The 72089-nt window shown below is 42.2% G+C and overlaps 3 protein-coding genes and 1 pseudogene across 3 annotated transcripts; 2 read left to right on the forward strand and 2 right to left on the reverse strand.

Annotated features, from left to right (window-relative positions):
- Positions 1-3900: 3900 nt before the first annotated feature.
- On the forward strand, positions 3901-5346 carry LOC147439417 (uncharacterized). The gene is made up of 2 exons (XM_086484311.1): positions 3901-4829; positions 4893-5346. Exons 1-2 carry the CDS (start codon positions 3916-3918, stop codon positions 5278-5280), a joined length of 1302 nt encoding a protein of 433 aa, XP_086340437.1. The 5' UTR covers positions 3901-3915; the 3' UTR covers positions 5281-5346.
- An 8756-nt stretch (positions 5347-14102) lies between these two features.
- Positions 14103-14723, forward strand: LOC147439418 (uncharacterized). The gene has a single exon (XM_086484014.1). It carries the CDS (start codon positions 14103-14105, stop codon positions 14721-14723), a length of 621 nt encoding a protein of 206 aa, XP_086340140.1.
- A 3123-nt stretch (positions 14724-17846) lies between these two features.
- LOC147439419 (glutamate receptor 3.3-like) lies at positions 17847-22913 on the reverse strand. The gene is made up of 5 exons (XM_086485279.1): positions 22453-22913; positions 19164-19522; positions 19044-19075; positions 18368-18774; positions 17847-18247 (listed from the first exon to the last, which is right to left on the reverse strand). Exons 1-5 carry the CDS (start codon positions 22744-22746, stop codon positions 17909-17911), a joined length of 1431 nt encoding a protein of 476 aa, XP_086341405.1. The 5' UTR covers positions 22747-22913; the 3' UTR covers positions 17847-17908.
- Positions 22914-23425: 512 nt separating this feature from the next.
- Positions 23426-24677, reverse strand: LOC147439420 (uncharacterized; annotated as a pseudogene).
- Between the last annotated feature and the right edge of the window lie 47412 nt (positions 24678-72089).

The raw sequence follows: 72089 nt of genomic DNA on the forward strand, positions 1-72089 counted from the left end.
ACCTAGCTAAATAGATAATTGAGTAGATTACTTAATGGAGAGAGACAGATTTATATACACGAGATTATAGAGTAGAGAGAGAGAGAGAGTACACACGATATACGTGGTTCACCCAATGTGGGCTACGTCCACGGGAAAGCAGCCACGCAATGGCTTTAGTACTTCAAAACAAGTAGTAGTTTACAAAGGGATTATACCCTTAATGGAGCTCCCGCCTTGCTTCACTCTTACCACCTCACACTCACCTTGTTGCATCAACTTCACACTATGAAATGTGTGTAGAAATGGCCTCCTTTTATAGGCCAAAAGGGCTGCCCTCTCTTATGAGAGACAGCCATGTGTAGCCGCCCTTGTGCGAATAAGTCCAAATCGGACCCTCCAATCCGCCCATGTGTGGCCGTCCTTGAGAAGACAAGTCCGCTTTTGAATTCGGCCACCGGCCATTGAATTCGGCCACCGGCCACCGGCCATTGACTTCCGACCACCGGCCATCGGCCATTGACTACCGGCCACCGGCCAACCGATCGGTTGTTTTCCGACCACTTTCCGGCCGCTGTCCAGACATAATATTCCGATGAAAAAAAAAGTCTCGGGGGCCTCCGCCCCCGAGGCCTTTAAAGTTGCCCCTGATTCTTCTCCGTGAAAATTTTGGTTTCCGGTGAGTGATTTTCCTTCACGCACGATGGCTTCTCCTCATAATGGGGGCCTTACAAATGTGCGCTTTTACCACATAAAATTACAAGGGTAAATCAGGCTCCATACTTAACATCGACACCGTACGCGATGAGGTCTAGCACGTGACGGTTGCATGTAGATCCATGCACCCTTCTTGAACACTTGTGGGATCCATACCCCCTCTGAGTCTTTTGTGTTGTGCAACACAATCTCCTCTATCTCTGGTTTGGGCCGTCTATGCGTGGACATGCTTGGGAAGTTGGGCTTAGGAAGGGATTTGAAAGAGTTGAGTACTGTGGAGATCGAGAGAATGAGGAGCTGAGGGGAGGGTGAGGTGAGCTGCCTATGGTGGCTATGGTGGATTTGACAGTGGAGATAGAGAAAGAGAGGAGTGAGAGGTAGAGAGGATAGTGGAGCTGTGGGCTATGGAGTGTGGGACTGTAGAGGGTTGATGGAGGTGTGAGAGAAGGGGGAGCTATGGAGAGAGAGGAAGAGAGTGGTGGAAAGCTTTTGGCTATGGCTGCCTTGACTGTAGAGAGAGAATGGGAGGAGGGAGAGTGTGGGAGAGAAAAGTAATGAGGGAGAGAGAGAAAAGTGGATTTTGGGGGGAAAAATTGACTTTTTAAAGTTAGTTTATGTTTTGGGGCAGTTTTGGAGGCAAATGGGTCAACTTTGGAACTTTTAAAAAAAATTCAATTTTTTGGGTTTTTAAGCATGCGAATTTTTTTTGGGGGGGTCCCTCCCTCTTTTATGACACCTCTCTCCTCCTATTTACCCCCCCCCCCCACAGCCTACCTCCCACCTCTCTCTCTAAGAACCAAGCATTGAAGAGGGAGACAATTAGGCTGCACCCCTACCATTCCTCCCCCTGTAGGTGATATCCCAAGAGCCTTCTCATTGGTTCTCCGTTAAGCCTTCACTAATCAAAAAGGCCCAAGGAGAGTCCATATTTTTTCTAATGGCTGTCACAACTGTTAGGTAAATGGAAATAGAAGATTGATCCATGGTCCAAGGCAGATCGTGTTTGTAAATGGACCCTTTGAAAAGTGGGGCATTGATGCTATGGGTCCTCTGCCTAGAACAACAAATGGTAAACTCTACATTATAGTGGATGTAGATTACATGACTAGGTGGGTAGAGGCTCAAAGTGTGGCAAGGGTAAATGAAAAAACAGTAAGCAAGTTTGTCTACACTAATATTTGTTGCAGATTTGGTACACCTTTGGAGATTGTTTCTGATAATGGTCCAGGGTTCAGGAAGGGTTTACTGATGGAAGTTTGTGAAGAGCTTCATATTCTACATTGTCATAGTACACCCTACTACCCACAGTCAAATAGTTTGGTGGAGAGGAATTCCAAACTCCGAGCGAACCACTCCGAGCTCACACAAAACCGAGCAATTTTTTGGCAAAGCACCTTGAATATAACCACGTTTTATAATTGATGCAATTTAGGATTACGTAAGAAAGCATCATCTCCATCATCTATTTCTATGCCTCCAACTTCATCTATGCATCTTCTCCATCATCTATTTTTATAGCATCCAAACTTCATGTGTGCTTCCAAAACATCAATGGATGCAAAGATGTATGGTCTGCAAGGGCCATAAAATGTTCTTTCAAAAAGCAAACTTCATCTCAAACATTCTACATTCCAACATCAGAGGACCAAGGATAGTGATATGCCTACACTCCCTTGCCCAAATGTTTATCTTATACTCCCTTGCCCAGCGCCTAGAAGTCCTACAGTCTATTGCAAAAGCGGCAATGATGATGATGAGGCGACATGAGTGGTAGCCTCCTTGACAGCGGCCTTAGCACCGGCAGTGACCTTCATCTTGGTTGGGACGGCAACATGCTGGAGGAGAGATATTAATGGCAGCAGGGATGAGACGAGGAGGGTGAGGGCCACAACGTCACCAAATGCAAGCTTGTAGGCACTCACAAATGACATCCAGCCAGATCCAGTGATGCGATCACCAGTTTGACTCACCATGCTCCTACTTGCGCCATCTCACCATCGACTCGAGTTGCCCCTCCTCTGATGATCCCAATATTACATGGATAACTGCATGCTCAATTAATATGTACGCCACTGCATGCTTGAGGAGAGGAGTGTCTTTGAGGGCCACAACATCACCACATCATGCAAGCTTGTAGGTAGTTACAGATGACATCTAGCCAGAACAATGATGCGGTCACCACACCCTTACAGCTTGCGTCCACTCCACCATCTCACCATCCACACCTGGCCGCCTCCCATTACACACATACCTGCATGCTCAGATCACTCCTTCTACAAGACTTACTAGCTATCATTCTTATGAGCTTCCCCCTAATGGCACATCTATCATTCTTGTTCGCAAAGCCACCTTCCTCACTCATGAATTACTCCCATGGACCCCTTTCATAGCGCGCGTCAATTGATTAGGCCCCCTACAAGCTCGAACTGTCCTCGAGTTGCATGTAATTGGCTGCCCATGCTAGCTGGGTGAGCTTTCTCCTCTTTGCACTATCTAAACCTCCCTTGTCCTCCAGCAAATTTCTGTAGTTCCAGTTTCTTTATAATCTGGTGGCTCCTTTGGCCTCCCTTCACAATCTCCTCTTTAGTGCTACTTCCCTCCTGTTGTCGGTTGCCTTCCCCCATAGCTAGCTCTCAGTGCTCCAACCCTCAGATCTCTTCACATACCAGCGTGTCTTTGCTTTAGCTGGCTCATGATGCCAAAGCCTTATAGTTACGAGTTTTCATGCTTAAGAGCTACCTCACCCTCACCTCTTGCTGTAGAATTTAGAGAGAGAGAGAGAGAGAGAGAGAGATCAGCCAGACATTGCTTCCGATGACATGGTTAATGCATTGCTTGCAATTAACAGAGGCCAAAATGTTGAGGAGCGCACGCAGTGAGCATGCATTGGCACATTAAAGCAGTGCTCCGATCTTAGCTTGCGAGGCTGTAAGTCGGCAGGTTCATCCTATTTGTGTGTTGCGAGGTCGACATGGACCTCGTACACAAAGATGCGTTCATAATATTTGAAACGACATTTTATTAGATTCGTTAGTTGAATTTATATTGTGAATGTAATTTACGAAAGAAACCTATTTACGAAAGAAACCTACCTGTAACCATCCACGCCAACGTGGATGGCTATAGGCAGTTTCATTTTCTAGTAAGTATGTCAGGTCGATTATGAAAAATTCCAATTACTTACCCCTTGTTAAACTCGGGGCAAGCTGTGGTGAAGACATGGATAGAACTCTGTTCAGGCTACCGCTCACAGGACTCCTTTACAATGGGGTAGTTCGCCTGCTCGTGTTGATGCAGAGCCTTGCAGTGTCTGCCAGCGCACAAGAGATTGGGGGAGTTTTGGCGGACACATCGAATTTCCTGGATTCTGGGCTCGCTACGCTGGGTGCTATGAGCGCCTGGAACAACGCCGCCGTGAGAGGCAGATTGGACTTCAAATGCGCTCTGAGGGAGGCCACTTACTTGCACTGTTACACGCTGCAACTCTCGCCGGTGGAGTCCATCTGGGCGTTCATAGCAGATGCTGATGCGTTAGTCGTCACTTATGCCCTTTTCACTGTGGGGAAATGCAAGTTGATGGACAAGGCCCTCGCATGGTGGTTGGTAAACAGAACGGAAGCCACTGTGGAGATAGTTTGCTACAAATGGTACAATGACGCAACTTCGGAGTGCGATGGCAACCCTGCAGCCGAGCCACATGCATGCGGGTGCTTGCTCATACCCTCAACTTTCGTCGATCAGCATTCTCTGTGGGAGCGAGATGTACACAGGTGCAAGTCTCACGATGATGGCACGCAGCAGTACACTGTGGTGTACTGCCGAGACTGCGTGATGTCAAACTGCCACGGCCTCCTGTCGCCAGAGGGGAGAGACCGGGACCAGGACTACTGGGAAGCCATTTCCGACTGTTTGACAGCACTTGCTTGCGAGAACACAGGAGGCATCATTCTGGCTGATGCGGATTTAAACATGGCCACTATTGCTCTTCTCCGTCGATCTGCCATATCTAGTGATGAGCAGGCGAGGAACGCGCAGACAGCTCTATTTGACGTGCTGGACGACCCCGAGCGAATTGGCAGTGCCGAGTTTGAGAAGGTAGCCTCCGACAACAGTTCCGTGAGCTATGGGGTCCTGTGCCTTACGGAGATATTCATCCAGCTTGCGCTGGTGGTCACTCTGCACTTGGATGTTTTCAGTGCAGGGCTAGCAGCGAGGCGTATCATGCGGTCGTATGTTGGGGATGCTAGCGGCACAGGCTCCACGCTAGAGCTTCTCTTTCCCAAGATGTATGTGGGATCTGATTCGAGGCTCTTTGTGGCAGGTTTTCCCATAGGGCGCTACAGCTTGTCGCGGCTTACGATCATCTTGGCGATTCAAGGAATAGGGCAAGTTGCAGTTCTAGCTCTGTGGAGCTACTTCATTCTTAGTGGAGACCAGACACTCCTCTATTCTAGGGCTTACACGAAGCATCTGGCTGCGGTGTGGTACAGTGCCGCTGTCGGCGCTGTCTTGCTGACCCTAACAGGCTGCACCATTTGTTACTATCTCTGCGCCCTGTCCTCAGCTGCGAAGTGCGTCAATTGACGAGAATGTAAGGAAGATACGTTGTGTCGTCCATGTGGCAGAGGAAGCCGAGGAGGAAGAGGGGTCAGCGGCTTGACAAGTCGGGCGGATCAGGCGGGAAGGCCAAAGTCTTTATCTCGAACCTCTCTCTGGAGGCCAGGTGGCACATGCGTATGCAGGTCTCTCTTCCTTTCTAATGGAAACTGCCCACAGATGGTCCGACACCTCTGCCTCTCTCTGTCTCTCTCTCACAGCCTGTTTCAGAGTCAGTGGGTGGCTCTCGCAGGCTTTTAGTTCTTTCTCTGTCTCTCTCACCCACAGTGAGCCACTTGCAGGAGCGCAGGCTGCTCTCTCTCTCTCTCTCTCTCTCTCTCTCTCTCTCTCTCTCTCTGGCGGGCTGTGCATGCTGGTTTCCTTGAGTTCAGCGAGGAGCTTGAGGGAGGGTAGCTATACTGTTTGCTGACTGTGCCAAGGGGGCCGCGAGCTAGGTGTGCAAATGTGAGGAGGTGATGAGCATCAGAGGTGCAATGGAGAGGTGCGTAGGTAGAGAGAACAACATGCTCGCAGGTATAGAGAGCAACTCAGCATGACGCTGTAGTCTCTCTCTGTCTCTCTCCAGAGAGAGTTATTTTGTTGCTGTTGCGATGGCGATCTCTCACTCCGTGTAGAGGGATGAGCAACGAGCTACTCGGCGTAGGCGAGAGATGAGGGACATGTAGGTGGGGTACGTAGGGGGCAAGGCCCAGGGGGCAATAGTAGGGGGGTGTCTGGAGGGGGCGATAAGAGAATATTGGAGGGAATCTGTGAAAAGTATTTTTAAATAAAGTTGAACGAGTATGTCAGTATAAATATGTCTCCACGATTTGAAAAAAATCGTAAATGATATTGAATCTCTGAAGATGCAAGCACTTTCCAAGGCCGTGTGGCATCGGAGCAAGGGGTGTAGGTAGGAGTAGACAAGTAAGTCGAGACGCGATGATCAAATATATGGGAGGCTACCAATTAGGCGGGGCAGCACAGAGGTGGACAGCGGCAAGAAGCTGAACGCAAAAGCCACCACATGGTTTTTTTGTAGATACAAGGCTGCATCAACTCGTTGGTACTTCCGGTTCAAGTCCCGATATTGTAGTGAGCTTTTGTTCGAGTTGAAGGATTGATGAGAATCATCAAATGAAACTTAAAGGGATCTATAAAAGATTCTAGGTAATATAATAACGAGGCTACCAGTATAGAGTTATGAGATTCAGATGATGACAGATTTAATGAATTTTTTAGTGTATGGCAACTTTTGTGTACTTAATCCCTTTGAGCACTTTCGCATGCAACAAGAGTAACAATTTTGCTTACTTGATCAGTCGCGAACAGTCTTAGTTGGCTTTTGTAAAGTGCCCTACAAAAATTCATAGAGAGAGGACAAAATTTTGCAAACTCTATCCGCTCTGATGGCTAAAGAAACAGCAATGGAGGAAAATATAAATGCACACCAAAAATTATAAATTATACTAAATCTCATTGCCTTAGATGGCCCTCTTTGACCATAAAGAATTGCGCATATATATCCATGCTACCTTAAATGGCTGCAAGTCCTCTGCACCCAGAAACCAAAGCTAGTGCTCACAATCTCCTTTCTTTGTCACCTCTCTCTCTCTCTCTCTCTCTCTCTCTCTCTCTCTCTCTCTCTCTCTCTCTTAGATTGCTCGCTCGGTTATGTCCTTGCTCAAAAATATTCACTCGCCATATGGTAGGACTCTTTGGTGGAGAAGGCTAATGGTGTCATTGCAGGCATCATTAGGAAGATGGTGCAAGACAAGACAAAGTTGTGGGATGAATTTTTGGATGGTGCCTTGTGGGCGTATCGAACCACATATAGGGAAGCCTCAGAGTTCACACCATTTCACTTGGTTTATGGTCAAGAGGCTTTGCAGCCTATCGAGCTCAACGTCCCAGCAATACGTCTTCATAGCAAAGGGGCACAAGATGACCAAGAAGCATGGATGGATCGACTTCTTACATTAGTGGAACTTGAGTGGAAGAGAGAAGCAACTTACGAGTGCTACAAGAGGAAGTCTATACAAGCAAAGGATAAGCTTGACAAGAAACTAAAAGACAAAGGCATCAATGAAGGAGAGCTTGTGCTAAGGTATATATGACAATCGACTTGACAATTGTTTTGATGCCAAGTCTAAAACTAAATGGCAGGAGCCATACATAGTCAAAAAGGCTTTCAATTCAAGCTACTAGTAGCTCATGGACCTGAATGGTAAAGAGCACTCCAAGAAGGTAAATGGGTATCGGCTAAAGCCTTATTTGAGCCGTCTTCTACCAAAGGATCTACCAAAGATCTGTCAAAAGAGGCAACTATCTCATGTAAGTTTTGTTGCATGAATCATGAGTGTAACTCGAGCCAAAATGCCAAGGGGTCAAACAATGAAAATCTTGTCAAGGACTTAGAAGCACTTTCTTTGGAAAAGATGCTTTATGATGGTACATGAATATACTATCATCCTGGGGGAGGGATAATAATAGCCGTTTTTTGACTATTCAAAATTTCCATAGTGAGCTACCTCACCCTATCAAATCACTCAAACACCATGGTTAACCTCACGCTTTCACTGTACATAGGCGTGTGTGAGTTAGGGGACTTTCCCCATATCTCCTTAAAAACCCTCAATTAGCTAGTTACTGGGCTAGTTGATCCAAATAAATAAATAAAATAAAAAATAAAAGTTTATTATGGCCTCTTTGTGTGTAAATATTTCATTGTATATAGTGCGTAAATATAAGAAATTTTATAATTATTTTGGTATTTTGTTTAAATATTTATAGCTAGGTGTGTGTTTTATTACTCTATGTATGCCTTCTTTTATCCTCTTGCACCATAAGTATATTTTTGTTGCCAATGTGTACATTCTCTAATCTCATAAATAATATTTTTTTCTTTTATACAGATCACCTCCACATTTTTAACATCACCCTTGTGAAAACAAAAAAACTGGCTCCTACTCCCTTAGTCACTTTTATTATATAATTCTTATTTACTTGTATACTTTTCCTCTTTCACCCAAAATAATACAAAATAGGGACCATACCATATGATTCCAATATCTTTTTTCATATCCATAATTCTTCCATATTTTTTCATCATGTACTCATTATTCTAACACCATGTGCATTGAGCTAAAATCTATGAATAGTCCATACACTAGTCCCACCATGTATATATTTTTGTATTCACCAATAATCCTTCTCCATGCATGTGTAAAGATAATTTGGATGTTTTTTATCATGATATGACAAAGGAGGGGCTCACTCTTGGATGCATTGTGCAAATTCAACAAAGGAGAGAGCCACTAAAAGACTTTTGTAGGCATAAAAAACAGGCTTTTTGGTGAGATTTTTGGCACCTATCTCCATTTGGAATTTGGAGAAATGGCCAACAGACAAAATGTAGCCCACAAGCTAAATAATCACCTTAAGGTTTTGCATAATTTTTGGAGCTACCATCAGTGAGATATGAATTTTATAGTGGACCTTAGTCTTCCCACTTTTTCTCACAAGTCACCCCTAGTCTTCTCTCACTTCTCTTCACACTTCTATACACACACACACTCATTTCTCTCCATCCCTCACTCAAACTTGCAACTTTCATGGCTTCTTTCATCTTATTCACCATTCTCATCTCTCCCTTACTCCATAGCTCAAAATTTATCATCTCTACACACACAGCTCAATTTCTCTCTCTAGAATCAAACTCATATTACCATAACCTCTTTATCCTTTCACAAAAAGAGAAAAAATCAGCAAAGAATCAAGATCAAGCTCTACAAAAGGAGGAGTTTGATCATAGAAAATTCAACTTTTCTATGGTCACAAGAACTACACCGACAGAGTTCTACAACCGCTTCATTCACTGGAGGAGATAGGTGGAAAATTCTTTTTTCATCTTGTGGTTTTCATCAAATTGTGTATATTCTAATCTTTCTCTTACTTTTTATCATTGTATAAATCATATAATGCACCTTGAGTGCATATGCCATGTAATTTTACCCCATCCTACTAACTACAAACTATAAACACTAATGATTAACCCTTCTTATAAATTGCACCCTCTACTATCTACTAAAGTAGGCAACCTCACACAAAAATTACTCACCTCCATCTACGAATCTTCTATATTTCACCTCAATAAATCTCTCCTCTTGAATCCACATCCATGTGACTCAAGAGACAAGAGGGCCCCACTCTCATAAGAATATATAATAAATTTCATAAACATGGTTTTCTATGTAAATGTTGATAAGGAGATAATCCTAATAAGGGCTCTCCTCACCTATAAATAGATCTCTTTTCCCTTTGTAAAGGGAATGATCTCTACACTATTACTCACTACTTTGAACGTACCATTCACCATCTTAGTTGTAGGGAGAGAGAGAGAGTGAGCTCTCTATACACCATTACTTGTGGTGTATAGGAAAGCTTCTTTCAGCTAGTCGTAGCATTGCACCGGGAGTGAGTGATTCATAACTTCCAATCAAAGTTGTACCTACTCTTGCGTATCAATTGAATTAGTAAGTTGGGTGCAACCACGGTTCAAAACTCTCTTGAGTCTCTCCAATTCACGCTTGGAAACCTCTTCTCGTTTGGTTTTTGGTGGCGTATTTTCATTTTAAGACTCTTTTGTAGTATTTTTTTGTATGTGACCCAAGAAATTTTGTGTTTGTTTTGTTGTTTGGGAAAACATTATAAGAGGGTTGTATGGTGAGAGAGTTCCCATAACCCTAAGATAATGTGTAGATTACAACATCATCAAACTTAATTGTGTCTCTTGACTCTCCTCCAAGCTGTTTATACACCAGTGTCAATCATTTAAATTGAAGCTTAATTGTTGCACAAAATTCTCTCTCTCTTTCTCTCTCTCTCTCTCTCTCTCTCTCTCTCTCTCTCTCTCTCTCTCTCTCTCTGTTTGGTGTGTGTAATAGCATTAATATTAGTGATAGTGTACCCTTACTTCTCGCTTGTATTGCTCAAGGATTCTCCTCTTTTGCATCCTAGTTCACTCTATAGTTAGGTGGTGCCCCTTCACTTGTTTGTCTGTGGGTTTGTTGTTGTTGTTTCTTGCTTGTGGTTTCCCCACCCCCAATTGAGTAGCACAGGAGCCTTGAGGGGTGTTTAGAGGTCGCCTCTCTTGTTGCCCGCCATCCCGAACCGTCCTAGCACCTCCTTTTTTTAGAGCATCTAGAACATGTGGTTCCATAAGAGCTTGGGCTGACTGGATGAGCTCCTTGCACATTTGCAACCTCTCTTTTTCATACCCTGGATGAGGATACTTCAACCATCTAGTCTCTTGGGTTTTGTTTGGTTTTAGCCTAGCTTCATAGGCCTTCAAATTGCATCTAAAGGTTCAAAGACTTTGTCGACCAAGACTGAACCTCTCGAGTTCGTCTTTGACTCTTTAGCTCCCTTTGCATTTTTCTTGGTTTATTGCTCTTGTCTAAGCTATTCTTTGGTTTCGTTCAATTGAGTTTCCAAAGTAGGATTCTCTTGAAGCCTCTTTGCTTTCATTTTATCCCTTTTGGCCATCCATGATTTTCTTCTTGTTCTCACCGATAAGTTTTCAATTTCTGTTTGAGGTGGCAATGTGGGTTCCTCCTCAACGACTGCATTTTTTGTAGCTTCTTGAGCTTGAGCTCAAGTCATTACCTTTAAAGGAATGGCAGGTTCCACCTTGGATCTGCTTGAAGAAGGCATCACGCCTACAACATTCATTGTTGCTTTCCCCTTGTAGTCTAGATTCTTAGCACAGTTTTGGTGTAGATGGTCTCTTCCACAACGTTACGGAATCCAAATAATTCTATTTGTGGACTTTTGTTTGGACAACTTTGTGCCCAATGATCACCTCCACATTCATAACATGGAACTTCTTGTTTCATAGTTGGTGATCCAATTGATGGTTGTTCTTGCCTTGCGAGGATGTTATTTGAACCATACTCTTGATTGGCTATGAACATGAGCGTATTCGCAACCATGAAGTACTAATTTTTCACGGGTTGTGGCACATGCGTTGGCTGAGTGTAGTTGACTACTACTCTACCATCATTCAAAAGAGGTGGTTGTTACCCTAGCATTTGTTGTGGTTTTGGTTGAGTGTTACACCATGGAGTGAGAAGATCCCCTCCACAAGTATTGCAACTCCTCAATTGAGGTTGTCATACATTCAAGTTTTGTTTGTAGCCTTGGTTTATTCTTCTAATCACCCCCTCAACCACTTGATCAATGATTAGTTCCCAAGGAGTTTGAACATCTCTCTTTGTTGTTGATTCACTCTTTGGAGATGAGGAACTACTAGTCATGTTGTCTGTATCTTCAATCACCTCTCCGTAGGCCTTACAATTGTCAACTAGATATAGAGATTCTCTAGTGACTTGGTCAAACGTTGTGCATCCTTTCAAATGTAGGTCTTTTTTAAGAGTTTCATTCCTCAAGCCCTCTATAAAGAGAATTGATAATCTATCATCTTGCAGTAGCTCTCTCACAAGAAATATGTCTATGTACTGTTTGAAGCGAAGCAGAGGTTCCTTCCCTTTTTTGTCCTTTCTCTGTTTGAAAGCATAGATCTGTGACATTGTGTTGTGCTTGATTCCCCTTTTTGAGAACTCTTCTATGAATTCTTGTAAGAGTTGTGCTATTTTTGGAAAACCATCTCTGTTTAGAGGTTGGAATGATGTCAAAGCCCTCCCTTCTAATGTCAATCCAAATCCCTCATACTAAGTGTGAAAATCCGCAATCTGTTCATTCTCAAAACTTGTTTGAAGAGTGAGACATGAGCATATGGATCCCCTGACCCATTGTACTTTGTGTTGACACATTGGGCCACTTGGTATGGTCTTAAACGTTGAGGTTTAGTCACTAATCTAACCAATTTGTGGTCTTTTGGAAAGACATCTCTCGTCCTCTCCTCTAGTCTTGGAGAAAATCCCAGTTTAACCCTCGCAGATATGTGTTGTGGCATCGTTATTTCATGAAAGTAAGTAGAGATCGGAGTACCCTTGTATGTGTATCATTCTAAGTCAATTGGATTGACAAGTTTGTACTCTCTTCTATACTTATCTACCATCAAAACTTGGACTCTGTGAGCATCTATATATGTGAATGCATAGAGGTTCTTATGGGTGGTCAACTCTCTAGCACTGGGTTCTACACACTTGTAGAAGATATATTGGTCCCCGTTTATGAATCTGTATAAGACATCATGAGCGTAATTTATAAGAACTTGCATGGATTCATTGGTTCTAATGAATCTCGCATTTGGTTTGTTGATCAGAGAATGCCTCTCCTCTAGGTATTCTCCCAATCCCACTTTTATCGGCATTGCAGCGTTTTTCATGTCCCTGATTGGAGTAGAGAACCCTGATGGTGGATGATTTGTCATGGTTAAGGCTCACTCAAAACTCTTAAAATAGTCCTTGTTGACAAGACCACTTTGTCTTAGTGCACCTTATCCCTTTTTGCCCCTAATCAGGTCTCTCAAAAGTCAGGAATTTGTGACTCTTTTGGTTATTGAAAACTAGTTCTGGGTACCCTAAAAGTTTGGATTTAAAAAACCTGGAAAAAATCAGCTTTAATTTCTGGTGTGTCCTATTGCTTGCAAACTTTCTTCCTGGCTATACCTGACTCAATTTGGAGTTGTCTATCAAAAGTTAGAGCACTTTTAGTGAATTGCACTTGAAACAACACTCAAAACAGTTTCAAGACCAGAGGTTTGCAGAAGGTATTTTTTGCTCAAACTTGAGATTTGGGATGTTCTCAAGTATGTCTACAAGATCACCAAGTCAAATACCCCCATTATGCTTAGGTACATGGATCTCGATCCATGTTCCTCTGTCAAATTTTTTTCTCAAAATTTTGACTGTGTGTAGACAAGGTCATATCCAGGCTCTCTACCAATTTTCATCAAATTTTGAGGTTGAGGTACATGGTTCGCGATCCATGTTCAACCACATCTGGACTTGATCTCTTAGGAGTTTGTTGCTGACTATGTCCACAATCTAAATCTCAAATCGTTTTGGATTTGGACTTGGTTTGATAGGTCAAATAGCCAACACTAGGTCTGCACTACGGTTTTCAGTTTGTCATATGTTTTTCTCCCTTTTGACCCCAATTCATTAGGAAAAAATTGGACCCCCTTGGGGCCATGTAAGGATCCCTAATTTTAAGGGATTAAAGCTAATTTTGTAGGGGATGGAGGGAACAAAGACAATAAATAGGGCTACTTTTGTAGCTCTCTCTCTAACTTCTCTCTAGATAGGGGAGGGGGGGAAAGTAGGGAATGAGGGTGGTAAAGTAGGAGGAATAGGGGGATAAAGTAGGAGAGAGAGGAGTAAAGGTAGAGAGAAGAACCATTCTCTCTCTACCTATCACCAAACAAAGAGAGTAAGTAGTTATGACAAAAGCCACTTTTCAGTTCGTGCATCAATTTACCCCCAAAAAGTGAATTTTTTATAAAATCTTCAAATGGATCTTTTAAGCTTTCAAAAGGTCCCTATATATATAAAACAGTATTTTTTTAGAAGAATCTAGCTTTTATAAGCTCCAAATCTAAAATTCCTTGGGTCCCTCTCTACATTAACTCCAAGAATAAATAGACAATGCCACATCATCAAAACGTCCATCTAATAAAGCCTAAAAATTGAAATTTTTAAAATTAAAAAATTTCCCTCTTTTGAGCTCAAAAATTGAACCTATATATGAAAAAATATATTTTTAAGTCTTTTTATCCCAAAAATTGTCTATTTATCCCAAAAAGTATATCTTATCAAATTTTTTTCCCATCATAACTTTTCACCATGTCTCTTCGCGACATAACCAATGAATCACCTGCACCGTCATCTACTAGGTCAACTAATGTCAGTTTGCGTCTACCGATCGAATTTGCTCCCACAAAAAAAAATGACGAGAAAGCATCTCAACCGGCATCCGTACGACGGTTTCGAGGAGAAACCAATGTTGACTTGTGGCTTGATGGAGGGTTATATCCAAAAGATCCGCTCGTGGGATGTCATCCGACATTCCGTACACTCCCAAGCTTAATCAAATATGTGGGAGAAGGAGAACGTGGTCTTCTTGGGTATTGTAAGAGATTGGACTCCAATCACGCAGGTGCGTCGGCATATTTCCGACAACAATGTCAAGTGTTACACAATCATTCCACAAATCTCCAACAACAACTACATTCCACAGAGAAACAACTCAAAGATCTTAAAGAGGAGATGAAAGCTACAGAAACAGAGGTAACTAAGCTACAGATTGCAATGATGCACCTAAAAGCCACTCCATTTGGCATGCGTGAGCGTAAGAGGGAGTTCTCTTCCATTGAAAACTTAGCATCTAATGGAGGGGCACATAAGAAGCGGATCACGACAACCAATTATTTTTTTAAATTCACAGTGTTTATAACTCTCAAATAATTTTCATCAATTTGTAACTCGGTTCACCTTTTGAAATAGGACATATATACAAGATGTGTGTGGAAGTTTTAGACAAGAGGACCGTTGCAACCTTCTCCTAGGATGCATCTCAAAGGAAGATATACTTTACATCATAGGTTGTGAAAAGGCCAAACACATGAAAGATGCCATCACAAAGGAGATCCTAAAAAAGATCTCTAACCTTGTGTCTGAGGATGATGTCCAGAGAGCTTGTGATGAGGTTGGGATCAGCACAAATGCATACCATGCACTTCATGGATTGATGAAAGATGCATTACGAGAGCAAGGCATCACCGAGAATTTATTTCCTATTCCACATAGGGTCCAACTTGCAAAAAAATCAAACAATGATCTCGTTCGGGAATCCCTTGGCGAATACGAACACATTGAAGGATCCATGGTGTACTCTTCCACGAGTGCTAAGTCACGTGGTAATATAAAGGGAGGCAATACTATTCCTAATGGGACAAAGTCTTTTAGTTATCATCAATTCAACAATATTTTTGTTGACTTGAAACGACTACAACGAGCTATGGTTAAATTTTATGCTTTGTCTCCACAAGGTAATACAAATTGTAATGTCGTTTTCTATTTGTATTGAATATCATTTAGTATAACAATTCAATTCTTGTGTTGTTTCAATACTTGGAGAGAAGCTAATATTTATTCTTAAGCTAGATGAATGTCAAATTGTCAAAGGACGGAGATTGGAACGTATGAGTGTGACACTCATGAATGAGGCAATGTTTTTTGCAAAAGTCGATGCTATCAGTGATCATTCTCAGAAACCATCATTTAGTGTACGATCGGAAAAAGAAATATGGTAGTTAGGAGCTTTTGAAGTTCCGAAGGAGACTCATGAGGTGTTGGCATGGGTCTTCTCTATGATCCCGTGGATCACAGAGGTTATTAAGGCACAACTAGAGGGAGAAAAGCTAGAAGTAGATGGAGTAGGTACATTTGATGTTGAGTGGCACTTAGGAGGTGATCTAAAAACAATCAAATGTATACTTGGGTGTAAGCAAGGTGCTTCATCACTTCTTTCTTGTCCATATTGTGTACGAGGATACAAGGAGAGCACTCGTGGCTCCACGTCTTCAAAGAAAAATGTCAACGGAAGTCAGGCAACAGGGTCAATGGATGATGATGCAAGGGATTGGGTGTGCTCGGTGTTGAAGTGTCCTATCATGGAGGTCCCCAATCGGTCGACAAAAGATAAAACATGGCATCCCATTATCAATTTTCCACTTACAAATGTACACTTGCACTTTGCATGCCTTTATACGTATATTTGATCGCTTGTTAAAGCTTCACATAGAGTACGCTTTCACAATGAAACCACTTTCCAGATCCGTGGAATCGAAGCCATTGGAATAGTTTGAAACAATTCTAAATTCGATTGGATGTCATGGCGGCAATGTTTCTATCATCGGTGAGGTGGATAATATGCATGAAGTGCCACAAAAAGTATCTATGAATGGTGTGAAAGCACGTAGTTTTGTCAAGAAACCAGAGATGCGAAAGGAGAGGGATGAAGAGGATGCTCCATGGGAGCTATGGAAAGCGCTTTGCAAGTGTACGACCGATCAAGATTCAAATCCCGTGCTTGTAAATCTGCGTAGGCAAGTGTGGCACCACTTGGGAGTTAGTGCTTCAAATCATGTGGAAACCCCAAACCACGAGCGAGCTACAAAATTTGTTCAAAGATCACATTTCGAATTTCACTAAAGCATTTGTGCAAGCGTGGGGAGAGAGCAATATCACACACTACATGGTAAGTTACTTTGTTCAGTTCAAATTGTGATGCTATACATAAATATTTATTTGATCTAAACATTTTTTCTTGATGCAACATATTTTGTATGCGCATGGAGTATTCTTTATGTCAAAATATGGTTCATTACACATGTGGAGCACTCAAGGAATGGAAAAATCACATTATCGAGCCAAAGGTGTTTACTTTAAAAATACACGTCACGGTGGTGGAACTACGAGATCCAACTACATGAAGGAGATGTTTGATTGGTTCTTTCATTGTTCTTTGGGGAAATGTCATGCCATAGAGCGATCGCGAAAGTCAAGTCTTGCCAAAGAGGTTAGGAGACAATCTCGACTTACTGCTAAAGAGAAATGTAGAAACTCCACCGGACCCCTTAATCATGCTAGGTCGCGAGAAAATCGCCATAGAGTGGACAAACGTTGGTTACCCAACATGTAAAACAAATGATGCTATGCAATGTAATGTTTATGTTTGTAGATGTCTTTGTTGAGTTGCATGTAATACTTCTCCATTTATCTATTTTTTGTTTTTTATATTTTGATGATATTAAGAGTTTTTTTAAGTAGCCTGGTCAAGTGTGAAGCTTTGAGTCGTAAAGATTTTAAAGTGGGATCTAACCTTAGATCAAGGCTTAAAATTGACGTTTTTTTTTGTCAAGAGTTATTTTGCCTATCAAAACATGTGCTTTAAAAAAAACTCATGTCATTTGACATGCTAGAATCTCAAAAATGCCTATCATTTTTTGTGTTTATATCTTTAAGTTAACAATATATATGAAAAATTATATAAATTGATTGCATTACAAAGCATATGAAAGGGTACTTCAAAAATTGCATCTCAAAAAGAAAATTTTATCAAGCTTGGCATGATTCCATACATTATGTTTGTGTTTATCTTATTAAAACACCAATTTGATACTCTTCAATCCTTCATCACGGTCAACATTTATGGTGTAATCTGTAACTCACTTTCTCTATGGATCAATATGATTACCATCCTTGTTTCACTTTCATGTTCTTTATTAGTTTCCATAATTTGGCAGGCCTTGTGATTTTATCACTTGTTCCATTGGTTCCTAAAAAAGTTTTTGGTAATCACTGGGCTGAGCTTTTACACGCATGAATTTTGAGGGCATTTAGAGCTGCGACAAATTGAATCCACCTTGAATCGAACACAAGAAGACGTAGCAGCTTGAGTCCAACTTTGATGTGTATCCCACTATTCTTGCACTCAGAGAGAGACCGAGATCAAGAGAGCTTAAAGACATGGGAATACCCATTGCCATGAACACTCCTTGCGCTGCCGCATTTTTCATCATGACAGCCCACAGAACACAGACTTACCAAGGCATACACCCAGCTCCAATATGCAGAGGGGCTTCAGGCTAGATCATAACATTGTTGCTGGGTTGATCCTGGATAGCTCCCCGTACCCGACCACCTGAAAGCACTCTCGTCATCGACCCAATCCGTGCTTGTACAACCTCACTCTTCACCTGCCAAGTAAATACCCTCCATACAATACTTATGCCATACACAGCAGCCAGAATGATGAAGAGGCCCCCAAAGCTGCTCAACTTCATGTGAGATGATGCCTGGGCATTCACATTGCATTGGCTCAGTCCCACCCACTTATCTCTCAATCTCTGCAGTGTGCCATCTTGTGCTAGTGACAATATTGCCATAGACATCTCGTTCGTCAAAGTCGAGTTCTTTGGAAATGCCTGCATTTACATGTCAATGCATGTCAATTCCTACTATATAAAGCTCTCTGCTTCATGGCATGGGTCAAGCTTCTGATGACCATAACAGGGGAATAATTCATGAACATAATCAACACATACAAAGCCGAATCCACCAAAGAAGGCGATTTGATCTCCAGCTATGGTGAAGTCACATTCCGTGCTAAGAAAGCTTTCGACATACGGCTGCTCATCCACAATTGCAGCCACCCCACCCATTTTTGGGCCAAGCCTCAGAGCCTCCGAATATTTCTCTGCACTGTCTAAAGACTTCAGCCTGCTCTCTTTGACACCCAACATTGTTAGGTAGTTGTGTATAAAAGACCCTCCTTGATATCCAATGGGAGCAGTGCTTTTCAACAGAAATTCAAACCCTTGAATTGAGGGATATGGCTGCTGAGCTGAAAGTGTCGAGGCCAGGCTTGCGGTGTAGCTTGATGTGAAGATTAACACTACGAGAAGCCACACTACTGTCACAAAACGTCCCGCATGTGTCATAACTGACTCTTCTGCACAAACAACTTGCAAGTATAAGGACGATATTCTTCGTATGATGTGCACTGGCATACCTAGGATTGAATCTACAAAAAATTAGACTAAAAGCAAACACAAAATGTACACTATTGCACAACATAGAAAAGATTTGAAACACTATATAACCCCATGCAAACAAGCTTGTTAACGACATTTGCAGGCAGTCCCTCACATTTTACATATTCAAATGGCATACTTGTCTAAGCATGCATGCTGATCGGAAAGCCAGCAGACAACAACTTACGTTGTGAAAAGAACAACGTTAGCGAAGTGAACCTGTATCACGCAACACCACAAGCATGAGACGACCCAAAACTCACAAGATGACAGACATGAAGGGTTTAGTAGTTGCAGAGATACCAACCAGTAGAAGTTCACAAGCTTGCCAGCCCATCTTTTGAATCCGTCTGGAGAGTCGGTTGCGCTTGCCAACGGAGGAAGATCATTGTTCGCATCAGTGGCTGGTTTTGGAAAGCTTTGGTGAAAATCAGGGTTCTTGTGCTCAAGGGTGAACATAACAAGACCAGTACCAACAAATGCAAACAAGATAGCAACCCAGAGCTCCATTGAGAAAGGCTGCAGAAAATCCCACATAGTTCCCACCCTGCCATATCTGTAAGGAGTGATCATCAAAAGCGCCGACGGCATGTAAGGTTGCGTGAAGTCCACCAGTTTCAATCTGCCAATGTTGATGGTAATATCTGCCACAATCGCATCGGCTTTCTGCAAAATAAGAAAATTTTAGCATTCTTTATCTAAGCTCCAAATAGTCGATCTCATTTTTCCCAGGCGAGTGACCAGTGCAGACGTATGTATTCGGTCCAGCTACATGATGGATAAAGGCATCACTTACTGTACATCAATGTGCCGACGTCATATGTCTGCAAGTAGTCCACAAATGCTCCCGCTCGCATGGCACCCCTCAGTTCCAACAAGTGCAAGATAAAAGCTTGCAATGGCCCTACCAAATAGGAGGAATCATGGCCATTTGTAATGGCATACTTGTCGGATTGGTGCTTGTCTCCATTCACTGATTCAGAGTGCCTTTCTATAGAGGCTTTCTGCTTTTCACAATGTCCAATGCCTCATTTCTCAAGTTAATGGTACATCATCAATATCAGAGGGTGGCACACAAAATCCTAGGTCCAGCAGGAACAGGAGCTCGCTCTCTCTCTTCTCTCTCCCTCTCTCGCTCTCTCTCTCTCTCTCTCTCTCTCTCTCTCTCTGTGTGTGAAGATCTGTTGCTGAATATTCCTGACTCCTGAGGATGCCCAAATGAAGGATCCGTCCCCAATGGCAGCACAAGTCTGGGGGGTTGTCGAAGCAACCCCCATCGAAACTGCAGGGGCTGCGCCCGCAATTCCAGGAGCTGATGAGAGCGGATGCCCCTAACGCGGCCATGTCCACACTCGCTTCTGAGTTTAAAGATGCCCCTAACGCCCATGTCCACACTCGTCCGCCCGGACGTTAGCGACCTTAGAGCGCCTTCACATTTCCGATGAAGCTGGTGCAAAACGGTGTTGGGGAAAGGTGTGCCTCAGCTTCGGTTGAAAATCAAGATTAGCCGGTAATACTAGAAAATAGTTGAAAAATATTGCAAATTTGGAATTTTCTACTTGTATTTTCGGTTTGAATGTGTACAAGGAGGAAACTTGGCCGGTTATGAAAAATTCGGAACACTGGTGGAAAATGGTTTATATGCAGAATCTCACTTGGAATAATGCCCCTCATACAAACTGAGCGGTTTGTAGACACTCCCTTTTAGGAATGCACAAAAATCGATGGTTAGTTTTGAACCGCATCCTGTCTTGATTGGTCATTTTCATCACTCAGCCAATGAACTACATTATCGTCTGTGATTACGGAGACGAACTAGCGTGTAAAGGCTTCCCCGCCCATCCCAACAAGGGTTGGGCATGCATCTTTGAATGTGTAAAGGGCTTAGGTAGCATATGTGAACTCAATGTGAACTAAAACCATCTAATGCTCATGGACGCTTTCAGAAGAGAAAAACTCCATCATCACATTAAAACCACGCACACTATCGTGATGGAAGAGTGCCAAAGTCACAATGGGGATGTGAGGGCTGAGCCCACAATTTTTTACCTCTTTAAGGAAACGGACATTGAGAAGTGTTAATGAGCTCCTATCGTTGACTCCTCTTGGGATGGTACTGACGTAGGATAACCATATGTAACCTAGAGATCATGAGGTGGGCACCCATTTTTGAACAAGAACAAGAGTCCCCACACCCTGTGAAATGAGTCAGAAAAAGTCAAGCAAAAAAGTTGTAATGCAAACTACCTAATGAATCAGTGGCCTTAAGCTGCTCTTTGACCATGATAGTCGAAGTGGGGGGGATTGCCCATCCTCAAGGGTTTGTTGCCCACATTGGAGCATAAAATGTAGTCTCTTCCAAGATAGAGGCCAAAGTGGCTTCTTTGAGTGGTCCAACGACATAGGCGTCCCATCTGACAACAGCGTCTCTCTCTCTCTCTCTCTCTCTCTCTCTCTCTCTCTCTCTCTCTGTGTGTGTGTGTGTGTCTGAGTGGTCCAACAACATAGACATCCAAACTCATCTAGCAAGGGCCTAAATCTCTCTCTCTCTCTCTCTCTCTCTCTCTCTCTCTCTCTCTCTCTCTCTCTCCATTATACATATGCGTCTGAGTGGTCCAACAACATAGACATCCAAACTCATCTAGCAAGGGCCTAAATCTCTCTCTCTCTCTCTCTCTCCCTCTCTCTCTCCCCCCATTATACATATGTGTCTGAGTGGTCCAACAACATAGACATCCAAACTCATCTAGCAAGGGCCTAAATCTCTCTCTCTCTCTCTCTCTCTCTCTCTCTCTCTCCATTCTACATATAAGTGTGTGCTTTGTGTGTGTGTGTGTGTGTGTGTGTGTGTGTGATGTACAAAAAGTTGAACCGTGTCCCTCTCCTTCAAAGAATAGGTGCTACTAAAGCTAAAGTAGAGGAGATGCTTGAAGGTGGGAGCCTCCAAGTTTGTTTGCCTTGGTTTGTCACCCATCCTTTGCACACTGGCAACCTTCCCTTGCCTTCTAAATGGATGGGTATTTGGTCTTTGGAAGGGTTTGAAGACAACTTTCCCTTCACTTAAGAGGATTTTTTTCTTAAAGGACAAGATAGAAAAATGGAGGTCCAAAATCAGTTCCTCTTGAACTTGGGAAGACTCAATAATCTCTACCCCCGTCTAGTTGAGACATTCACGCAGTGGGCAAGCCAGTGCAAAGGGACAATATATATTGGATGCAAGCGAAAACTCTGCTCTAAGACGAACTCACTCCGTAGAAACGAGAAAAAAGCAATAACCAGGGGGAGTTGAATTTTTTCATTAAAAAAATTTCAGAGAGATTTGGGCCAACAGCACAGTGCTGCCTGCGAAACCAGCCCAAGATCGACACGCAGTTACCAACAAATAGTACGTGTGAGAGAGCGCACCACTCGATCTCCCTGCAAAGGTTTGACTGCGAACGGACGTGAACGGACCTGCGGTCTTGTCGTCGTCGGGGGAAGAGAGAGAGAGAGAGAGGGAGAGACGAAATTGACGCTGAGACGATGCGTGTGTGAAAGCCTGCATGCGTGCGCGCTCAGAGAGAGAGAGAGAGAGAGAGAGAGAGAGAGTTGGTTACCCCTTGCTCCAGCAGGACGAGCATGTCGTCGTAGGAGGGATCGTAGATGCCATCGCCGAAAGGGATGAGGGAGAAGGAGAGGCCAGGCAAAGACAGCGACATGCGCAGAGCAGCGTTGCGGAAGACGTCGACGGAGAAGCCATTGAAGGTGGCGTTGCGGGGCGTACCGGACCAGGACACAAACTCGGTGAAGCTGGACTTCAAGGGGACCAGGGCCCTCAGCTCAGGGGCTGCACTGGAGCTCTTACTAGCAGCAGCCAATACCGTCACAATGATTAAGCAGCCTATCAACATTCTAATTACTACAGAAGCATTACCCTTCCTAATCCATAATATTAATAAAAGCCCTGCAACTCATCATCATCATGCGCCAATCATGAGCACGCCTCTGCTTCTGCATAGCCACATCCCTACCAATGGGATACCACCGCCCACTCAATCCCCCATGCATTTCTTCAGTAATGTCCAAAGTTGAGTTTTTAATGGAGTTCGTTGTCCTTTTGGCCAGCTTGGCCAAACCTCTCCCAGCTCACAGCAAATTCTAAATGGCCCACCTACCCACCTGTTTATAGTGTCGTGAGACGTGCTTTTAATCATTGAATTTTCTATATGCAACACAGTTTTTGGAATGCTAGATGCCGTTCACACATCCACTATTCCATAAAAATTTAATAAATATCTTCACCATAGATATTTCTATTTATGCTTTTCTAAATAGGATTTTTAAAAAAAAACCATAAGCGCAAGGACTTGAATTTGAAGAGCAAAAATATTAGAAGGCAGCAGTTGACTGCATGATGACCAACAGACCATAGGTTCTGAGGGGAGATATACAAATGGGGCAAAATGAACACAATACAGAGCACCAAACAGGGGGGACCTGAACACAAGCTGAACCGCATAGCAAGCAATACATCCATTCCATTTATCAATTTTGGCATGGATCCTGTCCAAGTAGTAGTACTCTTCGTTGCTATCCTCCAATCCAATCGTTCCTAGCCAGCACCTTATCATCCAGGTCACTGTCTCCAGCTCCCCAAGATTGAACTCGATCATAGAAACACTTGGAATCCTTGACAATGTCCTTTTTCGTCCGGTATAGCGTGATGTGGTCTTTGGTGATCTTCATGTCCTGCAAATTGATAGAGGAAAGAAGGGTTTTCAGATTGGGTGTCTAGTAAGCAACTTCGAACATTTTATAGTTTCTTTGACGCGAGATAAGCCATAAGAATTCAGCTCTAGACTTATTCCAAAATACAAAAGAACTCCTACATAATCCCCTAAGAGAAATTGTTTCCACAAGGGAGAGAAGCCTAGGGTGCGGGTCAGAGGGGTGAGGATTTTCTTATTGTTAGGACAAGCCAGAAAGAGATGGCCTGATCTTCAATGACTCTGTTGCATCTATAGCAGATTTCGGAGCTAATGTTGGCTTTGAAGGCCTGTTTTTCCTGTCCATAATGCTTTATGGAAAATCAATCAGAGGCGGTCCATAACGCTTTATGGAAAACCAACTAGAGGAGCACTAAATTTTTAGGCTCAATAGAGGAGGCCGCCCAAATGTTGCGGAACTTGAATTTCCATTGCTTACGGGAGTAGTTAACTAACCATCTCTTGTTGAGAGTGGTGGGGATAGCAGAAGCCACACTTTTGTTTTTCCAAACATGGTTGTGGAGCTTGAACCTTCCTACCCAAGTGAAGGCCCGGATGTCTAAGGAAGGGGGGTCCTGAAGCGTCCAAACAAGCTCAGAAGGGAAGGACCTGATCCTAGATCTAATGAGTTGTAGGTCCCAAGGTTTAACCCAAAACCTGAGAGAAATTTCCATATCGTCTAGCCAAGCTTGGGAATCTAGATCCCAAAGTTGGGACCATGTCGTGAGACCCTTTTTGTGAAGAACCAGAGCCTTCCTAAAAGAGGTAACGGGTACAGGGGGAATGTCCATGCAAGGCCACCAGATGGAGTCATTAGGAAGGACTGAATACTTGTGCTTGGTGAGGGTGTTCATTTGAATACTATCCTTGTGCTTGTTCCATGCTTGCGTAATTGATCTCAGTAAGTCAAAGCCTACTGGGAAAATTGGTTTCTTTTCAAAAAAGATTACAAAAAGCGAGACATGAAACCAACCTTTAAGCTTCGAGAGCCGAAACCTGCCTAGTTTTTTGAACATGAGTCTTACACATTTCTCGTCAGGTTGCTAGAGGGCTGTAACCACCAGTTTAACTCCCATCTTATCCGCAATGAGATTGAGATTCTGGATTCCCAGCCCTTTCCTAACCCTCCTTTCTCTTTAGGGAGGGTACATATGTCCCATGAAACTTTGGCAAAGGGATCACCGGCCCAAAGAAAATTTCTACAGTCCTCAGCAAATGACAGTTTGCTGGTCGCCAAAAAAGAAGAGCATGTAAGCAATCAGGAAGAGGTTGATAACTAGTACTTTGCCTGCCAAGGAGTGTTTGAAGCCAATCCACTGGTTGAGTTTGGCTTGAAATTTGTTGCACACCCAATCCCATCGAGCTTTGAGAGTAACATCCAAGCCCATTGGAATCCCCAACAACTTGAAGATCTCCCCTTCCTCAATAATTTTGCAACCTACCCATGAAATCCAATCAAGAAGAGAGAAATGGCAGAAGATTCCCGTTTTGTTTTGATTAACACGAGATCCTAAAGCCAAGCAGAAGATTTGCATCAATGCCCAAAACTCAACGAGAGTGGATTCCTTAGTGTATATGAGCTATTCAATTTTCCATAACTTTACACTGTTTTTTCAAAATTTAACTAGATTATTTCCTTTCCACTTGATTCAAACTTGTAATTCTTGTGTCTATTATCCCTACAGAATATAAACAAGTGAAAAAATATTCTCTTGCAGAGTTGCAACTTTAACAAACCCCATTACTTATTCCTAACATTAGTGCCTTATCCCTTCTCCACACACTTTTGTGGAGAATAAGCCAAAGAAGATAAGAACTTTTGGAATTAAAGCTTTGGTCCACATCATAGTAAATTTCTACCTCCATCATTTGTCGTCCTTATCAATTCCCCACCGTTCGTTGAAATTATTGTGCAGAGAAACTGATGTGGGTAGTTGTAGCTGAGGAATTTTGGTTAGAGGGGGCCTACGTCTAGTCATTGAAGTCACCCCTATGCGGCCGATTTTCCAAATGTGCCCCTCTAGAAAAAGTAGGGTGCATCAATGAGTAAGAGCTGAGTCACTTATTGAGAGGCCAAAATTAGTAACGAGTTCCCTTTTAGAGAAGAACTTGCTCCTCTTTTGTCCCACACATCTTGCCACATCCGAAACCCTTTTTTGTAGAGTTTATGAGTTTTTCTAATATCTTTGACCTACAGCTTGCGGATATTTAGAACTGAACAACACACAATCAAATTCAATATGGTCTCAATTTGACTTACATCTGAATCTCTGATATCTAGAAGGATAACTGATTTATATCTATTCCAATCATGCCAGACGCCTTTCACTAAATTAGAGCTTTCGCATTTAAGATATAGGTTTTTCCAAAAGAGATCTTGAGCAATAAAGTTCCCCCCCCCCCCCCCTCGGCTTGAGACCTGCATGTCTGTACTGCATGTTAGGTCATGATTTTCGGGGCGGCCCTCTTTTTGATGCACTCTGTCTTTTCCCCTTCTCTACCTGCCTCTCTCCTGTTGAGTAAACTCTAGACTCCCCCAAGGCATGTCTTTGGAGTCTGCATGAAACTCTAGTCAATGAGATGCATGTGCTTTCTTCCATGAGTACTTCTACAACAATGGAAGGGTCAAGACCTACCATACAGGCGATCGTCAATCGTAATCAGGCACATATAAGACCCATTGCCGCCCATGGAGGCCTTTAGACAGGCCCAATGCTCACTCAGTTTCTACCTGCCCATACAAGGAGATCTCCAAAAGAACCTATCCGCCCTCTTATGAGGGGAAATGCTCTACACCCTCATCTCTTATAGAATATCAATCAGGTGCCCCACTTTTCCTATGCTGATGGCATCAAAGGTCACGCAGAAAGGTTTGATAATCCGCTCTTTCGTCCATATGAGCAAGGTAAGGGATTTATGTCTTCTTTTGTGCTTAACAATGACTAGAAGGGGAATATTCTTGCTGGCATGCAATTCGCCTTTGTCCCTAGAACTATGGGAGCTAATAAAAGCGGTATGTCCTCTTCCCCCTTAAATTCCCCTTCTCTTGTTGTCTCTGATGCAGAACATCATCATTCTGTTCTAGTTTATCAAGTAGAAACTAACATTGAACGTGTAAGTGAAAATGAGGAGTGTGTCACCATTAGTAAGAAGCCAACTGGTGGACAGGGTGCTGATAGGTCTTTGCCATGGTCCTAGACCTTCCCTCAAAGTGCTCAAAAGCTGAGTAGCAGTCAATTGGGAAAATAGAAATGTCTTTCCCCTGCATATACAATGTCTACCCAATAACTATTATATGTTTTTCTTTGAAGATGCTAATAGCGCTTTGCAAGGTATAACTAAAGGACAATGGCTTATCCGTAATACTCCAATTTCATTTTCTAAATGGTATAAGGGTTTCAACCCTAGAGGGGATAAGCCCACTAAAGCACCTGTGTGGGTTGATTTCCGTAATCTGTCGGTTGAATACTACCCCTGGCTAAGAAAAATTGGGTCTTATGTGGGCAAGGTCCTTTGATAGAAAGCCAGAGGGGGAATCAACCCCAAGTGGGATCCTCAACTTCTCATAGAAGTTGATCTATGCAAAGCTCCTAAGTTGTTGGTACCTATCAAAGATTGTGAAGGCAGCCTATTGCATGAATAGAGAGTTCTGTATAGAAATCTCTCTAACTCTTGCTTCTATTGTTTTCAATAGGGTCTTCTTATAAAGGACTATCCTGTCCTTGCTCAAACCAAAGTGAAAAATCAATCTACTAAGGAGCACAAACCCACTCCTCAAAAGTCCTTTCAACCTGTTAACAGGAGAAGCAATAATAGGATCCAAAGGAAGAGAGGGGGTAATTCTACTAACACTAACTACTTTGATGTACTGTTGGAAGATGTTTTTGATCCCTATTGTGCCCAAGAGCACTCTGATGTTGATGGGGAAGGAAAGCCTGCACAGGAGGAAAATGGTGAGATCAGTTCACCCAAAAGCCCCCATACCTCTTAGGTTCCTCATGTCAGCCCTAAAGACAATCCAAGAGGACTCTATAACTCTGATAGTGAAGCTGATGAATTTATACAGAGTACTCAACTAATTGATAAGGAAGCTTCTATGGAAATGCTGCAGTTTGCTAAAGAGCTGGAAGAAGCCAAAGATATAATTTCAAAGTCTTCCTTGGCAAACTCCCCAACTCCTTCAGTGGACATTGTGATCATGACTCAAGCTGAGGAAGACTCTCTTCCTAATTTGCAGATAATCAAAAGAAAGAGAAAGGTTGAGAAGTTCAATGATCCCAATAGGGATTCTGTCTCTATGGTCAAACCTAACAAAAGCAGTAAGAAATGATTTGTCCCAATCTTTCTGTTTTTTCATCAATTGTAAAGGGTTGTCTGACCCTGCAAGAGCTATGGTTATCAGAAAGTGGATGCAGGATCTGTCACTACATCCTGACTACATTTGTCTACAAGAGGTCAAACTCAAAGGTAAAGAGCTAGAGTTCAACCTGAATAGAATAGGCTTTGGTTTTCAATTGTATGCTACTAATCATTTCGCAGGCAGAGGAGGTGTTGTCTTAGGCCTATCTTGCAAATGGGCTAATTTGGTCTCAAATGTGTAATACTCCAATAAAGGTTTTTGGGTGGCTATCACCTTGGCAGATCCTATCAATTATAAAATAGTCAGTGTCTATGCTCCTAATTCTATGACAGAAAGATCCCAGTGCTAGCAAGAATTGTGCACTTTATCAAAGAATGTGATACTGGCAGGGGACTTTAACATGGTAGAGCAAATTGCTGACACATCAAGGTCTCTATGTCAGGTAGTCTCTGGTAATGAAAAAATACACTGAACTGATTTGGTTGATTCTCTGAATTTACTACATGTATCTGAGGATGTTGGTTTCACTTGGAACAACAAACAGATTGGTGAATGTTACAGGTCAGCAATGCTAGACAGAGTTTATATCTCTGCAAATGTTCTACAAGATCATTGGTTAGTTTAGTGCAAGTATGATGCTTCCATTCTATTATCTGATCACAAGCATGTATTATTTGAGTTGATGAGATCTAAAAACAATTTCAAATCTGGCTGGCCCCACCTAGACCACTCTCTATTTGACATAGACTGCATTAAACATAAAGTGCAAGTCATCATGAAGGAGTCCTTTGCTCTCTACCCCTCTCCTACCAAGGCTTGGGAGGCTGCTGTTAAGGGTATACAGAGAGTCCTGACCAAGTACAAAAGAATAGCTAAGGACATTAGGGCACATAGAAGGATGATGATCTCTTCAACTTGAAGAATCTCTCTCGTGTGCTGACCCTCCCTCTCCTAGGCTTTTTGATCTTAGAGTGTCACTTAAGCAGGAAGAGCTCCTTGATGCTAGCAGTGCCCTTGCTTTCACTAGAGAATTCTGGGCAAGCAAAATATACAGGCCCACTAAGAGCATGTATAATCTGTTGAAAAACAAATTCTAAGTATTTCATACCTTTGTTGAGAGGTAGTGATGGGAATCCTACTAAGTCTCATAAAGAAAATGTTTCTACAATCCATGAGTTCTTTGCTAATATTTTCTTTGGTCTTCCTAAGAGAGATAGAGAGATTCAGGAGGCTAGGGCTTTTATAACCCAGTCCAGAAAGAAGACTATTGCTCCCCATCAAGCACATTTCTTGGACTAGCCTATCTCTCTTGAGGAATTCAAAGAAACTATTGGCAACCTCAATACTGGAAAACCCCCAGGAATTGATGACCTTCCTAATGAATTCTACATCCAATTTTCAAAGAGTTTGTTGCACCTTATTTGATCTTAGTGTGGAAAGAAGCTGTTAGATTGGGGGCTCTTCCTGCTTTTGTTAACACTGGAGTTGTTAAACTCATCCATAAAAAAGGAGATAGGGAGGATCTTAGCAATTGGAGACCTATTACCTGTCTGACTTCTATATAAAAAGTGTTTGCCATGTCCTTAGCTACGAGGCTCAGCCTTCTCATGACCAGCTTCATTCTTCAGGAGAAAAAGGGTTTTATCAAAGGAAGATTCATACTAGATGCTATCATCACCCTCTGGGAGGGCATGGAACATGCTATGGAAAATGAACAGGACTTCTTTTTTTTCAAAGTTGATTTTGACAAGGCATATGACACAATGGAGTAGGAATTTATTCTGCAGTCACTTTGTGATTTGGGTTTAGGCAAAAGGTTTATTAAATTTGTTCATGTGCCTTTTGGAAATGCTTATGCCAGAATATCAGTAAATGGGGAATTAACAAAAGTCATAAGATTGATGAGATCTATAAGGAAAGGATATCCTCTTGCACCACTGCTATTTGCCATAACTTCAGATGCTTTGGCCTGGATTGTTAAGAGCAAAATGCAAGAAGGGAAATTGAAGGGTATTCAAATTGCTGGTTCCTCAATTGATCTCTGTTTGCAGATGTTTGCTGATGACACTAATGCCCTTATAATAAAAATTCTGAATCAACAGAAGTATTCATGGAATGTCTTTTAACACTTTTTGTCTTGCCAGTGGTTCCCAAATCAATCACCAGAAAAATGGATTCAAAGCTTCTAATGGGGCTATACCCCCTTCTGTCAATGCAGCTCGTTGTAATTTGATACCAGATGATCAGGTTTTTAGATTGTTGGGAATACCCATGGGATTCAAAGTGCCTCCAGACTTTTGTATTGAATAAATTTTTGCTTCCTTCTCTGATTTATTTCATGTCTTGCTGGAAACCTACCTGTGCCCAGCTTAATCAAATAATTTCTTTGGCTAGAAGATTTCTTTGGGCAGGTATAGAGGACATTAAAAAAATACCTAAGGTAGCTTGGAGCACCTGCTGCCCTCACAAAACTAGAGGTGACTTAGGCATTCTCTGGATATGAGCAATATGGCTATAAAGATGGCAACTAAATGGATAGTCAGATCCATAGACAATCAAGACTTTTGGGCTTGTTTGATAAAAAGAAACATAAAAAATTTTCATGTACAGGAGTACAAAGCTTGGAGGGAGCCCTCTCTCTGGGATGTGATATCCTCTGACTGGAATTTCAAACCAGTAGGCTCTCAGCTTGCCAACAGATTGTGGGAGGCTTGGTTTAAAGTCAAAAAGTTTCTCCATTTTCCCCAACAGTTTCTGATTGATTGTATTGTTCTTTCACAGGAATCTATATGGCTGGGATGGTCTGCAAGTACATCTGGGAAGAAACTAACAATTAAAGCTCATAAGTGTTTCAAATCAGGCATAAGAACATGGGGAGATCTGCAGGACAATGGGTAGTAGCTTTCCCCCAACCAGATATCTAACCACTTTAATATCTCTCTGGATGTCTTGCAGAATTACTGAATAGATTAGAAGATCTGAAAGCTCATCTCCAGAACAATACAATATTCAGATATAACAAGTCTTTAACTTTACAACAATGTGCTTGGAAGGCTTATAAACTGGCATCTTACATCCCAGATTTTGAGGAGAAGCTTAGACAGAAGCTGAACTCCAAAAAATGGAGGCTTAAGTGGAGCTCAAAACAGTGAATATATAGATTGAAATGTTTGTGGAGCTATTCGAATAAAACACAGTTTTTTTGCTTGGCTGGTCTTGCATCAGGACAATGTGCTTGGAAGGCTTATAAACTGGCATCTTACATCCCAGATTTTGAGGAGAAGCTTAGACAGAAGCTGAACTCCAAAAAATGGAGGCTTAAGTGGAGCTCAAAACAGTGAATATATAGATTGAAATGTTTGTGGAGCTTTGCTATTCGAATAAAACACAGTTTTTTTGCTTGGCTGGTCTTGCATCAGGGCATCTGCACTGGTCAAAGAGCACTTAAAGCTGGACTTGGAGATGGGAATTGCCAGAGATGCAATTCTCCTGAAGATCTTCATCATATATTTGTTAGCTGTCCTGATAACTCCTCCAAACTTCTAGCTCTACGATTGAGCTGCAAAGAGGTTCATCCACTTCAATTCTCAGCTCATGAGATATTAGTAGGAGACTATATCAGAATGGACATCCCACTTTGGAATATATGGAGTTTATCTGTGGTCCTGTTGGACTCAGATAATTAAAACTATCTTCAAGAAGAAGAAGGAGGACAATGCCACTGAGTTTGTATATCAGCTAAAGAAAATTTCTACCTCTTGTCTTGGGAAAATGAAGGAAGTGGGTAATGGCCCTTTGTATTTCATCCAAAGAGATCACAGATGGCAAACATGGAAGAAGATTATGTTGAGGACCTATTCTAAAGAAAAACTGGTTATGGACTATGCTTGTCTTGATTTGTTGTAATTTGAATAAGGGAAGCCTCTCTCCCCACCTACGAGGCAATGTTGTAGCTTTTCTCTCTTTTCTTAATATATTTCCTGTTCTATATAAAAAAAGAGTGTTTTTTCACGTCTCTATGTATTAGCTATGCCCACCACAATGAAAGCAAAATTAAACCTCATCATCCATTTAGCCATAGGCTTATGTATTGCCGATACGTTCATGATCCCTAAGTCTCCTTAATCTTTAGGTGAGATTTAAAATTCCCTAGAAGGATCGCCCTTCCATAGAAAATTCTAGCATACTTTATGGGCTGGTTAAAAAGCTGATTCTAAAAGGTCTCCAACATGAGACATAAATAAACTAGGATGTCACAAGATAGTGATTAATGACCAAAATTTTGGTTGGAAGATTAGTCAGAAACCCTTCTCATCTTCTAAGGTTGGCTTCAAACCTATTCATTACCCACGTCCACCTTTGCTTTAAACTTTCACCAAAGCCCATTAGAATGCCTGGTAGTTGTAAAGGCACTCCTTCTGCTATTTCCTGACATCCTTGGTCTCTAAGCTCCGCTAGGATGGATTTGACAAATGAGGAGAACCCCCCCCCCCCCCCCCCCCCCTTCCGTTCTTTGAGTGATTGATTATTGAATTAGAAGCAGTGCACAAGAGATCTAGACAAAAATGGATCGATCATCATCATGAGTTAATCTAGTGGTGTCATCGACAAACATCTGTAGGCACATCTCATCCCCTTTAGGAAGAAGCCTCTCTCAAATTTTTCCTTGTTGAATCCTATCCTAAATTAGACTATAGCAAAAATAATTGGATCCATAGGGCAACCTAACACAAACTTTGGAATTCGTATTGCTTAGTAAGGTTAGCGTTTCCAAAATAAATAAGGGCCTAGTTCCATAACCTATATTATGAAATACCATTCTACTCTATCATATGCTTTGAAAAAAAGGAAATCCATATTGGTTTCTTTGGCTGAGCCTTTCGCATACTCTATGCCCACAAGAAGATTTATAAATTTTCTCATGTAGGAAAAGGGAGCCTTTTAAGTGTTTTTCATACAATACAAAACATCATGAGCTTCTGTGAGGGAGGCACGGCATACCTAGCTAGGTACGATTGGGGGCAGGGGACCGCCAGCCCGATGTATGCCGTGCCTCCCTCACAGAAGCTCATGATGTTGAGGTAAGTCATAATTGTGGGAATTATTGTGAGAATCTGTCCAAAACTTCTTGTGGCCTTCCCATAGCGCAATAACGGCATCCAAAATGTATCTTCCTTTTATAAAATCTTTTGCTCTTTATTGATCCAAGTTTGAAGCTCACATTGTAACTTTATTGAAAACTTTGGCTAAGGTCTTATAGGCACAAGATAGAAAAGTGATAAATCACCAGTTACCTATGGCTACCTTATCTCCTTTTTGTGTAAAAGTTTGATGATTTTTGTATTAATGATTCCATGGAGGGTCTTAAAGTAAAGGGACTCTTCCCACATCAATATAATTTTGGGTGCTTGATGAAATAATTCGATCGCAATGCCATCATTCTGAGTACTTTTCCCTTTCTCCACATATTTAATTGCATCCTTGACCTCAGAGAGAGCAGAATCCAACTGTTGGGCAAGGGAGCTAGAAGCGTTTGTTTTCACACCTTGAGATTTCTTCTTGAGGGAATTACTTGGCCTTTGAGACTGACGGAGGGGTTCCAAAATTTTTGCTAAAATGCTTATGCAAAAAATTGAGGTTCTCTTTTAAATAGAAGAACACTCTCCCTATATTTTGGAGAGAATAGAGATACGGTTTTATATTTTTTTACATCGTAGAAGTTTGAACATTTTTGAAGTTGGCTATCTACCCTTGGCAACCACCAACTGTTGAAGTCAATTTTTTTCGGTTGAGTTCTTACATTTCTACATTGGCTAGTGCATGTCTGAGTTGTCCAATTTCTTCTTGTGCTTGCTCTTTGGGATGTGCCTCTAGCTCTGCTAGTTTTTGCGATCTTTTTTTATTTGTTTGACCTGTTTACTATATCTCAAGAATTTTTATGTGAGTGATTTGTAGCATGAATCCTGTGGTAGTAATGTGTATGAACTCACTTAATACCGCCAGAGCATTTTTTCTCTCACTAGGAGGTTTTTTCCCCGTGCATTGTATATACACCCATCACTCTAGGGCTAACTTGTCTTTCCATTGTGTACTAAGAAATACTACTCTTTGTTGTGTGCCTTGAGCTTCTTAATTTTCTACAAGCTGTGTGTGTTTCCCTGCAACCCTATTTTCAACAATTGGTATCAAAGCAAGCTGCATCCTTTCAGGCATAGTCACCAGTATTGCCAGCACACGCCTGCTCATTTTCTCCGATTTGAGTGAGCTTTGGTGAGTTGAAAAATACTTTGGGCGAGCTCAAAGAGCTCGGTTTGCTCAAATTTTCCATTTGGGCTAATTTCGACCTCCATTTCCACTACACGCAGTGCTGTGCAGGCAATGTCGTCCTTTTGTGCAGTATTTTTGTCAATTCAATTTTTTGCAAAATAGGTCCTTTACAATATTCTTTGGGTTGTGCTATATAGTACGTGTTAGTTTTTGCTTCATCACCTCTTTTCGGGAAGTTTTCACATTAAGTACACACACTCCCAATGGCTGATAACAACACAAATGTGTTCAAAATGTTTGCTACTAAGAATAAATTGGATGGGACAATTACCCAATGTGGGCTTACATGATGCAGCATGTTCTTGTGTCAAAGTGTGTTTGGAAAGTTTTGTAGGGCATTGACATACGCCCAGATTCTATGGATACATGCATTGTCAAGGATGTTGCAGATTTTGGTGGCAGGATTGTTGCAGCTAGAGCTGTTTTGCCTACGGTTGATAGGCTCATTGGGATGTTAGAGATGCACAGTCTCATGCATTGATTGTATAATCTGTGAAGTGCACTATTACTCACATTCGTTCAGCTAAATCAACTAAACTCTTAATGCAAGTCGCAATGAGGCTAAAATTGCATTGCTGCGTATAGAGCTGGAATCAAAGATTATGCATGAGGAAGATGACATGGACACTTTCCTTGTTGGTATCAAGGATATCAATGAGCAATTCATTTCTGCAGGTCATTTCTGACTGTTCCATTTTGCAAATTGTTTTTGATGCTTTGCCATATTCTTACTAGACTTTTTTCTAGTACTTGGAGACTTATGACCCAAGGAAATCCTGACGTTGTCAAGTTTGATGCAAACATTTTTTTTTGCAAGTCACTTTCAAGAAAGAACAGGGCTAAACAGCGTGCAGTTGAATAGGCTTTATATTGTTGCTCAAAGAAAAGGTGGTAATAGTAATGTAGCCACTTCTCATGGTTTTTCAGTGAGTGGAAAATCACTTGTTCCTAATGCTTCTATTGGCACCATCTCTTCTAGGAATTCTAGTGAAAAGGGCAAAAACATGATGTGTTGCCATTATTCTAGGCCATTGATCACTTGATAAGCAGTGAAGGTGGAAGAGGCCAAGAAGAAAGAGGCTAGTCCACTACAAGTGCAACTATTGTACAATCTTTTGTGAAAGGAGATTGATGTTGATGTAGATGTAGATGTAGAGTAGGCATTTAGTGCAAAGTGCACTTATGATCCTTTTGTCCATGATGCATGTATGTCAATTGGTGCAGATTTACATGTGTGGTACTTTGATAGTGGTGCTACAAAGCACATTACCTCACATCATGACTTTTTTGGTACTTTGATAGTGGTGCTACAAAGCACATTACCTCGCATCATGACTTGTTTACCTCTCTCGAGTCTATCTCTCATGGGATTATAGTACTTGTGCCAACAATGCCTCTTATATGATCCAAGGAGTTGGAAAGATTGTGCTAACTACTGTGAATGGTAGTTCTTTCACACTTGTCGATGCAATTTATGTACTGGATTAAGAAGAACCTTTTATCTGTATTTGCACTTGCTGGACTTGGTCTTATTGTGAAATTTGTGGATGACAGATATACAATTCATGATCTCAAATTTGGCGATGAAATTGTTGCATCTGGCATTTTGTGCCATGGATTGTATAAGCTCACTTTGTAAGACAAGTGTGGGAAGAATTTTGCAAATGCAATTGTGGATTCAAAGGCTATTTCAAATGCAAAACTTTGGCATGCACGTTTTGGGCATCTACATTTTTCCAGTTTGCTATGTTTGTAGAAATCTAATATGGTTGCTTCTTTGTCGCCACTTGAAGCACCTATGAAGCATATTTGTGAAGGTTGTATTTTGGGTAATATGTAGCATTTGAAATTTCCAAAGGATGGTTCAGTAAGGGCTACATGCGGATTGCAACTTGTACATAGTGATGTTTGCGGGACTATGCAAACTTCGTCCTTAGGCAATTACCTATACTTCGTGACTTTCATTGATAATTACTCCAGGCATGCCTGGGTATGTCTGCTTAAAGCTAAGTCCAAAGTGTTTATGGCTTCAATCAAGTTTTGGCTATGACTGAAAATGTCTCTCAATGTACTATGGGCACCCTTTCTTCAAATCGAGCGGGGGGGGGAGTATATGTCTCATGAGTTTAATGAATTTTTTGCTATTTGTGGGATAAAACACCAATGTACAGTGTCGTATACATCTTTAAAAAGTGGTGTTTTTGAAAGGAAAAACAGGTCACTTACGGAGATGACATGATGTATGGTCAAGCTTTGCCACATTCGTTTTGGCTTGAGGCCATCAGATGTGCTACCTATGTACTTAACATGTCTCCTCTAAAAGCTTTGCAGATTATGACTCCTTATGAAGTGTGGCATGATAGGAAGCAATCTATTGATCACTTGCATGTTTTTTGTTGTTTACATTATGCTTTGGTGCCACAAACACACACAAAAAATTGGATGATAATGCCACTAAATGCATTTTTGTTGGCTACAATACTGAAATCAAAGGTTATAGGTTGTACCATCTGCAAAAACAAAATGTATCTTGGTTTCATGAGATGTTGTGTTTGTGGAAGATTCTGTTTATCCCATGTTGTCATGTACTAGAGACAATGATGGAAGCTCACAAGACATTTATGTCGGTTTGTTGCCTCTTTTCAGTGGTGGAAACTTGAATGTAAATTCAAATGATGCAAATGCACAACATATGGGGGTTCCAAAAAATGCTATGAATCAGCCTGTTACTAATGTAGATGTACATGATGCACTTGATGTGGAAAGGTCTGAGAATGATCAGACTAGAGGTATGCCAAAATGGTTGGTTCATACTTTGTGTGACAATAAATTGGATGTGCCTTGCCTATTCATACTTGTTCATGTTCTCGCCATGCATCTTACACACACCCAAATACTTTGAGAAATGAATAATTCACCGATTTACCTACCCATGCCTCCTCTGGAACTCCCCCATCCGATGTTGTTGAGGGTGGCTGGTTGATCAAATACACAGACATACTTACTGCTTCCGCCCAAATCTCAAGCGATAAGCATACATGGAGCCGCATGCTTTGTGCGTCCTCCATGATTGTCATGTTCATCCTTTTTGAAATCCCATTTTGTTGAGGTGTCCTTGGGTTTTCCTTTGCCTCCAAATGCCATTGCTAGTACAAAAGCTTTCAAAAGCTTGGCTGCAATATTTGCCTCCATTGTCGGATGTGAGGCATTTAACCTTGGTACCTGCTTCATTCTCCACAAAGGCTTTCCACCTTTGAAATATGGAAAACACATTGGATTTATTATTCATTACATAAACCCATGTTTTCCTAGTCGCATCGTCTATGAATGTTACATAGTACAATGAGCCACCAAGTGATAGTGTACTTGCAGGACCCCAGAATGAACCAACTCAAGTTTTTTATGTTTTCTTTCATTTCTTGATTTTTGAAACTTTACCCTCTTTTGTTTACCATAAACACAACCTTCACAGAATTTTAAGTCTTCCTTCAAACCTGGTAGAATCTTCTTTGTTTGAAGGATTTGCATTCCTTTGACACTCATATGCCCAAGCCAGTAGTGCCATACGGCACTATCAATTTCTGTAGCTGCTGCACAAGCTGAAGATTGCAAGCTGATAGTACATAAGTGAAGTGTACCAACCTTTTCTCCTTTGGCAACCACCAAAGATCTCTTTGAGATCTTCCACCATTTGTTTTTGAATGCAGTGTTGTGACCTTCATCATCCAATTATCCTGTAGATATGAAATTCTTGCGAAGAGAAGGAACATGCCTAACATCTTTAAGCTTCCATTCATTTTCGTTAGTAGTTTTGACACAAATTGTACCTTTGCCGACAATTTCATAAGCTTCATCATCTCCTCCCAACTATATTGTAAAGACTAGGGGAGACTAGTGCTTGGAATCCACCTCCCAACCTCCCACTATATAGGCCAAGATCCTAGCCCTTCTCCTCTTGCTTTTGATAAGTCAATGAAGAGCTCAGTTTCTACGTACATGATTTTTGTCAAAGAGTCTCCAAAAGATCCTAACGTTTCATCAAAAGTAAATGGTAGGAATCAAGAAGAGTTAGACTTCTCTAATTTTCTAAAAGGATTCCAAGATGTGTTCATCGATGATATCCCTATGGATACCTCCAAAATGAGGGAAGGATGACCATCGCAGTGAGCTCCTTCCTTGAAGCTCACCACCTAACAAGCCTCCTTATCGAGTCTCACAAGCTCAACAAGAGGAGATCATGAGGCAAGTACAAGAGCTGGTAGACAAAGGGATGGTGAGGCCTAGTTCCTCTCCCTTTTGTTCTCCAGTCCTTTTAGTGCAAAAGAAAGATGGTACATACCGCATGTGTGTGGACTATCGATCATTAAACCATATCACTATCAAAAAAAGATTTCCCATGCCTCGTAGAAGATCTGTTTGATAAGCCACAAGGCTCTACCTACTTCAGTAGGATTGACCTTAAGAGTGGCTATCATCAAATAAGGACAGTGGATGAAGATACCTTAAAATACCTTAAAGACCGTGTTTCGCACAACGTTTGGTCTTTATGAATATCTAGTCATGCCTTTTGGTTTGACTAATGCACCAGATACATTCAATCATCTGATGGAGAAATTTTTTAGACCTTATCCCAAATTCACTGGAGTGTTCTTTGATGATATCATCATCTACTCCAAGTCTTTGGAGGAACATAAGCAACATCTCCAAGTGATTTTTCAAGCATTGAGGGAGAACAAGCTTTTTCTCAACCAAAAGAAAAGCGAATTCTTCCTTCAAGAGATTAAATACCTAGGTCATATTATCTCTCACGATGGTATCCGTATGGATCCATCAAAGTTAGAGGTAATAAAATCATGGCCTAACCCAAGAAATCTACATGAGCTAAGAAGCTTTATTGGTATGTTCGCATACTATAGACGCTTCATAGCAAAATTCTCTCAAGTAGCAGGACCACTACACGACTTAACTAACAAGAACGTTAAGTATGTATGGATTGCTAAGGAGAAAAATGCTTTTGATAAGCTCAAAGAGAAGCTTACTTCCCAACCAGTCCTCGTGCTTTCGGATCTCTCCAAGCTATTTGAGGTCCAATGTGATGCTTGTGGTGATTGCCTTGGAGCAGTTTTGCTTCAAGAAGGGCATGCTGTCATAAAATCTAATATCTAACCAACCCAAAAGATTTTCTCATATTAAATTGATCACTTAATGTGGGAGAATAAATGGGAACAAGTGTTAAGATATAGATATGTGCTTATAGATCTATCTCAACACGGGGCCAATAGTAAAGGGGTCCAAATGGGAGATGGTCTATCAAGAGCAAGGCTAACCAATGGAGCATAAGACCTTACGGTTAGCTTCATTGAAGACCTCCAATAATGTCTGTAAAAGTCCTTTGACCTTAGGTAAGCTAGGGCTGAGCTTGAGGTGGGAACCCGGCCCAAGCCCAAGGTGCTTGTCGTGCTTGAGGTGCTTGTCATGCTTGAGGTGCTTGATTAAGATGCTTGAGGTGCTTGACTGGCTCCATGCTTGAGGTGCTTGACTTGGTGCATGATTAAGGTGCTTGAAGTGCCTTGAGAAGCTTGCCTGAGATGCTTGTGGGAACACCCCCTACTTCAAGTGCTTAGTCATGCTTGATGACTAAGGGGCTTGCTCATCCAAAGTCAAAAAGATCCCTACAAGGAGGGGGGTGAGCCTACAAAGGGGGGGGATGAGAGAGAACACACACACACACACAAGGGAAGCCCCATCTTGAAGAGGCAGCAAGGACACTTGTCAAGTTCCTCCTCATGTTGCCCTCATGGTGTGCCTGAAACCTATTGGTTGGCCACCCAAGGGGTCCAATGATAATTTAGGATATTTAATTAATTGATTTTGAATTTATCAAGTCCTCTCTCTCAAAGGGGAAAGGGGGACACTTGTCCCAAGGCTACCCATGTTGCTTGTAATGGCTCCTGCTTGTGATTGGCTAGGCCTGGAGGGGTCCAATGAGCTTCAAGCATGAGCTACAAGGGGGGGTCGACCCAAGCAAGCTAGGGGGGTGCTTAGGGGGTATACTCACCCACACACACTCACAAACACTCTCATTGTGTACTATGCAAAGTGCAAGAGCTCCCTCTCTTTCTTCAAACAAGTAGAGGTTGAGAGCCTACACCAACACTCTTGGCTATGGAGTGCAAATCCATCCAAGAGCCATGCTGCAATGCTTGAGCTTGCCATCTATTTCTTCTTCATTACTATGCTATTATGTATGCTAGCACAAGAGTTATGATAAGTGAGGAACTAGCTCTTTCTCGTATGAAATGTTTCTTCTTCCTCTTCCCTACCCTCATTCCCTGCTAGCTCTCTCCGCCTTCGAAGGTGTTTGAGGTCTTGGGACTGAGGCTTGGTATAGTTAAAGCTTTCTTCAAGTTTAGGTTATGCTATGATGGTGATGCATGAAGCTTTCCATCTTCATTGCTTCACCTAGGTCACAAGGAACACAAAGAATGTATTGTAACAAGTCTCTCTTTATGGGAGAAATCATAATACAAATGCCTATTGGAGGGGGGACCGGCTCCACATAAATCCGGTCCTCAACTGTTGTCATGTTCTCTAAATTCTCTCTCTTGCAAAAGTATTGTCCATGCCAAGTTAACTAATTGCTATAATTATGTTGCTATCTTCAATTATGTCTACCCGCTATGCTCACAAAATCATTTCTTGAAAGTACTCTCATTAAATTCCGCTACTCTCAAATTGAATAGGCAAATTCCATTATATTGGTATCAGAGCATTTGGTTTCTCTTTTCTTGCTTAAGAAGAGAGGTCCTTAAGTAGCCTATAAATGGTTGATGTTGTTAATTATAATAGAGTAAGTGGAACTGGGATCTAATATCGGTTTTGTTAAGCCCACTATGTGGGGGATGGTGCACACCTCGGGAGCTTTGGACTTAATAATGGAGTCATTTTAGACTTGCCTACGGCTTTACCATTATTGAGCCATAAGAAGTCCGAAAGGAGCTAGCCCTTGGCAACTCTGCTATGTTAGACCTACTCCTCTACTCTCTATAATTAACCACTTTGAGCCGTGGGTGTAGATACTTAAGAGCCGATTTTCAAAGGCTAAGAGGAGTGGCAACTAAGGTTTTGAACTGCCAAAGCATACACTAAGTATAAACATAAATTTTGTTAACATGGCTGACAATAATAAAGAGAGTAGAATGAACATTGATAGCTTTGATTTTGCACATGAAGGTGCTAATGATGATGCTCCCATGTTTGTGAATTATCTCGTCGCTAGGTTGCAGCAAGCTATGGGCAACCCTGCTTTGCAAGCCGAAGTTACTCAACAACTTCGTGCTTATGGAATTTCCCTTCCTCTCCCAGAGGAGAGAGAGCTTAGGAGGCCTCTTGAAGAGACCCCCAAAAGAAGACTCTCTCCCATTCAAGAGGAGGAATCCAAAGAGAAAGAAAGCAATGAAAGTCTAAGTTCTTCTGAAGAGGTGGCTCCACGAAGACGGCGGTCTAGACGATCGCCTACTCCTCCCAAGAGGAAAGGAGCAACCTATAGTCCTTCTCCTCATCACTCTGAAAGGCAAGAGAGGAAACAAAGGAAGAAAAGGGCTAGGAAGAGGTCACCCTCTTCTCCTTCTTCTTCACCTTCCTCCTCTTCCGATGAAAGTTATGGCTATTCTCCTAGAGAATACAAGAGGGGAGGACATCGCAAATCATTTCCTCCATGGCGAAGGTCACAAAAGCTAAAGAAGTTCAAGGAGGGAGGAAAGAGTATCTCTTTTCTCACCTACGATGGCACCTTTGGTGCTACCGACAAAGTGTTGGCCTTCATCCAGCAATTTGATGCGGCCTTTGGGGACGAGGGCTTCACAGAGTCCTCCAAGCTACGCCATGTAGCTATGCACTTCCAAAAATCAGCTCGTCAATGGTGGGCTAGCCTTCGTGGCAATGGAGAAGCCCCAAAGACATGGAAAACTCTACGAGTTTCCATCATGAAGCAATTTCTTCCAAGTGATACTAAAGATAAAGTTCTTACCGAATGGCGCGGATTGAAGCTTCTCTCTCATGAGTCTATCAACAAGTATGTAGACAAGTTTTGGGATTTACATCTCAAAGCTTCTGTCTTTCAAAAGATAGACTTTGCCGAGCAAAGACAGCAATTCTGTGCGGGATTACCTGAAGAGATGGCCGAATACATCAACTCTCAACGGCCCGGTACTATTACCGAAGTAATCCACCACACCATGGTTGCTTCACGCATCAATTTCCATCAAGGGGCTAGACGTAATGTCAAGCCCATGGAAAACAAAGATAAAAATGATACAAAGGGGAAATCCAATTCTCAAAATAATTCCCAAGGCACTTCCAACAACAACAATAACAACAACAACAATCGGTCCAAGGAGAAGGGAGTTTACAAAGGTAAAAAAAAACTCTCTCCTGCAGAGCTTGAAGCTTTTCGCAAGGACCATAAGTGTTTCAAGTGTGGGGAGCAAGGACATGGCTATCGTTCTTGCCCCAAGAAGAATACTCGCAATGAGACTCCTAGGGCTTCCACCATCGAAGCTCCAAAAGAGGATGCTCATTGCAAAGGATCATCACTTTCCTATGCGTGGGGAAAGGTAAGAGAGCATGATGCCTTCATCTTGTTTGACCCAGGCTCTACTCTCAACTTCATATCAATAGAGTTGGCCACCAAGCTGGGCATTCAAGCTTTTGAGATGGGAGATATAGTAACAGCTGATGCAGCTTTCAAGGGACAACAAGCCTCCGTTACTCCCTTGATTGGGAAGTTGAGGCTTCATGTCCAAAGCTATGTCGACAGAGAAGACTTCCTCATCTCTCCTCTCCAATATCAGGATGTTATCCTAGGGGCACCATGGTTTGATCGCATGGCTGCCAACATGAAGTTCCCTGAAAGGAGAATTTACTTCACCTACAGGGGAAAGAACATGTATATAGATGCTAGTGAGCGTGGTCGCACTATTCCACTTGTAAATCCTCTTTCTTTTGATAAATCAATGAAGAGCTCAGTTTCTGCATACATGATTTATGTCAAAGAGTCTCTAAAAGCTAATAATGTTTCATCAAATGAAAATGATAGGAATCAAGAAGAGTTAGACTTGTGTACTTTTCTAAAAGGATTCCAAGATGTGTTCATCGATGATATCCCTATGGACCTACCTCCAAAACGAGGGGATGATGACCATCGTATTGAGCTCCTTCCAGGAAGCTCACCACCTAACAAACCTCCTTCTCGAGTCTCACAAGCTCAACAAGAGGAGATTATGAGGCAAGTACAGGAATTGGTAGACAAAGGGATGGTGAGGCCTAGTTTCTCTCCCTTTTGTTCTCCAGTCCTTTTAGTGCAAAAGAAAGATGGTACATACCGTATGTGTGTGGACTATCGAGCACTAAACCATATCACTATCAAAAACAGATTTCCCGTGCCTCGGGTAGAAGATCTGTTTGATAAGCTACAAGGCTCTATCTACTTCAGTAGGATTGACCTTAAGAGTGTCTATCATCAAATAAGGATAGTGGATGAAGATATCCTAAAGACCGCGTTTTGCACAACATTTGGTCTTTATGAATATCTAGTCATGCCTTTTGGCTTGACTAATGCACCAGCTACTTTCAATCGTCTCATGGAGAAAATTTTTAGACCATATCGTAAATTCACTGGAGTGTTCTTTGATGATATCATCATCTACTCCAAATCTTTGGAGGAACATAAGCAACATCTCCAAGTGATTTTTCAAGCCTTGAGGGAAAACAAACTTTTTCTCAACCAAAAGAAAAGTGAATTCTTCCTTCAAGAGATTCAATATCTAGGTCATATTATCTCTCACGATGGTATTCGTATGGATCCATCAAAGTTAGAGGTAATAAAATCATGGCCTAACCCAAGGAATCTACATGACCTAAGAAACTTTATTGGTATGTGTGCATACTATAGACGCTTCATAGCAAAATTCTCTCAAGTAGCAGGACCACTACACGACTTAACAAAGAAGAACGTTAAGTTTGTATGGACCGCTAAGGAGAAAAATGCTTTTGAAAAACTCAAAGAGAAGCTTACTTCCCAACCAGTCCTCGTGCTTCCGGATCTCTCAAAGCCATTTGAGGTCCAATGTGATGCGTGTGGTGATTGCCTTGGAGCGGTTTTGCTTCAAGAAGGGCATGCCATAGCATATGAGAGCCGAAGGCTCAATAGTGATGAACGAGTCTTGGGCATTTATGAGAAAGAGCTTTTAGCTGTTCTACATGCCCTAGATACATGGAAGCACTACCTATTGGGGACTCCATTTATCCTACGAACCGACCACCAAAGTCTCAAGTATTTCATGACGCAAACCAAACTTTCCGACAAACAAATGAGGTGGGCAAATTTTCTTTCGCAATTTAATTTCCATATTGCTCACATAGCTGGTAAGCACAATCAAGTTGCCGATGCACTTTCACGACAACCAAAAGTTAATGCGGTGTCTATAGCTACTCACAATGATCTATCCTCTATGATAGATGAGTTTGCTACTGACCCTGACTTTAGAGACATAATGTCAGCCCTTGCTTTGGGGAAGAAAGAGGAACCATTCACCTTGCAGGATGGTTATCTTCTCCACGGCAATAGGCTATGTGTTACCCATTCCCTTCGTGAGAAGGTTATGTATGAATCCCATGCTCCTCCATATGCAAGGCATAGAGGTGTTCAACCTACTCTCCGAGGAGTAGAGACGTATTTTTATTGGCCTACCATGAAAGTGGACATACAAGAGTATGTTTCAAAATGTGTAGTATGCCAAAAGACCAAGTATGATAGAGGGAAGCAACCTGGATTACTCCATCCATTGCCTATTCCAAATTCGCCATGGGAGAGTATATCCATGGATTTCATCTTTGGATTACCCAAGTCTATCCATGGGAATATAGGAATATGGACAATAGTCGATAGGTTTAGCAAGCAAGCACATTTTATTCCTGTCAAAAAGACTATTAAGACACATCAAATGGCAACTCTCTTCATATCTCAGATTTTCAAGCACCATGGATTACCCACATCCATCGTGTCAGATAGAGATCCTAGAATGACCAGTAATTTCTGGAAAGGTCTCTTTGAAAATCTAGGAACAAGATTGAATTTCTCTTCGGCTTATCACCCACAAACGGATGGCCGAAGTGAGATAGCCAATCTTACGATACTCGATCTACTCAAGACTTATGTTACCGAAGTAGATCAACGCTCATAATGGGAAAAGTATTTACCTCTAGTAGAGTATGCCTACAATAATACTGTCCATACTTCTACGGGAAAAGCACCTTTCGAGATCATAGAGGGAAGACCTAAAAGTCCCTTGCTACTCAAAGTACATGGGAAGATCTTCGCCGCCGATGAGTATAGCCGTGACCTACAAGAATCTTTTCAAAAGATTAGGGAGGCTATAGCCATCTCTCAACAAAGGCAAAAAGCTGCTGCTGATAAGCACAGAAGAGTCTTAATGTTCAAAGAAAATGATTGGGTCTTACTCATGTTTCCTAAGGCTCGATTAAGGCAAACGACGGGCAAAAATCCTACGGGCCATCAAAAGTATTATGCTAAACTAGCAAAAAGATACTATGGTCCTTTCCAAAACTTGAAGCCCATCAATGAGACGGCTTATCAACTCAAGTTGCCCAACCATTGGCTTATACACAATGCCTTTCATGTAAGCCTACTTAAGCCCTACAAAGGAGAGCCACCATCTGAACCAATTATTGAAGACCCTCCCGAAGTTGAAGACCAAGAAGAGGTGCTACAACCCGAAGCTGTCCTTTGGCATGAAGACAAGCTACTACGACATGGTAAGATAATCCGATGGTATTTTATTAAGTTCAAAAATTATCCTTTTGAAGATGCTAAATGGATGCAAGGAGTACAACTTAAGGATAGTATGAACCTTGTCAATGCTTACAATGCTACATTAGAGTAAGCAAATGTACAACTCTTTTTTAAATGACTCATGTTTTTGTCTTATAATACTAATCCTCTTTTTAATTATGCACGAATTTAACTAGTATGCATGCTTAGAATCATGTTTGTGATGACGACGTCTCTCAAACACCAAGTAGAATTTGTCACTCTACTTGGGGAGAATGAAATGGACTAAAGAGCAGACATGCTTGCGGCAGCTATGTCTCCCAAGCACCAAGTGGATTAGTCATCCATCTTGGAAAGATGTCGTAGGGTAAAAAAGGGATCCTCTACCTGCTAAGTACGATTGACTAATGACTAAGGCTTTATCTCTTCTACCTCATAGTCAAGGACGACTATGATTTCAAGAGAGAGGTAATTTCATAAAATCTAATATCTAACCAACCCAAAAGATTTTCTCATATTAAATTGATCACTTAATGTGGGAGAATAAATGGGAACAAGTGTTAAGATATAGATATGTGCTTATAGATCTATCTCAACATGGGGCCAATAGTAAAGGGGCCCAAATGGGAGATGGTCTATCAAGAGCAAAGCTAACCAATGGAGCATAAGACCTTACGGTTAGCTTCATTGAAGACCTCCAATAATGTCTGTAAAAGTCCTTTGACCTTAGGTAAGCTAGGGCTGAGCTTGAGGTGGGAACCCGGCCCAAGCCCAAGGTGCTTGTCGTGCTTGAGGTGCTTGTCATGCTTGAGGTGCTTGATTAAGATGCTTGAGGTGCTTGACTGGCTCCATGCTTGAGGTGCTTGACTTGGTGCATGATTAAGGTGCTTGAAGTGCCTTGAGAAGCTTGCCTGAGATGCTTGTGGAAACACCCCCTACTTCAAGTGCTTAGTCATGCTTGATGACTAAGGGGCTTGCTCATCCAAAGTCAAAAAGATCCCTACAAGGAGGGGGGTGAGCCTACAAAGGGGGGGGATGAGAGAGAACACACACACACACACACAAGGGAAGCCCCATCTTGAAGAGGCAGCAAGGACACTTGTCAAGTTCCTCCTCATGTTGCCCTCATGGTGTGCCTGAAACCTATTGGTTGGCCACCCAAGGGGTCCAATGATAATTTAGGATATTTAATTAATTGATTTTGAATTTATCAAGTCCTCTCTCTCAAAGGGGAAAGGGGGACACTTGTCCCAAGGCTACCCATGTTGCTTGTAATGGCTCCTGCTTGTGATTGGCTAGGCCTGGAGGGGTCCAATGAGCTTCAAGCATGAGCTACAAGGGGGGGTCGACCCAAGCAAGCTAGGGGGGTGCTTAGGGGGTATACTCACCCACACACACTCACAAACACTCTCATTGTGTACTATGCAAAGTGCAAGAGCTCCCTCTCTTTCTTCAAACAAGTAGAGGTTGAGAGCCTACACCAACACTCTTGGCTATGGAGTGCAAATCCATCCAAGAGCCATGCTTCAATGCTTGAGCTTGCCATCTATTTCTTCTTCATTACTATGCTATTATGTATGCTAGCACAAGAGTTATGATAAGTGAGGAACTAGCTCTTTCTCGTATGAAATGTTTCTTCTTCCTCTTCCCTACCCTCATTCCCTGCTAGCTCTCTCCACCTTCGAAGGTGTTTGAGGTCTTGGGACTGAGGCTTGGTATAGTTAAAGCTTTCTTCAAGTTTAGGTTATGCTATGATGGTGATGCATGAAGCTTTCCATCTTCATTGCTTCACCTAGGTCACAAGGAACACAAAGAATGTATTGTAACAAGTCTCTCTTTATGGGAGAAATCATAATACAAATGCCTATTGGAGGGGGGACCGGCTCCACATAAATCCGGTCCTCAACTGTTGTCATGTTCTCTAAATTCTCTCTCTTGCAAAAGTATTGTCCATGCCAAGTTAACTAATTGCTATAATTATGTTGCTATCTTCAATTATGTCTACCCGCTATGCTCACAAAATCATTTCTTGAAAGTACTCTCATTAAATTCCGCTACTCTCAAATTGAATAGGCAAATTCCATTACACATGCCATGGCATATGAGAGCTGAAGGCTCAATACTGATGAACGAGTTTTGGGCATTTATGAGAAAGAGCTTTTAGTTGCTCTACATGCCCTAGACACATGGAAGCACTACCTATTGGGGACTCCATTTATCCTACGAACCGACCACCAAAGTCTCAAGTATTTCATGACGCAAACCAAACTTTCCGACAAACAAATGAGGTGGGCAAATTTTCTTTCGCAATTTAATTTCCATATTGCTCACATAGCTGGTAAGCACAATCAAGTTGCCGATGCACTTTCACGACGACCAAAAGTTAATGCGGTGTCTATAGCTACTCACAATGATCTATCCTCTATGATAGATGAGTTTGCTACTGACCCTGACTTTAGAGACATAATGTCAGCCCTTGCTTTGGGGAAGAAAGAGGAACCATTCACCTTGCAGGATGGTTATCTTCTCCACGGCAATAGGCTATGTGTTACCCATTCCCTTCGTGAGAAGGTTATGTATGAATCCCATGCTCCTCCATATGCAAGGCATAGAGGTGTTCAACCTACTCTCCGAGGAGTAGAGACGTATTTTTATTGGCCTACCATGAAAGTGGACATACAAGAGTATGTTTCAAAATGTGTAGTATGCCAAAAGACCAAGTATGATAGAGGGAAGCAACCTGGATTACTCCATCCATTGCCTATTCCAAATTCGCCATGGGAGAGTATATCCATGGATTTCATCTTTGGATTACCCAAGTCTATCCATGGGAATATAGGAATATGGACAATAGTCGATAGGTTTAGCAAGCAAGCACATTTTATTCCTGTCAAAAAGACTATTAAGACACATCAAATGGCAACTCTCTTCATATCTCAGATTTTCAAGCACCATGGATTACCCACATCCATCGTGTCAGATAGAGATCCTAGAATGACCAATAATTTCTAGAAAGGTCTCTTTAAAAATCTAGGAACAAGATTGAATTTCTCTTTGGCCTATTACCCACAAAAGGACGGCCAAAGTGAGATAGCCAATCTTACGATACTCAATCTACTCAAGACTTATGTTACCGAAGTAGATCAACGACCACAATGGGAAAAGTAATTACCTCTTGTAGAGTATGCCTACAATAATACTGTACATACTTCTACGGGAAAGGCACCTTTTGAGATCATTGAGGGAAGACCTAAGAGTCCCTTGCTACTCAAAGTACATGGGAAGATCTTCACCGCCGATGAGTATAGCCGTGACCTACAAGAATCTTTTCAAAAGATTAAGGAGGCTATATCCATGTCTCAACAAAGACAAAAAGCTGCTCCTGATAAGCACAGAAGAGACTTAATGTTCAAAGAAAATGATTGGGTCTTACTCAAGTTTTCTAAGGCTTTATTAAGGCAAACTACCGGCAAAAATCCTACGGGCCATCAAAAGTATTATGCTAAACTAGGAAAAAGATACTATGGTCCTTTCCAAATCTTGAAGTCCATCAATGAGACGGCTTATCAACTCAAGTTGCCCAACCATTGGCTCATACACAATGCCTTTCATGTAAGCCTACTTAAGCCCTACAAAGGAGAGCCACCAACTAAACCAATTATTGAAGACCCTCCCGAAGTTGAAGACCAAGAAGAGGTGGTACAACCCGAAGCTATCCTTCGACATGAAGACAAGGTACTATGACATGGTAAGATTATCCGACGATTTCTTATTAAGCTCAAAAATTATCCTTTTGAAGATGCTAGATGGATGCAAGGAATACAACTTAAGGATAGTATGAACCTTGTTAATGCTTACAATGCTACATTAGAGTAAGCAAATGTACAAATTTCTTTTAAATGACGTTTGTCTTATAAGACTAGTCCTCTTTTTAATTGTGCACAAATTTAACTAGTATGCATGCTTAGAATCATGTTTGTGATGACAACGTCTCTCAAACACCATGTAGAATTTGTCACTTTACTTTGGGAGAATGAAATGGACTAAAGAGCAGACATGCTTGCGGAAACTCTGTCTCCCAAGCACCAAATGGATTAGTCATCCATCTTAGAAAGATGTCGTAGAGCTTGCAACTAAGATATGAAGATGGAAAGCAAGCTTGCATTCTAAAAGTGGGTTATCAAAGGCCCAAAGAGAGAGCCGAGAATTCTTTTGCTATTATATGTTTGATTTTAAATCGAGAGAGAGAGAGAGAGAGAGAGAGAGAGAGAGAGAGAGAGAGAGAGAATTGTGACAGTGAGAGCCTCAGCTTCAGCACAAAAGTGTGGAACCTGATGACGAGGGCGATGATGATGAAGTAGGCCCCAAGGCCGACGACAATCAGGTTCGCTCATTGAAGTGGATTGCAATTTTCAAGTCCCTGCGCGAAGAGAGAGAACCCTACCAGTGTCGTCTGTGTGCATATGAGAGAGAGAGAGAGAGAGAGAGAGAGAGAGAGAGAGAGAGAGAGAGAGAGAGAGAGAGAGAGAGAGAGAGAGAATTGTGACAATGTTTTGATGTGGAGAGAGAGAGCCTCAGGCCAGTGCTTTGACGTGGAGAGAGAGAGAGAGAGAGAGAGAGAGAGAGAGAGCTATGCGTAGAATTCCTTTCTCTTTGAATTTTTCCAGACATACAGAATTTCTTTCCTTCAATTTGCCAAGATGAAGTTTTTAAAAATTACATTGTTTTTTGAGGTTTTACAGTATTTTTCTGTATTTTGGAGCGGAGTTTCTCCTTTCTAGCTTGCCCTCCACCGTCATTCTTGAAATTGAGAATGACACAATATTAAGTTGAGACACATTTTTTCTCGAACGTTGCCTCCCTTTCAGGGATTTAATATTTACGTAATTACGTCAAATTTTGTGTGATCACAAGGTCTTATTGACACATTTACATGATCACACAGAAACCGGTTTAGGGTGACTTTCAAACCCACAAAATTCCCGCCGGTCTTTTCTGTTTCCTCGGCGGGCCCGCCGGGGTTTATTATTTTCCCTGCGGGCCCGCCAGGAAAACAGGAAAACCCGGCGGGCTATTAGAGTTATATATACGCGGGCCCGATCGGACCCGCTGGGTGTATTAGCGCTTTAGTCTTCTGAGAGAGAGAGAGAGAGAGAGAGAGAGAGAGAGAGAGAGAGAGAGAGAGAGAGAGAGAGAGAGAGAGAGAGAGAGAGAGAGAGAGAGAGAGAGAGAGAGAGAGAGAGAGAGAGAGAGAGCGCTTGTGCCACCTTTGTAGGTACGTTGAGAGGAGAGAGGAGAGAGGGGGTCGTGTGGGAGCGTGCTCTGCGTCGCAGTGCACGGCAGCAGCAGAGTACCTAACCACACAATCCGGTTATGTGTTGTGTGTGTGTGTATGCGTTTGTGGTAGCATGCCTTTTGTCATAGTGCGCGGCAGTAATAAGGTACCTTACCACACAATGGGAGTGTGTGTGTAAGCTGTTATACGGAATAGTGCTTATCACGGGGGCATCACCTCGGTGACGTGGGGAAGATGGTGTCCTTGTGGTAAGTATTGGGTTACTGTCTAGGTACTATGTCGGTAATGCGGCGAATCTAGTATCCTTATGGTAAGTCAACTTCCCTTCCCCTTTCCCAAAAAACATATGGGCATCGGTTGATAACACGGCTATATGATGTACGTATGTAGGCCATTGTTTTTCCTTAGATTCAGACGCCACTCGGTCGGTAACGCGGCTAATAGAGTGTCTTTTGTTAGAAGCATATGTTTTTGCATAAATGTGGCGTTCAGGTCGTTAACCCGACCGTACGAACGTCATATAATTTGTATGTGCATGTGCAGTTAATTTTTTAAGTATTAAGTATATGAAATACTTGGTCGGTAACGCGGCTGTGAAGAGTATTTCATATACAAAATGTATAAATTGTTTGATTTTTTTGTTTTTAACTGTCCATTTGAAATTATATACTAGCTAATCATATTCAAAAGAATACTGTTAATCCTCATGGCTCACGGACACCCCATCACCTACGACGGACGTGTATTATGTATTTGGTAGAGTCAGGTACCCGGCTTGTCGGTCCAATAGGAAAAGGGTAAGAGTGATCGCCGATGAGAGGCACACTCTAACTGGGACATTCAAGGGATTAGTTGGCTAAGCATGGGCGCCCAAGTGTGAATGGGGTGAGCTCATATAAAAGCCAACTAAACCTAAAATTCACTCATTCTCTCATTTGTGCAATAGAAGAGTGCTCTTGCTCCATCTCCATCTCCATCTCCATCTTCTTCTTCTTCACCTCCTTGTGTGTGTGTGTGTGTGTGTGTGTGTATGTGTGTGTGTGTGTGTGTGTGTGTGTGTGTGAGAGAGAGAGAGAGAGAGAGAGGGAGAGTGTGTGTGCGATCGAGCATTAAGAAGGCACGACGGCGGCGAAGCGGTTGAGCGCGGCACGACTGCAGCTTCTTCTTCATCGCGGTGAGGAATCCACCACGAAGGCGAGCGTAGAGCGGTGAGTGACACACCCTTTGCTCTCTTGAGCTTGCTAGATTAGTCTTGTTGTGTGCTTGGAGCCATTTGTGGCTTGCACACGGTGTATCGGCAAGTCCCTTGCTTCGATAGTGCGGCAAGGAGCGCACATTTTTGGCGCCATTGCCGGGGAATTGCCCTGCACTAAGCCCAAGAGGCACTTTGTGCTTCTCCTATGAGTTGTTTGTAGAAGGAAAGAAGAGGAAGAGGAAGAGGAATGAGTTGTTTTTCTGCAAGTTGTTAATTTCTGTGTTGTCTGCAAGTTCTGTGATTTCTACATAATGTTGTGTTTTTTGTTTGCACACAGTCTTTGCACAATTAGTAGTCGTTAGCTTGTTTGCAGTGAATGAATAAGTAGGAAGGCAGCTAGCAATTTCTGCTTGCACATAGTCTGTACACAATTTTCTGTCAAGGTTTGCCTGCACACAGTCTTTGCACAGTAAGGTAGTGAGAGAGGAAGTAGGTGGACAGTTAGCTCACTGTCAGCAAGCAGTCAACAGATTAGTCCGTGGTTAGCAGCACTGTTAGTAAGTAGGTAAGGTAGTGAGTTGTCTGTCTGTGAGTTGTTGACTGGGAGGTTAGGTATGTGACAGTGTGTGTGGCCAAGAAAGGGTCACCTAAACCGCGGTTATCGCCTATTAAAAAAAAATAAAAATAAAAGAAATCCCAAGCCCAAGCCCAGGCCTCAGTCCTCAGTCTTATGATATATACTAGACTCACTCTTATATATATACCCTACCCCCTCAAGAGGGAATGAGTTCCCTACTAGAAATTGACGGTTTTAGGGATTCCGAGAGCATAAAGTGACCAAACGGAGGGTTGTAAAGCACGGCATGTCCCTCTAACCGAGACGCTCGTTTTGAGCTATCATACGTTCTATTCTATAGCTGGGTCAGAAAAAAAGGACCAAAAAATCAAAAAATAAATAAATAAGAAAAGACTTGGGTTGCAAAACACCCAAAATTACTAGGTGAGCAGCCTTCACGGGCCCTCACTGACACTTCTAGGGGATCCAAGTCATATGAACCTACACTCTGGATAAGTGTTAGAGCACGAGCATATTGGTAGTGCCTCCATTTACGCGGGCACCCATTATTCCTCCACCCTAGGTTCTGGACCTTCGGACGGGACTCAAGGTAGCGCGACCCAAGATCCTCATATCGCGTCTAGTGATTCTTCCTCTGACTACGAAGTCATGGAGGGATATCCTACACCAAACCCTTATAGTTCAAGTCAAGACATGCATGCCATGGGCCCACGGCCCGGGTCCAGCGTGTTTAGCCGCTTAAAAGAGACCCTTAGTAGAGTTACTCGCTCCAAACATGCAGTTAATGAAATAAATGAAGGGAGTGGGGAAGTAAATTCGTCATTCATACCTAAAATAGACCCTATGCTTCTTGAGAGTGTACATGTGAATGTTCCATCCACTGCACCTCCTGATCCTTTAGGACTATCTCCCTCTGAGGTTTTACTACCCGATGGTAGGAGTCTTGCCGAAGTACAAGAGATCGAACGTTATATGCAAGCAACAAGGGAGAGGGAAATTGAGAACCTACGAAGGCTAGAACAAAGTCGAGCCCTGAAAGCAAAGGCTCCTATGACAAAAATCATGCCAGCCGAGCAACCGAGTGCTCCCAAGGTAGCAGTCACGGAGGGGCAAGCTATGGGGAGCAATAATGCTTCCACTTCAAGGGAAACCTCCAGCACGCCAGGCCTAGATGGGATATTCCTAAACAAAAATTGGGAGTATGACCTACAAGCAGAAGCTTTAACTGATTGGTACACAGGACACACCTATCATGTGGGTTGGTTAGATGTTCTACAATCCACATCGGGTGCTACTAGCATAGATGAACAACAACAGAAAGTCTGTGATGTCCTCCATAGGATTGTCGAGTTAGAAAGACAGAACACAGGGATCAACATGCCTTCAACAGGCCTAATGAGATTCTTGGATATGGGAAAGGCCAACCAACCAACCCTATCACAAATGGAGACTCCCTCAGTGAGCCCCATTGATCCTCCATATGTTGTTTCGCCGGGAGCCTTAGTACAATCTGAGCCCACAAGTAGCAGCTTTACCTTCCCAAATATAGCTCATCTTTCTCTTAATGACACTACGGCTACCATGCATATCCCAGTGGTGAGCATGACAAGAAATACACCATGGAGTTCATTTGTTAACACTGCGCCGATGCCTAGTAGCACAGTGCCCCCAACTATACCTACATGTATGTATCAATCATGTGCACCTGTCGTACCTCAGCCTCATGTAGCTCCTACACCTCCGATTATTCCAAGAGCTTACAATCCACAATGGCATTATCCAAGCTCTTATACAAGTGGAGCCATGCCATTTAATAATAACATGCCATATCAGGCACCCCCTATGCCTAGGGCCACGCCTGTAAACTTTGGATCACCGTCTGGTACACCACCATACGAAATATGGGACCCAAGAGCCGTGCGTATGCCAAGGCCAAGGCCAACTCCCATCTCACATGTGGTTCCAGGAGCACATACACCCATTATACCTGCTCAAATAGGAGATTTGGCAGCATTTGCTCAAACTATTGATCGCTCTATTGCGGAAAACATGCGTAGTGCACCCGATAGAGAGCCTAGGAGCAAGGTAGTTCAAGTAGCTAAGCTCACACAGAAATTCAGTGGAGACGGAGATGCTAGAAAGCATATGGAAGTCTTTGAACATGTGTACGATTCCTTGGAAGAGCACAATGAGCTACATAAGTGTAAGGCTTTGAGTTTGACCCTAAGCGGAAAGGCTGGAGATTGGTATAGAACCTTAAGAGTAGAAGAGAAAACGATCTACTCTACTCTTAGGAGATTGTTCTTGAAAGAGCACATACGAGAGGGAGTACTTCGGGGTGTAGCCTCTCAGCTCCAGAAAGCCCAACGAGAAGAAGGTGAATCCGTGAGAGAATTCATTAGTCGCCTAAAGAATTTGAATTCTCGATGCAATCCAAACGAGCGATTCAACAACAACCAATTGCTCGATAGATTCATTAGGGGACTACGACATGAAAGTATCTATAATGGCCTAGTCATTAGAGGTATCACTACTTGGGAAGCAGTCACCATGAATGCAATCCAATTGGAGGATAATTTAATGATTGCAGGAGAAAGAGTGTCTGCCGAGCCGAAGTCTAGTAGCTCGCAAGCGTCAGGGCATGAGCCAATGAAGATAAAGCCAATCGTGAAAGAGCAAGCGATATCTGAGATGACTTTGGCAGATCTCACCAAGGCCATCCAAGAAAGCCTTAGGGATAATCGTGCTCCACAAAACACTCATATGTATCCAAGAAGGGAGAACAATGGTGCTCAATTTTCTTGGGCCCACATACTACGAGTGAATGCCCTACTTTCAGAGTAAAGTTTAACGGGACTTGTAACGCGTGTGGTAGGTATGGCCATCAAGCGAAGGATTGCCTAATGCTTAAACGCATCATGGAAAATAGACCGCCTATAGCTTGGGCAGACTCACCTCGAGTTCCTGCATTGATGCCTACCCCACCCATGGAGCAACAGTTGCCATTACAGCACATGGTCCCTAGAACCCAAAATGTGGTCCAAACCACGCCGTTGCCACCTCCAGTGCTAGGACCGCAACCCCCTCATCCAAGAGTTACACCTATGAACCAAATAGGTTGCGAGTCATCTAGTACTTATGTAGATTGCGAAGAGGACATAGAATCTAGTAACCTATGGAGTCGACATGATTGAGGAGTGTCCCATGTACTATATGGAAGACCATTGGGGACAAATCAAACCGGTATATCAAGCTACTGCGCTAGCAGCAAGAGGCCAAAACATTAATAGTTTTGCCAGGAGACCACCTCTTCAGTGCTATGAATGTGGTGGACCACATCGAGTAGCTGAGTGCCCCATTAGAATGCAAAAGAATGTTGCACTAATGCAAAAAAGTCAAGGGAATGCATTGGCAATGCCAATACTCACTTGTAATCGTTGTGGCATAGATAATTTGATCGCACAGTGTCCTAACAATCCAAACACACCGAAAATCATACCATTGAACATAATAGAGATTGTTGATGGGACACCACCAACTATAAACATAGCACCAATGAATGCACTCACACGGTCGATGCTCCAAAAGCAAAATTACATCCTTGAAGAGAGAGATGATGCATCCATTGGCCGAGCGAGAAAGAAGAAAACACGAAGAAAGAAATCCCTTAATGCTTCTAGCTCAAAACCTAGTTCAAAGACTAACATAGGGGCAGGAGAGGATCCCGTGTATATGAATGATCCTGAGGATGACTCAGATTCGATAGAGACCACGGAGACCAAAACTCTTACTACAAAGGAAAAAGCCAGTGAGGAGGATCACGAGAGGGACTTACGACGAACACCAAAAGAGTATTCAAAGTTAAACCACCCAGTTGCGAACCCCCAAGATAAGCCACGAGAGGCAAAAAATGAGGATTGCAAGAGAAAGATTGGAACCTATCCAAACCCAACAGTGGAAATTGAACGAGTCCAACAACTGAGGGGTTTGGTGGAAGAAACTCAACGAACATTAGAACCTGAACCCAAAAATATCCAGATGTCGAACACAATGTTTCCCACACAAGTTCAACCTCACAAGAACTACATGCCGTTAGCTATACCCAGTATCATTCGGGAAGAGAGTGAGGGTAGGACATCTGAAAGTGGACACATACCTTTCCTACTAGAGAGAATGTTCAATGAGGGAATGCCCGACCCCCTTGAGGAAGTGGAGATTCTATCTTCACCATTCTCTTGTCAGGGTCCTACGTCCCACAAGATGCCATTAAATGTTGCCAAATTGATGTATTTCATGTCTTCAAAAGTTAGAACCACCATCATGTCCAAACTATATAAAGACCCCGAGCTAGTCTCAGCTCTTCGAGCCTTCCTCAATGGAGAATTACAGGCCGGATTACCACAGTTTACACATATGAACAAACCTGACTCGGTAATGAATGATGAGGAACATTTAGCACCACCATCTGACCTAGCGGGACATGAATCTATAATTGAAGTACCCGTTAACAAGTTGGGGCAATACTTTGAAGGTGATGAATCTAATGCTACTCTACCAATCACTACTAAAGGATTAACTGTAAAGGGAGTCCTTGACAGTGGTGCGGGAGTCAGCATGGTGACAAAGAGTTGTTGGGAGTCTATGGGGCGAGCTCACCTTGAAGCCACAAGCGCAGTGGTAAAAATGGCTAATGGATCTATTGTTACGCCTATTGGAATGCTAAAGGATCTCAGGATCAAGGTCTTGGGACACAAGGTAAGGCAGACTTTCATTGTCATGGATTTTTCCAAGCATCCTATGTCATTTGAGATGATCTTAGGGCGTCCATTCATGAGGGAAGCAAAAATGGTGCATGACTGGTCCAAAAACCACGTCTACTTACAGTTCCAAGACTCTGTCATTCGAGTTGATCTTTTAAGTGGTCGAACGCATCCTCTAGGAAATAAATTCATCATTGATAATCGATCAGACACAACAATTCACTCAGCTCCATTATAGTATTGTTACACGTGTAACGAAGACACATGTGACGAAGACAGGGATATTGGGGAGAACTCTCCTTATATGGATATCCTACCCGGAATGGCTGAGTCAGACAATGTCGATTGGGTACACCTAGCGGCAACTATAGATACATGGGGAGCTAGAGGAACAACATGGGTAACACCAAATGGGGAAGAGATACCACACATTGCACCAGTAAACATGTTAGGTGTAGCGCATGTAACATCCGATGATAAGAAAGAGGCACACCTACGTGAGAGTGAAACCGATGATTCCTCAAAGGCTTCAGGCCAATACACATTAGAAGAGGAATCTCAGAAAGAAACGGAATTCTCGAGTGAACCAAGTATAGAAACTGAACACTCAAGGCCTAGTACGACCATCTATGGTAATTCATATGAGAGTGAAGAAGATACAAGCGAAGACCTATTAGGCGAGTCGAGTTCAAACATTTACCAAAATCAAAAACTTAACAAGAAACAAAGGTCATATAAGAGACGACGATATTGAGCAAATGTGAGAGCTAGGATAAACAAGAAAAGATCTACTGCAGAATGGCTTAGCTATCTAGGGGCATGTGATGCTCATCGAAAGCTAGTAGACAATTGGGGTGAACATCTTCAGAGTGTCATGTGGTGCAGCCCGCGACCCGTTGACCTCGCTCAATTGGAGGTTACAAAGCCGAAATTGAGTCGAACTATAAGAAGACGTCAAAACTGAGAGTTAGCACAACAACAAAAGGAGGCAGAACTAAAAGAAAGGTCTCCGTCAGGACAAGAGCCTGCTGACTTACATACGGCTCCTGAACATTTTAAATCTTATACCACGGGGGAGCGAAAAGTTGTGTATGCCAAAGCCCAACAAATACCTACCAATGGAAGCAGTGGAGTCTATGATGGTCCAACGGTAATTAAAGAGATAGAATTAGCAGAACCAGGTGAGGAGTCTAAACCAGTCTTTATTGCTCAAGACCTTACCAAAACTGAAGAGGCTGTACTTAAGGAGCTCCTCAAGGAATACAAGGATATCTTTGCTTGGACATATCATGACATGAAGGGCGTTCCACCTTCTGTGGTGCAACATACAATTCCCATGATCAACACTGCTAAACCCGTCCAGCAACGACCCTATCCAATGAATCCTAAGTATGCCAAAATTGTACAAGAGGAGATTGAAAAACTTATCCAATGTGGATTCATATACCCTATTGAGCACTCAGAATGGGTTTCTCCAATAGTCATTGTGCCAAAAAAGAATGGGAAACTAAGAGTGTGCGTGGACCTCAAGAAAGTTAATGCAGCCACTAGGAGAGATCATTATCCCTTGCCATATTCAGAACATGTGCTTGAAAGAGTTGCGGGCAAGGAAACTTATAGCTTTTTAGATGGGTACTCTGGTTACAATCAAATCACAATTGCATTAGAGAAACAAGCTAAAACTGCTTTTATCACAGAGTTTGGAGTGTTTGCATTTCGTGTTATGGCTTTTGGCTTAACAAATGCCCCTGCTACATTCCAACGATTAATAAACACTGCGTTTAAAGAATTTCTAAGGGAGTTTTGTGAAGCTTTCCTAGACGACCTTTGTGTTTATTCTTCTTGGGAGAAGCATTTGTTATATCTACGAAAAATATTTGAAAGGTGCAGATTTTATCGCATCTCATTGAACCCTTTCAAATGCCAATTTTGGGTTAAGCATGGAGTCATTCTAGGGCATATAGTGTCCAAGAATGGGATATCCACAGATGAGAGTAAGATTAAAGCCATTGCCGATTTGCCACCACCTACGAACTATAAAGGAGTTCAAAGATTTATGGTCCATGTTGGTTATTATCGAAGATTTATTTTAAACTTTGCCGAGATAGCGCGTCCATTGTACAAGATTCTTATCGAGTTTCACTGGACGGAAGAATGTCATCAATCTTATAGTTATTAAAGAAGGCCCTAACAAGTGCTCCAATCCTGCGAACACCCGATTGGAATGTACCTTTTCATGTGCATATTGATGCATCAAATTTTGCTATTGGGTGTGTTCTAACTCGACCAAGAGAACATAAATTGGACTACCCTATTAGCTTTGCAAGTCGCCAATTAAATGATGCCGAGATGAACTACACTACTACAGAGCGCGAAGGTCTAGCTATGATTTACACAGTAAAGAAATTTCGCTATTACCTTCTTGCTACCAAGTTTGTGTTTTATGTTGATCATCAAGCATTGCTATATTTGGTAAACAAGCCGTGTTCCACAGGTCGAATTACACGATGGTTGTTAATTCTTCTTGAGTTTGACTTCACCGTTGTTGTGAGGCCTGGGAGGAAACATGTCATGGCGGATCATTTATCTCGTATCCCTAATGGCGAAGCTCCTACGGGGGTTGAGATGAATTGCCTGATACTCCTTTGTTCATTGTTGAAACAATGCCTGAATGGAGTGAAAAGATTGTTAACTTCTTACTTAATGGTTTTCCACCCAAAGAACTGCGAAAAGATATAGCTCAAAAATTAATCAAGGAATGCGAACCCTATTGCTTACTGGCTGGAAATCTCTATAAGAGAGGAAAAGATGATGTTCTTAGACGATGTGCCCGCGAGGATGAGTATTTATATATTCTACAAGAGGCACACATGAGCGTAGCTGGTGGTCACTTTTCAGGAAAATTGACTGCCCGAAAGATCTTACAGTCAGGCTATTGGTGGCCCACTCTGTTTAAGGATACATCACTTTTTGCAAAGGGATGTGATGAATGCCAACGCTTCAACAAGCCACAAAGAAGGGATAGGATGCCTCTACATCCCATCAAGGTAACCCAACCATTTGAAAAGTGGGGCTTAGACTTTGTAGGACCGATTAGTCCGGCTGCACGTAACACGCAATCACGATATATCATTGTGGCTACCGACTATGTAACCAAATGGGCTGAAGCAAAAGCAACACGAAAGGAGGATGCAAAAACAACAGCTAAGTTCCTCTTTGAGAACATTATCACACGTTTTGGATGCCCCTTTGAACTTGTGAGTGACAATGGAACTCATTTTATAAATGAAGTAATAAAAGAACTCACATCAAACTTCATGATATCTCACCACAAGTCTACACCCTATTATCCCCAAGCAAATGGCCAAGCTGAGAGTACCAACAAAACTCTCATCTCCATTTTGACAAAGACAGTTGAGGCTCATCGCACTGATTGGGACCTAAAGCTTACATTAGCTTTATGGGCTTATCGTACTGCGTATAAAGTTGCTATTAATTGCACACCGTTTAAGATGGTGTATGGTCAAGAAGAAGTTATGCCATGGGAGTTTGTCATTCCTAGTCTTCGAGTAGCTTCTCAAGAAGGTTGGGATGGTAACCCCTTAGTGGAGCGATTATATATCCTGGAAAGGCTAGATGAAGAAAGGCAATTAGCTGTGCGAAATGCTCTAGTGGAGAAGAATAGGAGAAAGAAGTGGTTTGATAGCCATTTAAAGGATAAAGACATCAAGGTTGGTGATAAAGTTCTTATGTACGGGGTACGTAATGAAAAGAAGAAATTGAAATACGCTGGTAAGGGACCATATCGAGTGTGTGAAATTACCCCGCAAGGTGAAGTCGCGGAGCGGAGCGTGGGTCGACTCTCTCTCACACACACACACACACACACACACACACAGTGAGCTTACACAGTACAGTACGCAGAGAACTGTTAGAAGGGTTATCTCCCAAATCCTTAGTATTCACAAAGAATATGTTAGTATATACAAAGAGTTAGAGGTAAGTGAGTTAGGCGGGCGGCCGGCCATATCCGCATAAGAGGCCACTTGGGCTTTAATCCCAACAACCTCCCACTTAAAGTCCAATGTGGCACTTTAAGTAACTGTAAATCTATGAACATAAATGTACAAAGATTTACATGGCTGCCATCTATCCAATGCCCAATAACTCACGACAATGCACAAAGCCCTCTCCTGGAAGTCCCTTTGTGAGTAGATCAACAGGATTGTCCTTGGTGTGGATCTTCAGCAGTTGTATCTGCTTGTCTTCAAATACTTCCCTAATGAAGTGATATTTCACATCAATATGCTTAGTCTTCGAATGGAACACTGGATTCTTTGCCAATTGTATAGCACTTTGACTATCACAATATAACTCTGGCATATCTGCATTGATTCCCAAGTCTGCAACCAATCTACCAAGCCAAATAGCTTCTTTGCATGCCTCATTTGCTGCAACATACTCAGCTTCTGTAGTAGACTGCGTAACACAATCTTGTAATCGAGATCGCCATGATATGGCACCTCCAGCCAATGTAAAGACATAGCCTGATGTAGATCTCCTCTTATCCAAGTCTCCTGCATAATCTGAGTCAGTGTATCCTCTGACACTCAAATCCTGACTACCATAGCATATGCGCATACTCTTTGTATGTTTTAAGTATCTCATGATACCTTTCACTGCCTCCCAATGTTTCTTGCCGGGATTTGACATATATCTGCTAACCACTCCCACTGCAAATGCAATATCCGGACGTGTAGCAATCATTGCATACATCAAACTACCCACTGCAGACGCATATGGAATCTTATCCATTTCAGCCTTTTCTTCCTCAGACACAGGACAATCTTGTTTGCTAAGTTTCACATATGGTGGCAATGGAACACTCAATGCCTTTCCCTTCTCCATATTGAAACGTTGCAAAACCTTGTCAATATATTGTGTTTGAGATAACCAAATCAACTTCTTTGATCTGTCTCTCTCAATGCGCATACCAAGTATATGACTTGCCTCACCCATGTCTTTCATGTCAAACGATTTTGCCATCTTTGACTTCAAAGCTGAAATTTCTTCCAAGTGTTTGCCAGCAATCAACATGTCATCCACATACAAAATAAGGATCAGCCAACTGCCATCCTTAGCCTTCTTTGTATATAGACAGTGATCGAACTCACTACGTTTGTAGCCTTGAGAAAGCATAAACTGGTGGAACTTATGGTACCATGCTCTCGGTGATTGTTTTAAGCCATAAAGACTCTTTAACAACTGGCATACCAAATGTTCCATGCCTTTCTCAACAAACCCTTCTGGCTGCTGCATGTAAATTTCCACATCTAAATCACCATGCAAGAACGCTGTCTTGACATCCATTTGGTGCAACACCAAATCCAATATAGCAACCAATGCAAGAAAGCATCTCAATGTAGTCATCTTGACCACTGGAGAGAAGACTTCATCAAAGTCAATGCCTTGTTCTTGCTTAAAGCCCTTGGCAACAAGCCTTGCTTTGTACTTTGGCTGACTATCATGAGCGGTGATCTTATACCTGTAAACCCATTTACAAGGTAGAGCCTTTTTGCCCTGTGGTAATTTAACCAACTTCCATGTCTGGTTTTTATGCAGAGCTGTCATCTCTGACTGCATGGCCAACTGCCATTTTTTAGAGTCAACCACTTGTAATGCTTCCTTGTAACAAGATGGTTCTCCGCAATCTGTGAGCATGACATAATTTAGAGATGGCACATAACGATCAGGTGGTTTGGAGACACGCTCAGAACGTCTCACCACAACTGATTCTGCCTCTCTAGCCACTATAGGCTGTTCCTGAGCCTGACCATGCTGTCTTGATGTGCTAGCACTAGGTCCATCTTCCCTGAAGACAACTCTTCTGATCTCCTCTGTCTTCTCTGGCTTAGCGTGAAACTTGGCTTCATTGAAATGCACATCATTGCTACGAATAAGCTTTCTGGACTCAGGATCCCAAAGCCGGTAACCCATCTTGCCCGATTCTCCGTAGCCAAGAAATATACACTTCTTGCTCTTTGGTTCTAACTTATTTCTGAACTCCTTAGGAATATGGCTATAAGCTTCACAACCAAAGACTCTGAGATGCTTATACGAAGGTGCCTTGCCTGTCCATAGCATCTCGGCCACTGCACTCTTATCCTGAACCCTACTAGGAGACCTGTTGATCAAATGGACTGCTGTAGCCACTGCTTCCGCCCAAAATCCATCAGGCAACTCAGCATTTGACAACATGCTTCTGACCTTCTCTTGTATGGTCCTATTCATACGTTCTGCAACCCCATTCTGTGAAGGATTATATGGTGCAGTAAGTTCCCGCTTAATCCCTTTTGCTTCACAAAAGTCTTGAAAAGCTTTGGAAACGTACTCTCCACCATTGTCAGTTCTCAAGCACTTCAGCTTCTGACCACTCTGATTCTCCACCAGCTGCAAGAATGTCTTAAAGACCTTGAGCACCTCATCCTTGTGCTTCAAGAAGTAAACCCATACTTTGCGAGAATAGTCATCTATGAATGTACAAAAGTACGTTGCTCCCCCTAGTGACAAACTAGGCATTGGTCCGCATAGATCATTGTGTACAAGAGCTAACCGTTCGTCCCTACGATTCCTCTTTGATCTGTGCGGTTCCTGTGTTTGCTTACCATAAACACAATGCTCACAAAACGCGAAATCTTGAAATGAAAAGCCAGGCAAATAACCATAATGAGAAAGTATTTCCATTCCTCTTTTTGACATATGTCCCAACCTACGATGCCACAGTGACACACTTGGCTGCTCAATCACATTAATTACATGGTTTTTAACCTCTGAAACATGTAAAGTGTACAGAGTTCCTGACTTGCTGCCATGTGCTACAGTCATCGAACCTTTGGAGATCTTCCAAGCGCTGTTCCCAAAAACTGTCACATAACCCGCATCATCCAACTTCCCTGTACTAATCAAGCTCTTTCGGATTGCTGGAACATGTCTGACATTCTTGAGCCATAAATAAGAGCCATTCTGAAACTTCAACTGCACATCTCCCACTCCAAGTATGTCACAAACCTTCTCATTGCCAAGTCTGACATAATCTTTAGTAGCCACATATGATGTAAACCACTCTTTGTGCGGAGAAACATGTAAAGATGCCCCTGAGTCGATAATCCAATCACTCATAGCATGTCCATCCTCTGCAGTCAAGAAAACAGAATCAAGATTGCTTGTAAGGAAGATGTCACCAGCTGCTATACCAGAATCACTGTCTGAACCAGATCCTGTGACATTCACCTCTTCAATCTTCACTGAACTCTTCTTTTCATCTTGCTCAGAACTCTTTGTTTTGCCTTTTTCTTGTTTCCACTTCGTACAGTCTCGCTTCATGTGACCCTTCTTGCCACAATGGTAGCATTCTATGTCATCCTTTGACTTTGAATCACGAGACTTACTTCGGTTTTGTGCCTTCTTACCCTTCTTTTCTTTAAACTGTTGTCTCCCTCGAACGACCAAAGCGCTATTGCCTTTGCCTTTGTCAATGTTCTTCCTGTTCACTTCCTCTGTGAGCAAGCTGCCTTCTACATTGGCACTTGTAAGACCTTCTGGCGCGATAGAATTACTTAACGCTGTACGAAAAGTATCCCAACTGTCTGGCAAAGTGATTAAGAGAAACATAGCCTTCACTGAATCTGGAAAGACTATCTCCTGTGCTGTTAACTGGCTGAAAATTGTGTGAAATTCATTCAGATGATTTGACATGGCTGTCCCTTCCTTCATCTTCAAATCCACCAATTTCTTGAGCCAGTAAATCTGAGAAGCAGCACTTTGTTTCTCGTACATACCACATAGCTTTTGCCATACGCCATACGCTGTAGTCTCTTCTGCTACGTTGAAGTAAACATTTTCTGCCAGTGTCAGCGATTGTGGAACAAGCTAACTCGTCAAGCTCTTCCCACTCATCTTCAGCCATACCTTCTGGTCTCTCCCCTTTGAGCTTCAGTGGCTTCACTTGTTTTTTCTGCACCAAAACCTGCCAAATCTGCTTCTTCCAGAATGGAAAGTTTGTGCCATCTAGCTTCTTTATGTTGTAAAGAGTCTCACTTTGAGAAGATGCCATATCTGCCAAACTGTTTACTCCTGAGAAAAATCCGGCAGAGTTTCCCCTGTAAACTGGCCTCTGTACACAGTAAACAAGCTGTAATCAATAAGCTGAACACCTCTCCTCAGGAACTGTCAGTATTTTGAAAATTTTTGACAGAGTCTCCCCTGTAAACTGAGCTCTGGGAACCAAAAGATAGCTCAAAAAACAATCATAAATAGCTGACCAGTGACAAATCCTGTAAGCATACACTGTCTCCTCTCTGGGCGATGACAGAACCTGTATCTGTCTCAAGACTGAACCCTGAGCAATGCCTCAACGGCCTGACGCATAAGATGCAATCCAGTGTCTACACAAAGTCATACATCCTAATGGATAAAAGTCGCCGAAGAGGATGCGTGTAGAGGGGAACTCCAGCAACCTAATCCACCTCACACTGGGTAACCCAGCCCCCAGTGCTTGGCTTCAAAAAACCTCACACACGACCCTCTCAGATGGCTCAGCAAACTGCCCAGAACTAGCATACATCCTATAATAGACCAATCACTGTCCTATGACCGCTGCGGCGGTCTGTCTGCTAGTGTGACTCACAACTAGCAGACCCACAATCACAGTACATCAATCTGCAATACATGCCAGTGGTGTCAAGCCGTCGTATGGCCACACCTCCCCTGGAACCTGGCAAGCACAAAAAGTAGCAATGCAGACTGCAATATATATATCTGATGATATATATGTGTACCTGGTCTATAGATGATGCTCTGAAGACGAATAAGTGATGTATGTCGATGTCGATATTGATGTCGACCTGCTCCTGCTTGCCAATCTACACAAGACGGATTTCTTTGCGGCTGAAATCTATCTTCTGCTGTAGTGCTCAGAACGAAATTCTGAGGGCATAAACGGCTTCGAAAGGGGGGTAAAACCCCAGGTCGCCGGATCCAGAATTTTCGAACTCCGGATCCAGAATCTGCCGAAAAAGTGCGCGCGCGCGCGATTGCGCAAATCCGCACTAAACCAAGGCTCTGATACCAATTGAAGTCGCGGAGCGGAGCGTGGGTCGACTCTCTCACACACACACACAGTGAGCTTACACAGTACAGTACGCAGAGAACTGTTAGAAGGGTTATCTCCCAAATCCTTAGTATTCACAAAGAATATGTTAGTATATACAAAGAGTTAGAGGTAAGTGAGTTAGGCGGGCGGGCGGCCATATCCGCATAAGAGGCCACTTGGGCTTTAATCCCAACACAAGGTACCATTCGTGTGGAGACTCTAGATGGAGTTGAAACCATTGGATTCCTTAATGGGAGTAAATTCAAAAGATATTATGATCCTCTAATCCAAGAAGAGTTGCAAGCCATCCATCAAAAGAAGGCTGCCAAGGAACAAGCAGAGCTTTAAAAAATCCAAGCAAGATTTGAGGCTCGAGAACGACAACAACGTCTTAGACGCCAACGAGAGGCTAATCTGAGAATCACGCAAGCATTTTTCGAGGACACAGATGACGACTCATTAGAATGTGAGCCACCCCTACAATACCCAATTGAGCTAAATAGCCCCTATGGGAAAGTACTATACAATGCCTTATTAGATACGGGAGCTAAACACAATTTGTTATCCTATGGAGTTTGGTGTCAATTAGGGAAACTGACCCTATCCCCGAGTACGATGCAAGTCAAGGGCATTAATAAAAAGAAAACTGCTATTCTTGGAGTCCTTCAGACCCCTATTGTCTATGACAATGGAAGCATAGTGCAGAGGTTTCTAGTCATGCCCGCGGGAGCTATGGAAGGCAACGTAAACCTGGGACGCACGTGGATGTTGGCAACCAAATGCACTATTGATTGGGATACTGGTAGTGCCACGACGCGACCACCGACTCTTACCTCTATCATTCAAGCAAAGTCACCTACGTTGCAAACTCTAGCAAATTTGAAGGATAGCCAACATTCACAAGCCAAGGTGGTTAACTCGTCTTTGCCGGCTACCCATGAACCTAGCACTTCAACACTTGTAGTTGCAACAAGCAGTAATATTGCAAGTACTCAACCTGCACGACCTAAGAGTACATATCAATGGGTCCCCAAGGCCTTACTTCCAACTATCTCAACCCTCCCATCCATTTCAAGAAAAAATTTCCCTGGAGAACCAAGAGCGCGCTCTAGGAGATTCAAGACCAAATCACGATGGATTCCAAAATGACTATTAGAAGCCCAAGGCTACTATGATGAAAATGAGCAAATTTGGGTACCTAAACGTAAAATGTGTCCTTCCCTATCGACAACAAACCCATATGAGTCAAACAGTGTAACGCTAAAGCCAATGGCAGACCGTGGGAAGGGAAAGATCACAGAATGCTACACACCTAGTCTAGAGCTAGTTTGGGCTCCAAGGCAAAACCAATTTATTCCACCTAGCTCAGGAAGGGGGGAGTTCCCTGAAGCTTCTAGCTCCTCATGTAATACATCCATAGAGGTAAAAGATTCTACACAACCTCCATCTATAGTAGTGGACCTCCATGAAGCTACAAAAGAATCCACACCTCCCAGTGTTCAAGAATCACCTGATGAACCACTTCAAGTTCGATCCTGGGAGAGTACCTTACCACCCTTGCAACTTGACGAGGCACCTAGGGTAATATAAAACTACTGGCAAAAAACTCACCTATTACCAACTGGAACAATTGGTTTCAAAGGGTAACGACATCATTTCAAACGGTATGATCTACCCAAGGAAGGGGGGAGTGTTTGTGGACATCCATTATTCACTTGCTTCCCTCTCAACCTTTCCCCCTGACCCCTTAATCTCCAATCTTAGGGAATGTATATATAAAGCCTTATACTCACAAAAACAAAATAAAAAAGTAAAAGAGCAAGAGCCATAACATAAAATCATAAAACCAAATTATGCACAAGAACACGACCCTTGTAATATTTGCACTCTAACAATCATCTATTTGCGTGTACAGATATGGCTAGTACGCTAGAGTCATCCACTCCTGCCTTGGGTGAGAGGTACCCTCGTTACTTTTCACAAATATTTCACATGGTCTTTCCAGTGCTTGCATGTGAATGGGATTTGATAGGTACGCTAGCATGTGAGAGGAATTTTGAGGAGTTAGAATGGCTGGTACGTCTCTTGACCACGTCTGATCCATACTTAGTAGAGAGTGTTTCTCCCATTGCACAAGCCTACCCTTTTGACCAAGATGACCATAGGCGTCTAGTGACCTTCTTAGTAAACATGGGCACCTATGATGAAGAAGAAAATTTATAGGACTACACGGATGGCACATATGGTGTCATGGATGATGACTTTGTTTATCTCGACGACGAGGATAGGGGTTTAGCCTTAGGGTTTCCCCCCAACCTCTACAATATCCTATTCCCTTGACTCTCTAGGAGGAGTGCAAATAATTAGGTTAGGGTTCCTTATTTTTTTTGTTGTGTTCAATAAGTGTTGGTACCTTTTCCCACTAATGTGCCTCCTGGAGGTATTCCTTTTGTTTCCTAGTGTGTACAAGAGCGTGTTGCTATTGATAGGATTTGGACCTTCATGGAATCTTTATCTCGACTCACTCTTCAAATCAAGCGCGACCATCGACACAAACAGGTGTTTCTTGTCCATTAGCATTGCCCCTTATCTTTTTTGCATCTATGATTGTCTACTTTAATTGTGATTGGTAGCCTAATATTCACCGCATTTGCTTAGTATCAAACATTTAATTCAATGTAATTTTTTGTCATAATCACTTGACTAGGTTTAAAAATCAAGCAGTCCGACTAAGCTAGTTTGACCAAGTTAGGTGTTAGAAATCTTCTCTTAATACCATGGGGAATGCCTTCCTAATAATCAATGGTTACTTAGGTTTTTAATCCGATTTAGGCAGCGTTGTGTGAAATGTACTAGGGATTTCTAGTGGGCTTGACCCTATTGACCTTTTGCTTAAGTATTATAAAGGGAGTTTACTAGTGTGATGAGCCTGGGGAGGTGTATCAGTGTTATATGACCCCCCAAAGTTACAAAATTAAAATGCTAAAAATGAACAAACAAAAAATCAAAGTGCCACACTGTAAAATCTTAAGCTGGAAGAGAAATCTCAGCTTGATTTGGTACTTCACTCACATGTATTGCCTATGGTACTAGAGCCCTAGAGGTTCCCAGTATGGGCGCTTTTCCTTGAAAAGCAAAAAACCCAAGGCATACAAAATAAGCACACACATCAAATTGAATCACTGTGAAAACACTTTGGGGGGTCAAAGAAAAGGTAATCAGTCAGGCGATGATTTCATGAGAAATTCCTTTTATCGTAGCTTAACTACAAGGTCCTCTAAGTATAGCCTCTAGTCAGCCCTCGAACATGAAATACTTGGCTCTCGCGATTAAACAACTTAATTGACCAGAGAAAATTAAGAAGCTTACCCATGGTATTAATATTCAATCTCTAGTGCCTTTCGACCGTCAAATTAGCGACCCCAGACTTGTTTAATTTTTTACCTTTACATCTGTTTATGCATTTGATTACATTGCAATTTAATGTTCATTGCTGACAAATTGTTTGAAATTCTTTTACCAATCAATTTGTCTACCTAAAACTGCATATGCTTTTTAATCACTTATGAGAATGCAATTACTGTGCCAATGTTGTTTGATTTTGCAGTGACTGAAGAAGGCTAAGGACATTCATCTCAAATGCTCTTCCACCTAGACGAACGAGCTTCAACTCAATAGCTTCCGAGGACGGAATCTACATCAGGAAGGGGGGCATGTTAATCCTCACGGCTCACGGACACCCCATCACCTACGACGGACGTGTATTATGTATTTGGTAGAGTCAGGTACCGGGTTTGTCGGTCCAATAGGAAAAGGGTAAGAGTGATCGCCGATGAGAGGCGCACTCTAACTGGGACATTCAAGGGATTAGTTGGCTAAGCATGGGCGCCCAAGTGTGAATGGGGTGAGCTCATATAAAAGCCAACTAAACCTAAAATTCACTCATTCTCTCATTTGTGCAATAGAAGAGTGCCCTTGCTCCATCTCCATCTCCATCTCCATCTCCATCTTCTTCTTCTTCACCTCCTTGTGTGTGTGTGTATGTGAGAGAGAGAGAGAGAGAGAGAGAGAGAGAGAGGGAGAGTGTGTGTGCGATCGAGCATTACGAAGGCACGACGGCGGCGAAGCGGTTGAGCACGGTACGACTGCAGCTTCTTCTTCATCGCGGCGAGGAATCCACCACGAAGGCGAGCGTAGAGCGGTGAGTGACACACCCTTTGCTCTCTTGAGCTTGCTAGATTAGTCTTGTTGTGTGCTTGGAGCCATTTGTGGCTCGCACACGGTGTATCGGCAAGTCCCTTGCTTCGACAGTGCGGCAAGGAGCGCACAAATACTTTATTCATCAATCATCTCTATTTTAAATGTTCCATTTATATAGAATACTTTATTCATCAATCATCACTATTTTAAATGTTTCATTTATATAGAATACTTTATTCATCAATCATCGTTATTTTAAATGTTTTATTTATCAATCATCGCTATTTTAAATGTTCCATTTATATAAATTACATGTAAAAAAATATTTGCACACAAATTGCATGTTTAATATTCGTTTTTAATCTTTTTAAAGGACTCTCAAGCGTTATCGCTAGTTTTAATGTTTCATTTACATAAATTCTTTGCAAAAAATCTAAGTACATACAATTTGCATGTTAAATATTCTTTTTATCTTTTAAAGAGCATCAATTATCATCGCTTTTTGATTGCTACATTTACATAAATTCTATGTAAAAAAGTGTGTGAACACAATTTGCTAGTCCAATTTGTATACTTCCAATGTTTTAAATGTTTTTGAAGATTTTAAGTCGGTGTGTGCTTTGTTTGAATTAGTATGTGCACACTGAGAAAAATATAAGTTAAAATTTCAATATATGCTGAAATGTTAAAGACCGTTAACATGCATTGTTTGATCTAAATTAAGTTCTTATAAACCATTTGTTTGAACTGCTTTTTACACGTGTAACAGAT

Source organism: Adiantum capillus-veneris, chromosome 16, assembly GCF_014529385.1.
Source record: "Adiantum capillus-veneris isolate H3 chromosome 16, ASM1452938v2, whole genome shotgun sequence".
Taxonomy (NCBI): Eukaryota; Viridiplantae; Streptophyta; class Polypodiopsida; order Polypodiales; family Pteridaceae; genus Adiantum; species Adiantum capillus-veneris.

Coding starts and splice junctions, on each gene's coding strand:
- LOC147439418 (XM_086484014.1), top strand. CDS start 14,103: ATGTCTCTTCGCGACATAACCAATGAATCACCTGCACCGTCATCTACT.
- LOC147439419 (XM_086485279.1), bottom strand. CDS start 22,746: ATGTTGATAGGCTGCTTAATCATTGTGACGGTATTGGCTGCTGCTAGT. Junction 18,775..19,043: donor AACGTTGTTCTTTTCACAAC/GTAAGTTGTTGT, acceptor TTGTTTGTGCAG/AAGAGTCAGTTATGACACAT. Junction 18,248..18,367: donor TCTTTGGTGGATTCGGCTTT/GTATGTGTTGAT, acceptor ATGTAAATGCAG/GCATTTCCAAAGAACTCGAC.
- LOC147439417 (XM_086484311.1), top strand. CDS start 3,916: ATGGATAGAACTCTGTTCAGGCTACCGCTCACAGGACTCCTTTACAAT. Junction 4,830..4,892: donor TCCGTGAGCTATGGGGTCCT/GTGCCTTACGGA, acceptor GGATGTTTTCAG/TGCAGGGCTAGCAGCGAGGC.